The 59,611-nt window shown below is 54.5% G+C and overlaps 2 protein-coding genes across 2 annotated transcripts; both read right to left on the bottom strand.

The window, feature by feature from the left end:
* Window positions 1–741: 741 nt before the first annotated feature.
* Window positions 742–2,621, bottom strand: TIGD7 (tigger transposable element derived 7). Its single transcript, XM_038760520.1, has one exon. The coding sequence runs from the start codon at window positions 2,619–2,621 to the stop codon at window positions 1,032–1,034; it is 1,590 nt and encodes a 529-aa protein (XP_038616448.1). The 3' UTR covers window positions 742–1,031.
* Window positions 2,622–8,569: 5,948 nt separating this feature from the next.
* Window positions 8,570–39,335, bottom strand: PTP4A3 (protein tyrosine phosphatase 4A3). The gene is made up of 6 exons (XM_038760632.1): window positions 39,262–39,335; window positions 18,484–19,537; window positions 16,084–16,176; window positions 12,829–12,959; window positions 10,141–10,215; window positions 8,570–9,157 (listed from the first exon to the last, which is right to left on the bottom strand). Exons 2-6 carry the CDS (start codon window positions 18,586–18,588, stop codon window positions 9,040–9,042), a joined length of 522 nt encoding a protein of 173 aa, XP_038616560.1. The 5' UTR covers window positions 18,589–19,537; window positions 39,262–39,335; the 3' UTR covers window positions 8,570–9,039.
* Between the last annotated feature and the right edge of the window lie 20,276 nt (window positions 39,336–59,611).

The raw sequence follows: 59,611 nt of genomic DNA on the forward strand, positions 1-59,611 counted from the left end.
GCCGCCCCTCACCTTACTCCAAGCCCATGACTAGCACCCCACCAGCCAGGCCTTCGGCAGGCCACGGGTGCCCAGCCCTGTGTCTGTGGACACAGGCTTCGGACACCATTAAGATGCAGATCTCCAAAGGACAAGAGCATTCAAGGCAGGGGGGAAGGGAGAGAGTGGGCAGGAAGAGGGAGACTTAAACCATGGTGCATCTGACTGCACAGCATAAAGTAAGAATTAGTGAAGTCCCAACTGCAGAACGGTTTTAAAGAAATGCAGTTTTATTACTTTCCAGGGAAGGACAAACTATAAACTAAGATATAAATTGGTACCAGTAAATAAAATGGGGTAAGTTAATGAGCAAAGTGACACTCCACAAATGGCTTCTATATATATATAGGTGACTTCTACTTCTCTACCATCACCAGGGGCTTGTGTGTATGTGTATATATATATATATACACAATGGTGGCAGGATCCAGGGGTATGGCCCTGGGCCCATGGGACATCTTAGCCTCCACTATGCTTAAGCAGCAAAATCTCTCATATTCAGGGAAGTGGCAGCCCAGGTGGAGGGAGGGAGGAAGGGAGGGCAAAAGGAGCGTAGATGGGAAAGAGACTGAGAGAATCGGGGAGAGGGCAGGGCAGAGAGGAGAGGGGCCGCATGAAGGGAGAAAGATGAGGGGAAGAGAACTGGGGAAAGAAAAGACAGAGATGCAAGAATGTGGAGGAAGAGAGAGGAGGGGGAGGGAGAGAAGAGAAAGAGAAGAGAGGATAAAGGAGAGGGGAGGAGAGAGGAGAGAGAGAACCAAAAGAGGAGAGGCAGAGGCATAAAAGACTGGGAGAAGAAAAAGCTGAGAGGGAGAGAGGGCAAGAAGAGAGCCCCTGGGCAGAGAAGAGACATTTCTCCCAGTTGTACGATGAAATCATCGACTTAGAAGTCCTCTGATGACTGAGAAACAATTGCTGGGCCCAGAAGTTGAAGGCACATTGACAGAACCCTTAATTTCCTGAACCCTTGGCCTGAGTAGCTTCCACCCCTCCTACGCTGGACTTCCCCTCTGGAACTGCTTCTTGATCACTTCCTGCTGCATCTCTTTCAGAGTGAAATAAAACCGCTGGAACTCGAGAGTGGTGTCGACAAAGTCAAGCAGGCAGTCCAGGTTCTCCCGCACTTTGGATAATTTAAATTTGGCAGCCCGCTGCCCTCCCTCGTCTCCTTCGGCCCCTTCGCCGTCCTGGACGCCCCCATCCCCGGCTGGGTCGCGCTGGGGGTCGTCGGGGTAGCCTGCGTCCTCCTCGTCGCCCTTGAGCCACTCCCGGACGTCGTGCAAGCTGGCCTCCACCTCGCCACAGCGCTCTAGGACCTCCTGATAATCCCCATCCTCCAAGCCCTGCAGATCCAACTCCGGCTCTGACCGGTAAAGGAGGTTTTTCCAGGCATTAGCAATCGTGGCGGGCTCCACCTCATCCCAGCTCTTGGCCCAGTTGAAGATGGCACTTTTCATGTTGTAGGCTTGGGCCTTGGCCGTGGCCTTCTCTCCCCTGCTGTCCCGCTCTTCATCGCCCTGCTCCCAGACGACCAGACGCTCCTCCAGCTGCTTGTGCCGGTAGAGCTGCTTACAGCTCAGGATCACGCCCTGGGCCATGGGCTGGATCAGCGGGGAGGCGTGGGCGGGGAGGCACAGGCACTTGATCCTGCCGTCTGGGCTGGCGAGTTCCTTGGCCGTGGGGTGCGCGGGCGTCTTGTCCAGCAGCAGCACCGCCTTGACGTCGTCCTCCTCCAGCTTCAAGATGTTCAGCTGGAAGGCTCGGACCTCCGGGATGAAGTTCTGAAAGAACCACTCGGAGAACGACTCCCGGGTGAACCAGGGGGCACCGCGCTTGTAGATGACGGGCAGCGCGGCTGCCGCTGCCGGAACCTCAGCCAGGGCGACGGGCTTCTTGGACGGCCCGATGACCACCGACTTGAGCTTGTGCGTCCCGCTGGCGTTGGCGCACAGGAATGCTGAGAGCTGGTTCCGCGTCCCGGTGGGCGGGCGGGCGTCCCCGCGTCCGGCCCGCGTGTCGCCCGGCAGGGGCTTCCAGAAGAGGCCGGTCTCGTCGCCGTTGTACACCTGCGCCAGGAGCAGCTGCTCGTGCTTGATGATGAGCGCCAGCTTCTTCAGGAACCGCTCCACGGCCTCGGGGTCCACGCGGGCCCCCTCCGCGGCGGCCCTCCGGCCCCCGATGGCGTGCCGGTTGCGGAAGCGGAAGAGCCAGCCGGTGCTGGCCTTGAAGTCGGTCCGGCCGAAGCGCCGGGCGCAGCGCTCGGCGGCCGCCTGCAGCTCCACGCCCCGCACGGGCACGCCGGCCGCCCGCTGGCGCCGGTACCAGGCCAGCACGGCCTCCTCCACGTCCCCGAACTTGGCCCCGGTGGTCCGCTTCCGCTGCCCCGCCACCACCAGGGGCCTGTCCTGCTTGGCCACGAAGTCCAGGATGGACTGCCTGTTCTTCTTGATGTCGTAGAAGGTCGACTTGGCGATCCCAAACTCGTCCATGACGCTCTTGACGGACTGGCCGTCCTCGATCCGGCTCAAGACCTTCATTTTGGCCTCCAGGTTCAGCGTGGCGTACTTGCCTCTCTTACTCATGCTGAACTTCCCCGAATGTCAGCGCCCAACAATGGAGGGGCCGGTGGGGGGCGGGCCGGGGGACGGGCGGACGCCGGGTGCCGCGCCGGGCCGGGCCGGTGGGGGGCGCCCGAGGACGGCCGGAGGGCCCGGGCCCCGCAGCATCCTGGGACTTGTAGTGCGGCGGCAGGCGCCGGCTTCGGAGCTCGGCGGTGGCCCAGACTACTCATCCCAGAATGCCGCGCGCGGGAGACCTTCTCCCCCTCCCCTTTGGAGCATGCTCAGGCGGACGGCCCTGCCGCCTTCTGGGGCTGGTGGGACGGACGGCCGGCCGGGTGGCTCGGACTAGAGGTTCCCAGGTGCCGCGGGGTGGGGGGGGGGGGGGGGGCGGTTGCGCCCGACCCTGCGCCTGCTTCCCCCCGCGGCGGAGCGGGTCGCGCCCGTTTGGGGACCCTGCAGGGGTGCGAGCAGGCGGCGTTGGCCCTTCATTCATTCATCATCATCATCAATCGTATTTATTGAGCGCTTACTGTGTGCAGAGCACTGTACTACGCGCTGGGGAAGTCCAAGTTGGCAACATATAGAGACAGTCCCTACCCAACAGTGGGCTTACAGTCTAAAAGGGGGAGACGGAGAACAAAACCAAACATACTAATAAAATAAATAGAATAGATATGTACAAGTAAGATGAACAGATGAATAAATATGTACAAACATATATACATATATACAGGTGCTGTGGGGAAGGGAAGGAGGTAAGATGGGGGGGATGGAGAGGGGGTCGAGGGGGAGAGGAAGGAAGGGGCTTAGTCTGGGAAGGCCTCCTGGAGGAGGTGAGCTCTCAGTAGGGCCTTGAAGGGAGGAAGAGAGTGAGCTTGGCGGATGTTGGGTGGGAGGGCATTCCAGGCCAGGGGGATGACGTGGACCGGGGGTCGACGGCAGGACAGGCGAGAACGAGGCCTAACGGTGAGGAGATTAGCGGCAGAGGAGCGGAGGGTGCGGGCTGGGCTGGAGAAGGAGAGAAGGGAGGTGAGGTGATGGACAGCCTTCATTCATTCATTCATTCATTGAGTTCATGGGCAGGTCTGAAACGTGCTTGGTCCTGGAAGGTGGCAGCTCCAGGTCTGGGCTCTCGTCCCTTTCCGCCTCAACTGCGGGGAGGTGGCAGCACGGGGCACCGCCTCAGCGTCCTCGCAGGCTCCCGGGCCCCCAATCTCTCCGTCAGCCCATCAGTCAGTCAGCCGCTCAGTCGGGCGGTTGTGTTACCCCCGTGTTGCCGAAATAATAATAATAATAATAATGGCATTTGTTAAGCGCTTACTATGTGCAAAGCACTGTTCTAAGCGCCGGGGGGATACAATGGGATCAAGTTGTCCCACGTGGGCCTCACAGTCTTAATCCTCATTTTACAGATGAGGTAACTGAGGCTCAGAGAAGTTAAGTGACTTGCCCAAGGTCATCATCATCATCAATCATATTTATTGAGCGCTCACTGTGTGCAGAGCACTGTACTAAGCGCTTGGGAAGTACAAATTGGCAACATATAGAGACAGTCCCTACCCAACAGTGGGCTCACAAAAGGGGGAGACAGAGAACAAAACCAAACATACACATAAAAGGTCACACAGCAGACATGTGGCAGAGCCAGGATTCGAACCCATGACCTCTGACTCCAAAGCCCGGGCTCTTTCCACTGAGCCACGCTGCTTCCCTATAAGTAAAGGACAGTCAGTCAGTCAATCAATCAATCAATTGTATTTAATGAGCGCTTACTGTGTGCAGAGCACTGTACTAAGCGCTTGGGAAGTTGGCAACATATAGAGACAGTCCCTACCCACAGTCAGTCAGTCGACAGGATCCCCGTCCTTGCGGAGCCCTCGGTGTAGCCGAGGCAGTCGTTCACCTCATCCAGAGGAAGGGGAGGCCCCGGGGCGCAGTCATCGGAAGGCTGGGGGTGGAGGAGGGCAGCACGGAGGCGGCGGCCCTGAACTGCTAGAGCGGCAGGAGGGGCAGAGAGAGAATGGCAGGACCGTGAGAGGGTAGGCAGGGAAGGCTTCCCGGAGGAGATGGGTTTTAGTTGAGTTTTGTCGGTGGGGAGAATAGTGGTCGGCCTGATATGTTGCTTGTCTGCTGGGTGACCTTGAGCAAGTCACTTCTCTGTGCCGCAATTCCCTCATCTGTAAAATGAGGGTGGAGGCCGTGAGCCCCATGTGGGACAGGCACTGTATCCACCCCGATTTGCTTATATCCACCCCACTGCTTAGTACGAGACCTGGCCCATAGTAAGCGCTTAACATGTACTATAATGATGATGGGGGGGGGGGGGGGAGGGCGGTGGACGACGAGAGGGGAAAGCGAGGCACGGTTGAGTAGGTTGTTACTATAATTATGGTATTGGTTAAGCGCTTACAATGCACCAAGCACTTTATTAGAGGAGCGAGGTGTGTGGGCTGGGCTACGGTGGGAGAGGGAGTGTCTTAAAGCCAACGGTGAAGAATTTCTGCTTGAGGCGGTGGTGGATGGGCAGCCCTTGAGAGTTTTTGAGGAGTGGGGAGATGTGCACCCAACAATTTTTAGAAAAAACGGTATGGGCGGCAGAATGGAGTGTGGATTGGAGACGGGAGAAGCTGGAGGCAGCGAGTCAGGAAGGCGGCTGATGCGGTAGTTGAGGCAGGATCTGACAAGTGCTTGAACCGGTGTGATAGCAGTCCGGGTGGGGAGGGAGGGGCCGATTCTGGAAGTATGGTGGGAAGAACTGAAAGGATTTGGTGACTGACCCCATATCCTGACTGAAAGTGACAGGGGAGTCAAGGGCAAGGCCCAAGGAGGCAAACTCGAGAAATGGGAGGAATATGAGGGAATATGGGCCTCAACCTTCACCAGGCCAAGCGGCTTTCTGCCCCGTCCCTTCACAGACTGACCGGCACATCCCTGGCAGGTGTTTTAGCTATGAGAACTTCAGTGCGGCCCAGACCTCAGCAGGATTTTCAACTGTATTGGAAGAATTTTTACGAATGGTTATGAAAGAAAGTGACTTTCAAATCCTTTTACATAATGTAGTGGTTAGAGCATGGGCCTGGGAGGCAGAAGGTCATGGGTTCTAATTCTGTCTCTGTCACTTGTCTGCTGAGGGACCTTGGGCAGGTCACTTCACTTCTCATTGCCTCAGTTACCTCATCTGTAAAAGGGGGATTGAGACTGTGAGCCCCACACGGGTCAGGGATTGTGTCCAACCTGATTTGCTTGTATCCACCCCAGTGCTTAGTATAATGCCTGGCACACAGTAAGCCCTTAACAAATACCATAATGATGATGATCAAAATGTAAAAACTGAACATTTAATGGTTTTCTACATCCAACAGTAATCTCACTCTGCATGACTCATCTGCCGAGCAATGTCAGTTCCTCAGTGTTCTCCCACCCACCCTCAGTTAGCACCTCAGTGTTCTCCCACCCACCCTCATCATCTCTGGGAGTTATGGAGGGGGAGCCTCAGCTATGCTGAAACCTGGTTTCCAGGAAGCGCCCGTAGTTGACCCAGAAACAAGATCCTATTCAGCTTGTCGCTCATTTTCACCGACCAATGGTACTTACTGAGAGCCCACTGCAGACGGGGCCCCATGCTAGTGTTAGCAGAAACCCCCCAGGGCCCCTTCCCTCACTTTCACCTTTTGGAACTGGCTATGTTGGGCCACTCCTAGTTGGTCTCTGCTAAAATGTGTGCTTCAGCTGTGGGACTCGTAATTCATTTCCTTTCCCCAAAGGGAACCTGAGGCCTGGGAAGAGATGTGTGCAAACTCCGTCAGTGAGCCTGTGGAGGGGTTCAGACCACCCTGACTCTCGGTGGTCCCGGCCCCTCCTGGCAGGCCCAGGCCTCCACCCAAAGGAGGAGGCATTTGCCTGGCAGCATTGCTTAACGCCCTCACAGACCACACCACCACCTCCATCATCTGCTGCTCCTCCCTCTTGGTGGGACTGGGACCTCTTGGCCCCCACAGCAGGGGTGACAGGAAGTAGCCCAGCTACACCTCCAGACCAGGGCCCCTGCCAGCCTCAAGCATGCGGCAGTGTAAACCACGGCCGAGTGCCCACCTGGTGCTCCACAAAAGTAGATTCGACTTGGCCTCCTACTGCCACTACAGCAGAACCCCAGCTAGATTGTGGATCTTACCAACTGCTGTGTAAACGAGTACTGGGTCTGTGCTCCACAGGCTCCAAGTGTTTACCAAGCTTTATGCACAGTGTAATATTCGTACAGGCTTTCAGATGTGACCGACTTCAGCTCACTTTCACACACTGCCCATGGTCTGGCCCCAACCACATCCCTAAACAGCCATGTTTGGCACCCTGGAGATGGGGGGAAGGGAAGAATGAGATACAAGGCCACACCCCACCCAGCCTCCAGTGCTGTCTCCTCTATATACATAGGTAAACACACACACACACACACACACACACACACTCTCTCTCTCTCTCTCTCTCTCTCTCTCTCTCTCCCTCCCATTTTCCTGCCAGAGTGCCCCTAGTCCCTCACCTCATCGCTTCAAGTCAACTCACACTGTCCACTGAGACGTGGGGAGAAAATTCAGAGAAATCTGGATAAACTCAGAACGATAGTGAAATCTATCCAGCAACCTGGTCACTTCTGGATATCTTGAGACAGAAGGATCACGCCACATACAGAATCCTCCCCCAATGGAGGGTACCATCACCCTACCAAGGGACCCTCTGTGATCAAGTTATTTCCCTGTGGATAAAAATTATTGTGGTATAAAGTGCTTCTTATGTGGCAAATACTGTACTAAACGCTGGGGTAGATAGGAAATGACGAGGTCAGATTACAGTCCCTGTCCCACATGGGACTCACAGTCTAATTAGGAGGGAGGACAGATATTTAACCCCTCCCCATTTTACAGGTGAGGAAACTGAAGCACAGCTTAGTTATGTAACTTGCCCAAGGTCAGGCAAGTGGCAGGATCAGAATTAGAACTCAAGTCCTCTGACTCCCAGGCCTGTGATCTTTCCCCTATGCAACAGCACTTCCAAGATGGCCCTTTAACAATAATAATGGTATTTTTTAAGCGCTAATGTGTCAAGCACTGTTCCAAGTGCTGGAGTAGATACAAGGTAATCAGGTTGGACACAGTCTCTGTCCCACATGGGGCTCCATCTTAAACCCCACTTTACAGATGAGGTAACTGAGGCACAGAGAAGTGACTTGCCCAGAAGTCACTTAACTTCTCTGTGCCTCAGTTCCCTCATCTGTAAAATGGGAATTAAGACTGTGAGCCCCCTGTGGGACAACCTGATCACCTTGTTACCTCTCCAGCGCTTAGAACAGTGCTTTGCACTTAGTAAGCGCTTAACAAATGCCATCATTATTATGATTATTACAAGTGGTGGAGCTGGGATTAGAACTCAGGTCCTTTGGACTTCCAGGCCCATGTTCTATTCCCTAGGCCTCGCTGCTTCCCTTTAGGATCCAGAAAACCTTCTCTCCTCCCACCAATGGCCTTCAAGTAAAAGCTGGTTGAGGGGGAAACACAATGAAGCTACCTGATGAGAACTGCATCAGAAACTACCAGCTTGCTATTATCCACCCTGGGCTATCCAGAAAACTGTGTAGTGACGGAACCATAATTACTTTCTAACGTTCTCATCATTGCAGGTCTGGCTACCAGCTTCTCCTACCACCCTGTGGGCCCCCACAGACCACAGCAGTGGCTCTCATCCCTCTGCCAACACTGGAGATGACAAGTCCTGCAGGACCCCCTTGGACCTCACCCCTTTCCTCCTGCCTGGATCACGGGGATGATCAAGGCTTGATAACACTTACATCAAAGGGCAGGAAAGTCAGATGCAGAAGGGCTGGTCGATCCCTCCACTATGGAAGCAACTGGGCCACTACCAAAGGACCCACCTCCCATAGTCCCCCTGTGACCCTCAATCACCCACCCCACCCTCTTTCACTCAGAGAGCCAGGAGAAGCTTTTATTGTATTTTAGACTCGGAATATCCTTGCCCGTCTTAGGTTGGATCATTTACAAGGACAAAATCCTGCCTACAAGGGGCTGGAGGTGTTGGGGGAAAGGAAATTATTTTAAAAAAGGAAACAGCCCAGCAGGTCCTCTAATTCAACATAGGGCGGTTAAGAGGCAGAATGGTCTTTTCCTCTCCAGGTTTGATTGCAGCAACTGTTCAAGAGGAAAACTCTTTTCAGGAAAGTCGGACAGGTGGGCGGTGAGGGGAGAAGTCAGTGCTACTTAAGTCCACACCCTCCAGCTCCCTGCTTATCAACTCTGTGAGAGTGTGAGTGTGTGTGTGTTTGTGAAAGAAAGAGTTCGTGGGGGGGGGGGGGGGGGTTGTGTGAGTGAGAGATGGAGTATGTGGGTGTGTCTATGAAGCCGCAGTTGTGAGTGTTGGCAAGAGGCAGCTGAGGTTACATGATGCAGCACTTGTTCTTATGGTTGTGAGGGTCCTTGAATCTCAATCTCTGTTTTGGCCGGTATTTTTCCAAATATGTTAACTGTTTGCTGTTGATTGCACCTCTACGCTTCCTGGAAGAGAAGGAAAGGGGAGAATCAATGATAGGGTCTGTGAAGAGTCAGGAACTGGGTCTGGGGAGAGCTGGGACCAGGCCCCAGGGAGAATCGGGAACAGGGTCCAGGGGCAGAGTTTGGCTGAGGTGTTCACGTAAGAGCAGACTCGACTCCGAACCTGAAGTTCTGGTCTACCCTGCCCCAGGTCAGAGATGGTGACTTCTGACCACTCACCTTGGGGAAACTCTCAGGATGAACACACAAACCCAGACCCAAACCCACACACAAAACCGCCTCTGTGAAAACGAGCCTCAGAAGGCCCCAGGGGTTGGTTGAGTGTGCCCAGCGCAGCCCAGCTCAGAAACACACAACCAAGCCCAGCTTTAAACGTCTGCAGCACTGGCAAGCTGGTTACCCTGGGGTCGGGTAAGCCAAGAGCCAGCCATGTTCTCATGCTCTCTGCTCTCCCGGGGGAGATTCACTGCTGGTAAACAACCAGCCCGCGGGGCAGGGTTCGCGGGGCGCTGGTCCCGTCGCTGTGGAAACCCTCCTCACAGCACAGAGCAGCGGAGCATGGTGGGGCGGGGGGGAGGGGGGGGGCGGGGGGCAGGGCTTCCCAAGGGAAAGGTTCGGCCAAAGAGAGAGCCCAGAGAGAGAAGTGTGGTATATGCGGGATGGGTCTGACGAGTTGTTTTTAAATGCGTCGGCTTGGCCTGTTGCTGGAAGGAAGTGGGAGTTCTGTGCGTCGCTCCCTTGGCCCCTGGATTTCCTGCCCTGCAGCTGGGGCAGAATGGGAGGAAGGATGAACCCCAACTTGCCCACCCTAGATCCCTGGTCAGCCAAGAGTTTGGACACCCCCTGGTCCTCCTCCTGAGAAGGGGTCGGCAGCCTCGTATCTGGCAGGGGAGGTAGGAAAGGAGGAAGGGAAGAAAGGAGGGAGGGAGGAAGGGAGGCAACCCGTGGCCCAGTCAGAAGAAGGGAAAGCTGTTTCGGGGACTTACTGTCTGATGAACTGGATGGCGTCTTCATACTTCATGCCGCTCTCGATCAGAGCCAGAGCCACAAGCACTGGGGCCCTGGGAATGGACAAAACCCACATCACCCTCAAGTTGTCACCCCAGTTGCCAGCTGGCCCCCTTGGGGTGGGGGCCCCCGGCTGCCTGGTTCTCAAGCCAAGGGGATAGGAAATGGGACTACTGCCCTGGAGCCAGGGGGTGAGGGGCCAAGGGCCCCCCAAGAGATGGGCCCGTCACCCTCTTCCTGCCCAGGGCAACCTACTGGGGACAGCTGGGGTGGGTTCTTTCCCAGAAGCAGGGGAGAGACTCGATGACCGCCGGAGGTCCCTCTTCCACCATTTCATTCACTGTCCTTTGGACAGTTGATGTTCACCCCACTCCCAACCCCACAGCACTTACGTACATATCTTTGAATTATATATTATTTAATCATATTAATGCGTCTCCCCCTTAGACTGTAAGCTCGTTATGGGCAAGGCACATGTCTGCTAATTGTTGAACTCTACCAAGTGCTTAGTATAGTGCTCTGCACATAGTAAGTGCTCAATAAATACGATTGATTAATTGAGGGCCTGGGGTCCACACTAGGATGGCCTCAGAACCCTAGTCCTGATTATGACAACTGTGATATTCGTCAACCCACCCACTTTGCTTCTCTAAAGCCAACTTACTCACTGTACCTCTACCTCAAATATCTTGCCCAGATCCTCCTTCAGGCCTGGAACTCCCTCCCCCTTCATAAATGACAGACCCTCACTCTCCTCACCTTCAGAGCTTTACTAACATCACATCTCCTCCAAGAGGCTTAACGTGACTAAGCCCTCATTTCCCTTACTGCCGCTCCCCTTTACCTAGCCTGTGAATTTCAATCTATACCCTTTAGAAGCAGCGTGGCTTAGTGGATAGTACATGGGCCTGGGAGTCAGAAGGACCTGGGTTCTAATCCCAGACCTGCCACGTGTCTGCTGTGTGACTTTAGGCAAGTCGCTTAATTTCTCTGGGCCTCACTGACCTCATCTGTAAAATGGGGATTAAGAGCCCAACCTGATTAACTTGTATCAACCCCAGTACTAATAATAATAATGGCATTTGTTAAGCGCTTACTATGTGTGAAGCACTGTTCTAAGCACTGGGGAGGTTACAAGGTGATCAGGCTGTTCCACGGGGGGCTCACAGTCTTAATCCCCATTTTACGGATGAGGTAACTGAGGCCCAGAGAAGTGAAGTGACTTGCCCAAAGTCACACAGCTGACAACTGGTGGAGTCGGAATTTGAACCCATGACCTCTGACTCCAAAGCCCATGCTCTTTCCACTGAGCCACGCTGCTTCCAGTGTTTAGAACAGTGCTTGGCACATAGTAATTATTACTATGTACCATAATTATTATTATTATTATATATACCCAACCCTCAGCCCAACAGCACTTACATATATATTCATGATTTATTTTAACGTCTGTCTTCCCCTTCTAGACTGGGAACTCGTGGGCAGGGAACGTGTCTACCAGTTGTTGTACTGTACTCTCCTATGCACTTAGTACAGTGCTCTGCATATAATAATAATAATAATGATGGTATTTGTTAAGCGCTTACTATATGCAAAGCACTGTTCTAAGCGCTGGGGAGGATACAAGGTAATCAGGTTGTCCCAACAGGGGCTCTCAGTCTTAATCCCCATTTTACAGATAAGGTAACTGAGGCGCAGAGAAGTTAAGTGACATGCCCAAAGTCACACAGCTGACAAGTGGCGGAGCCGGGATTTGAACCCATGACCTCTGATTCCAAAGCCCGGGCTCTTTCCAATGAGCCACACTGCTTCTCTAAGCAAGCACTTAGCTTGCTTAGCACATAGCACTCAGTAAATACCACTGATTAAGCATTTACTATGTGTCAAAGAAAGTGTTAAGTGCTAGGGTTGAAAGAAGCTAAACAGGTGGGACACAGTCTACTCAACTCCACCACCTCCAGGAAGCCTTACCCTTGATTCACCCCACCCTGCAACACTCTCATCCAGTTCTGTTTCAGCCCTCATTGAAATTCTTGGTAAGGCCATTGTTGTTCTTATGAATGTTTAATACTGTTATTTGGGCTGTTCATTTAGTTTGCATGACTATCCAGTCCCTCCTCCCACTTGACACCCTCTCAAGGGGAGGGGCCATGTCGCCTCCGCTGCCGCTTCCTCCTCCTCTCTGTCCCTCCTCTATCATCCAGAACAGTGTGAGTGAATAAGGGAGGGTGAGGGTGAGTGGGTGTCCTGTCACCCTGTTCAGACTGGCAGCCTTGTACAGTCAAGTATAGAATCCCCATTTTATGGATGAGGAAACTGAGGCACAGGGAATAATAACAATAGTAATTGTATTTGTTAAGCCCTTACTATGAACCAGGCACCGTATGAAGCGCTGGGGTGGACGAATTGGGCTGGACGGAGTCCCCGTCCCACGTGACGGTCACAGCCTCAACTCCCATTTTCAGATGAGGTAACTGAGGCACAGAGACATAAAGTGACTTGCCCAAGGTCGCACAGCAGATAAGTGGCAGAGTCGGGATTAGAACCCATGACCTTCCGATGCCCAGGCCTGTGCTCTATCCACTAGGCCAGACTTCGTTCCTTCTCTCCCCTCCCCTCCCCTCCCCATGCTCCTCTCCAGGTCCCAGCATTCCCGAGACACTCACCGCCCCAAACCAGCCACACAGTGCACAGCCACGCAGCAGCCCGGGTCTTCACAGAACTTGGCTTTGAGCAGGCTCAGCCAGTCATCCACCACCTTGCTGGGGGGAGGGGCTCCGTCATCAAACGGCCAGTCCTGGGGCAGATGGGACACACCCCCCAGTGAGGCTCGGATCCCAGGGTTGGGGAGCTCCCCCAAGATCAATGCGTCCGTCCCCCTTGCTGACTTCCGGGCCCCCAAACTAGCCCAGACTGAGGCTGAGAAGGGAGTCCCAGGTATTCTTCAAGTCTGCAAAGGGAGAGCCCCCTCCCCACCCTACACCCCTCGACTCAGAGCTGGCCAACAGAGAGCACTCGCTCCTGCCCCACCACGACCAAAGCTCTTCCAGGACGCTTGACTCCCGGGCTCAGGATGGGGTCAGGACGCTTCCCAGCGCCCCCATCATTGCCATCCCCGAGCAGAGCAGCCCGGGAGCCACATGACACACCAGGCCCGGCCTCAGCCCTCATGAGTCCCGGGCCTGTGAGCAGAGACAGGACAGAGATACGTGGGTGCAGGGGAACCAGGGTCACACTGGGACAGGTCTCTGGGAGTGCAGCTGACTGGGGCCTTGGCAGGAGCTGCCTAAAGCATCTGGGGCCCACCCTCTCCACCCCCTACCCTGGTCTCAATTATGGGAAACAAGTCACCGCCCCACCCCCTCAGGCACCCACCCCCGACCCTGGAGGGCTGGTCAGACCCGGGAGAGAACCCCAGCAGCCAACAACAAGCTGCTGGCTCCCCCCACGGGACCCGCTGAGTGCCAAGCGTCGAACCAGCCACCCTGACAAGTCTGGGCTCGGCCGATCGGCCAGCGCGGAGTCTCGGAGAAGTCCTCTCCCCCACCCTCGCCCTGGGCCGACTGGGCTCCCCAGCCTAGGTCCGCCGTTCAGTCCCATGGTACTCCCCCCCACTGACCACCATTCAGGGAGCCTGGCCAGTATCTGCCCCACACAACGCCTCATGTGCCCCTTCCAGGAGAAGGGCTCCGGGGGAGGCAGAGACGGGGCAGCCCCAGCCATTCGGGATATCGGCTCTGACTTCTCCGGCCAGTCAGTCAGGCCAGGGGGAAGAGAGAGGGGTCCCTTCAGACTCCCCAACCCACTCAGGCCAGGTCCCTCACCACAACCGCCAGGGAGGTAAGCAGCTGGACCTCACCAATGGCCAGTTGGTGGCTAGTCCCTGGTCTGGGGAAAGATCTGGATTCCTTCCCAGTCCTGCCCACTAAAGTTGGAAACCAGCAGTCGGACTCTGCCCCATCTTCAAACCCAGAGGACGGGCAGCTTGGTGCAGTGGAGTGAAAATATGTCTGCGAGGTGGAGAACGCGGGCCCCCTCAATGCAGCTCTGCCACTTGCCTGCTGTGAGACTTTGGGGTCAGTCATGTGACCGCTTCATGCCTCTGTTACCCCGTCTACAAAGCGGGTGGTGATAATACCCTGCCTTTCCTTACCTCACAGGGATTTTCTGAGGACAAAATGACTTCAATAATATGAGCGCGCTTTGGAAATAAAGGCGCAGCATTAAAATCTTGGAAAAAGGAAGGAATTGTTTTGCAAGGCAACAGAGCGCCTGCCCTAAGCACCCAGAAAGCCAACTGGAGAAACCAATGCCAACTGCTCCCACGGAAGTTCCTATCAGCAGCCCAAGAAGCACCTGAAGGAGCGAGGGAGAGGGAAGGAGGCAAGGGAAGAAAGTCAGCCATATGTCCCAGGACGGAGATGGAAGCAGACTGCCCTCTCCCAATCCCTCCAAGGCCCTGCCCTCCACATTCAGATTGGCAGAAGCTCCCTCTTCCCTCTAGAATCTGGCTTGGCCCCAGGTTTCTAGACCCATGCTAGGGCTGCAGCCCCCACGGTACCCAGGACTCACAGGCCTGGTGGGGCGGGGAGGGGAGGCGGGGGTCGGGGGGGGGGAAGAGAGAGAGAGAGAGACAGAGAGAGAGAGAGAGAGAGACAGAGACAGAGACAGAGACAGAGTGAGAGAGTGAGTTCCAACCCTCTGCTACAACTGAGTCCACCCCCTTCGGCTCATCCCCCTTGACAGACACCGGGAATCGGCTCTTCCCCATCACCCTTCCCAGCCCCTGGCCACACTGCAGACTTAGGGGAACAAACCCCAAATCCCAGGGATTTGAGGAGACTTGGGGTGGGGGTGCCAGGAGGGCCTGCTGGGAGAGGCCCGTACATGCTCTCCCCTTGCTTCAGGGAGGAGCCTGCCATTCCTGTGGAGAGAGTAGAAGTGGGGTGGGGCTAAGGGAAATGGCGGTTCGGGTGAGTCTGTAGCTCCTGCGGCCCTACGGCACGGACAGAGGGGAGTGGGAGGCCAAGGCAGGCCAGGAGTCGGGGGTGCCAGGCGAGGTGTGTAAAAGCAGTGGGAGCTGGAGAAGCCATGCAGAGACAGGGAAACGGTTGGGGGAGGTGGGAAGTTTGGGGCAACGGGGGCCAACAGAGGCAGGAAGACGGGACCCCATGGTGGGGTGGGCTGGGACAGGCTGAGGAGAATATCAGCAGGTTTCCTTTCCTGTGAACTGGAAGCATTGGAGTCCACGTCTGCAACACGGGCTCTGACAGGAAGAGGGGTTGGTTACCACCCGCCTCACTGGACTCCAGAAAAGGAACTAGCAGACGGGTCAGGCCCAACCCCTGTGCCCCCCAGCCCCCTCCCGCCCCGCAGCAGTCCCCTTATGCCACCCCCCCATGCCCTCCCGAGCTCTTCTCACCACCCATGTTCCTGCCAACTCCCTACGCTCCTCCTGCACCCCCACCACCCTTGCTCGCCCCACCCGTGCTCCCCCTTCCCTTCCCCCTAGTGTTCCTCCCTGAATCTCCTCAAGCTCCCGAGTCCCTAACGCCTATACTCACCCTGCCCTATACTCTCCGTCCCTTCCCTGCAAAGTGTTCCCCCTGCGTTCTCTTCACTCAGCTCCTCCTATACCTCCCCCACACCACTCATGTTCTCCCTACCCCCTACTCTCCCCAGCCTGGGGAGAGAGAAGAACAGGAAACAAGCAGCAGTAACTTCCGGAGAATCAGCTAGGGCAGGTTTCTCCCCACTGGCTTCTCCACTTCTGCTTAAAGTAAAACTGGAATAGAAATTCAACTTGCAGCAAAAACTCTGGGGGCACTGAAGGGAGGGAGGGGAGTGGGGAGAAGAGGAGGACCTGGGGAGCAGGGTGTCAGGGCCAGGGGAAGGGGCACAGAAGTGTGTGCAGGACTCACCATGACGGAAATACCATCTTTCTCCAGAGGAGTCTTGTCATAGGTGACCTCGCAGACCCTCACAACAGTGGTGGCTCCATACTTCTTCAGATCCTGCAGGAAGAGTGGGCATCAGTGCCCACAGGGGCTTCCCGGACCTTCTCCCCAGGTCGGCTTCCCTGTGAGGCTGGCCCAGCCAGAGACCAACCCAAGGTCCAGCCCAAGGCCGCACGCCCCACCCTGGGGTGCTCCCCAGAGTCAGGGAGAAGCAGGAAAGTCGGCACCCATCCAAGCTGAGGGCCCGCAGGGGCAGAGCCCAGGAAGGATGGGCACGGTGACAAGGTGGAGACACAGGCCCTGCTCTGGATGGGCTGCCAGTCTGATAGGGCAGACACACGAACAACTATTTCACAAGGGTAAGTATCAGGTCACAGAGAGTCCCCCCATTCCCCTAATTTTCAGAAATACACGAGTGCCAAGGGATAGTTACCATCTGCCTCTACCACCCGTTTCGATCACTTGTTGCGGCCACCTATGCCCTTCCTCTCCACCATGGCTCCACCACCAATTTTCCCAAAGACTTTGATGCCTTTCTCACCTTTTTTCACTCCTCCCCTCCCCTATACGGCTCCTCGGGGATTTGGGGATTTCAACATCCACAGAAAAGTTCCTCATGACCCCTCCCTCCCCCCACTCCTTAACTCCACCGACCTCCTGCTCCCCTGCAGCTCATCCACTCATCAACTAGGACATCCTCTGGATTTCCTCGTCACTAGTCACCACACAATCTCTACCCTCAACGACCTCTTCACTTGCCCTCTCCTCCAAAACACCCACTTCCTGAAAAAGAACGCTCCCCGCCCACACCTCTGATCTCTTGATGACTTGACCACCAGCTGCACCCCCTACCCCAAGTCTCTAAGATGATGATCCGAGTCCAAGGCACACCGATCCAGCTTGGCCAGGGGAGGCCACATGGTGAGTCAGTGGCTAAGTGGAGATCTGCCCGCACCTTCCGCTCCTCTGCCGCTAATCTCCTCACCGTGCCTCGTTCTCACCTATCCCGCCGTCGACCCCCGGCCCACGTCATCCCCCTGGCCTGGAATGCCCTCCCTCCCAACATCCGCCAAGCTAGCTCTCTTCCTCCCTTCAAGGCCCTACTGAGAGCTCACCTCCTCCAGGAGGCCTTCCCACACTGAGCCCCCTCCTTCCTCTCCCCCTCGTCCCCCTATCCCCCACGTCTTACCTCCTTCCCTTCCCCACAGCACCTGTATATATGCATATGTTTGTACATATTTATTACTCTATTTATTTATTTATTTTACTTGTACATATCTATTCTATTTATTTCATTTTGTTAATATGTTTGGTTTTGTTCTCTGTCTTCCCCTTCTAGACTGTGAGCCCACCCGTGGGTAGGGACTGTCTCTATATGTTGCCAACTTGTACTTCCCAAGCGCTTAGTACAGTGCTCTGCACACAGTAATCAATCAATCATATTTATTGAGCGCTTACTGTGTGCAGAGCACTGTACTAAGCACTTAGCACTGTACTAAGCACAGTAAGCGCTCAATAAATATGATTGATTGATTGATCTCCAGCCCCAGCCCACCTGATTAATCTTCCCCCTCAAAGTTGCAGTCTGAGATCTCAGACCAGATAGATGCAAGAGAACAGTGACTGGTCCTGAGCTGCTCTCCCCGGCCTCCCCTTCCACCCCCCACCAACCTCCTCCCCCATCCCCATCCCTCCCTGCTCCCTGCCAATTGCAGGCCAGAGGTGGGGCCTCTGCAGCTGGCTGGACCATGCCCTGGAGCCAAGCCAGAGATGGTTATTCGAGGGAGCTGAAAATGCAGGCGGCTGGCGGCTTGGCTGATGGCCCTGGGTTCCTCATCCCTCCGGGGAAACCCCTGCTCCTCCCTCGAATGGCCAGGGACCGGTCCCTGGCAGGGGCAATGAGATATTTTAATAGGATGGACATTTCCTGTCCTGCCAGTGGGTCCCATGACCTCAGTCCAGGCACCACCCACCCCCGCGTTCACTCAGGGGCTGTTCAGGGCCGGCAGCTCCTCTGTCCCAACCAACACCCCAACCCACCTCCATTTTCGGGGAGGACCAGAGCTCTGGCTGCTGTGTGACCCCAAGTGAGCCTCGGAACCCAGATTCTTCACCCGAACCATGAGAGACTGTTTATTGCCCTTCCCAGGAGCCCAGGAGAGGGCTAACCAGGATTGAGGCGTGGTTGGGGGTTCTCACTGCCCAAGGTTCCACAGCGGGACAGGGGTTCCCCTCAGCCATAGCCACCCTGCCCAGGGGCCATCAGTGACCTCAGATGTCCCTGCTTAGCCCTGGGAGCGCACCTCCCTCCCCAACACCCACCTCCCACCTCAAGCAGGCCAGGATGGCCCCTGGGGGACTGACCTGGATGAAGGTGCTCAGAGTGGTGTTGGAAGGGTTGTGGGTAATCAAGAAGCGCATATTTTTGTGGCAGACTTCCACGGGTGCAGGGCGGTTCATTCGGGCCATGGCGAGTCAGTAGGGGCCCAGGGAGAGGAAGAGCTGGAAAGAGGACGGGCGCCCTGGGGGGCCCAAGGGTCCTGGGGCACGGCCGCCAAAACCTTCCAAATCCACACAAATGTAGTGCAAATTCTGTCAGCTCCTGGGGACCCTCTCGGATCCCCGACTCTACAACCAGCCCGAGCCCCAGGGGCCAGAGCCCATAAGAACCCAGAATTTGGTGCTTGGCGGCGCCCGGCGCTGCTGATGACCCAAAAACCAGCGGGTACCAGTGGGGTGGCCTTATCTGCCGCTACCCTCTCACGCTCCAGTGAAGAATAAGGGGCTGGGCTGGCCTGGTCGGGGAGCGGCCGCCGGTGGGGATCCCGAGCGTCAGTCCGGCGGCTGCGCGTGGGCCGTGGGTCACGTTACCCCATCGGGATACGTGGAGTACTTGGGGGCGGGACGGCTAGGCGGGGGGGCCAGCGGCCGGGCGCCCCGGGGCTGTAGTGCCCATGCACAGGAGAAGAGAATGGTGAAGGTGGGACACGGGCTCCTCCAGCTTCCCGGGCCGGATGGCGGGACGGCTCGGCGATGGGATGACTCAGCTGCGGGGAAGACGGTGGGATAGACGGTAGGACAGCTTAGCGGCGGGACGGCTCAGCGGCGGCGGGAGAGATGACGGGACGGCTCAGTAGCGGGATGGCCCGGTGACGGGATGGACAGTGGGACGGACGGAGGGTCTGCTCAGCAGTGGGACAGCTCAGCGGTGAGACAGAGGGAGGGGCAACTCGGTGACAGTTGAGTGGTGGGACAGCTCAGGGGCGGGACAGCTCAGAGGCAGGACGGCTCAGCAACAGCTCAGTGACTCAGCCGTGGGACAGGTCGGCAGCGAGGGCTCTCCTGTGCTGGGCAGGTACTCAGGGACAGTTCCTGGTGGCCACTCCATCGATCTTACACAGATGGGTGCAGGTAACACCTGGGGCGGAAAAAGACATGAGGTGATTTCAAGTCCAGCTCGGGGGACCTCTGGGCCACGTGAGAAAGAAGGGGGTTTTGGAGAATGACCACTGCACACAGAGTGACCATTGCACCTTGAGTGACTGGAGAGTTCGGTCTGGCCAGCCCAAGGGCTGGGACTCCAGCGGGGAGTGGGCATGATGACTCTAGGATACTGTCGGGTGCAGGGACAGAGAAGCAGGACAGAGGTGTAGGGTAGAGAAGTGGGCACAGAGAGGTGAGTCAGAGAGACAGAAACAGAGAAGTGGGCAGAGGGAGGATGGCAGAGGTGCAGGGAAAGAGAAGTGAGGATGAGGGGTGGAGGCAGAGAGATGGAGAGAGAGAGAGAAGAGGAAAGAGAGGCGGGGATAGAGAGGTGAAGCAGAAAGGAACACAGATCTCCCAGGCACCCAAACCTATGGACAGACCCACAAGCGCACAGACCCCCCAAGCACACAGTCCCACTGACACACAGACCTCCAATGCATAGCCTCACAAGCACAGAATCCCCCGAATGCACAGACCCACTAAGGCACAGGCCCCTGAATGCACAGACCCCTGGGCACACAGCCCCCCTGATGCACAGATGTTATTCCCCTCCTCAAAAATCTCCAGTGGCTACCAATCAACCTACGCATCAGGCAGAAACTCCTCACCCTCGGCTTCAAGGCTCTCCATCACCTCGCCCCCTCCTACCTCACCTCCCTTCTCTCCTTCTACAGCCCAGCCCGCACCCTCCGCTCCTCTGCCGCTAATCTCCTCACCGTGCCTCGTTCTCGCCGGTCCCGCTGTCGACCCCTGGCCCACGTCATCCCCCGGGCCTGGAATGCCCTCCCTTCGCACATCCGCCAAGCTAGCTCTCTTCCTCCCTTCAAGGCCCTACTGAGAGCTCACCTCCTCCAGGAGGCCTTCCCAGACTGAGCCCCCTCCTTCCTCTCCCCCTCCTCCCCCTCTCCATACCTCCCACCTTACCTCCTTCCCCATCCCAAAGCACCTGTATATATGTATATATGTTTGTATGTATTTATTACTCTATTTGTAAATATTTATTCTATTTATTTTATTAATATGTTTTGTTTTGTTGTCTGTCTCCCCCTTCTAGACTGTGAGCCCACTGTTGGGTAGGGACCGTCTCTATATGTTGCCAACTTGTACTTCCCAAGCGCTTAGTACAGTGCTCTGCACACAGTAAGCACTCAATAAATACGATTGAATGAATGAAAATGAATGAACTAGCCATTTTTAAATGAGGGGCTAGGTCAGCCCTGCAGGGAACTCTGAGAGAGGGGGCATGAGTGGAGAGGTAGGAAAGGGAAAGAGGAAAATATAGTAGCAATCAGTAATAGCATTTATAAACACCCACTGGGTGCAACTGTATTGTACTTCTCCAAGTGCTTAGTACAGTGCTCTTGACACAGAAGCACTCAATAAATACCACTGATAGACTGCAATGCACCTTGCTAAGCACTGAGGAAGTACAAAATAAGTGACATTACCCGCCCACAAGGAGCTTATAACAGGGGAGACAAACAAAAAAATTGACAGTTGGTTAATCAAAGTAACTGAATGCTCAATTGAATAAATGTGTATACCCAAGTCCTGACAATGGGTTGAGTCAATCAATCAACAAATGGTATTTATTGAGCACTTACTGTGTGTAGAGAATCATAAGAAGGACTTGAAGAGTACGGTACAATAGTCACAGTCCCTGCCTTCACGGACCTTAGTAGTATCTAGGTGGGAAGACAGGCATAAATGCTTTGCAGTGAGGGTGGTGTCAGTATCAAAGTGATTAGCAGGTATGGACCCAAGTACATAAGAGTCATAGAAGGGAAGAAGAAAAGGGCGGGGAGTTGAAAGGTTAGTTAGGACATAGATAAAGCACAACTGTTAAAAGTGGCTGATGGCTTTATCTGTTTTGGGATTCCAGGAATTAATCAGGGAAGTCTGGTTGGAGGGGTCAGGCTTTCAGAGGGCTTTGAATGTGGGAAAACTGTTGTCTGCTGGATTCCCTCTACACTGTGAGCTCGCTCTCGGCAGGGACCGTATCTACCAACTCTGTTGCATTATACTCTCCCAGGTGCTTAATCTAGTGCTCTGCACACAGCAAGCGCTCAATAAAAACCATTAATTAATTGATTGACTTCGGAAGGGAGGGGGTTCCAAGCAAAAGTAAGGGGATGGAGGATGGGACGGTAGAGGAAGAGGGAGACCGGCTTAGGGAGGGAGAAGGTGGAGGACGAGAGGAAGATCGGCGATCAAAGGAAGAAAGGAACAGAGCAGTCGGAGGAACGGGACCTCTCATCTGGCTCTGCACGTGGAGTCGGGGGATGGTCTCATCTCCACCCCCCCTTTCCCCACCCCCAGCTCTCCTGGATTCCCCATCAGTGGGCTTTCCACCCAGCCCAAGTCCCAGAGAGAGCGCCGGTCCCCCCATCCCCCCACACACCCCTGCCTGTGCCCACCTCCACCCACTCCCACCCTCCCCCAGTGGTCCCTCCTATCACTGGCCCCAGGAAACTATTTGCGGCCCGACCTGTGCCCGTGGGCTCCAGCTTACCCAACCTGAGGGGCCCTCGGGCTCCTCCGCCGCCTCTGCCGTCCTGTCCGTCCATCCTCCCGTTTCCCCGCTGTCCCTGCTACTGCCCCCACCTACCCAGGCCCGTCCAGCCCACGGAGGCGGTGAGGCGGGTCGGCAGCCGGCCGAGCCTTAGGCTGACGTCAGGGCAGGGCCGGCCAGACACTGCCCCGCTCCTCGGCGGGGAGCGCCACCTGGGCTGCCGGGGGCGTTTCCGAGAGGAAGGGGCTGCGGGGCTGGAGCCCAACTCTCCGGGGACCCCGGGCAGCACGTTTCCCCGGTTATTTATGGTGGCGGCAGCGCCGGCCGGGTCGGCATCCTGGAGGGATGAGGACTGGCCGCTGGCTCAAGCCCACACCTGCTTCCTATGTTTAAACGGCATCTGTTCACACAGCTCAGCTCCAGTCAAAACAAAAAGCCACTGAGGCCAAGGATCGAACGGCGGGGCCATGTCCAGGGGCCTGGGGAGACTCGGAGCTGGGCTCGCTACAACCCAATCCCTCCCCACAACTTATCCCGATGCCCACACCCCAAGACCATGGGACAGTGTTGGTCACTTGGACTCTTAGGGACAGACCGCACCCTTGGAGGTCGGGGACACACACACACACCCCCATCAAACCCAGGTGCCAGGAACAAAATGAACTCAACATCAGAACCTCCCAGCAGAACTGCGGTGGGGTGGGGGGAGACATGATGGCTATTTTGTGCCTCCTTGCAGCTCTGCTCACAAACCCACCAGCTTTTCCAGTCACAGAGGTCAGCTCTGTGTGTGGTGATCCCTCACCCCTTCTCTCTGCCCCTCCGCTTCCTGGCCACCATGAGAAGACTGCCTGGATCTTGGACCATCCTCTGCAACTTCTAGACTGTAAGCTCCTCACCCCCCACCCCTTTCCCCTCCCCTGGCCCCCTACCCAAGGCCAGATGGGGCCCTTTCTGAGAAGTCTATTTTTAGCTCCGGGGAGCAGAAACTGTCCCTAGCACATGACCCCAGGCCAGTGCCACCAGGAACTTGCTCAGACCCTTAGCTCCTGCAGGACAAACTCCTGCCCACCAGGTGTTCCCTGCACCTGTGCCCACAACATGGTTGGTGGCCACCTGACCGGAAAGCTGCCAGTCCCCTGTCCAGATGGTCCAGCTTCCGAATGCCAATCAGCCAGCCCTGCTGTCCTCTCACCTCCCTGGCCATCCCGAGGCAGTCAGGGAGAAGCCTCCTGAGGCAGGACAGGGCGGGGTGGAAGCCAGGGTCTGGGGAAACCCTGTGCCACGGGCTCAGCCCGGGTGATCAAGATCGGCCTGCTGGAGCCAACTGAAGGCGTGTCAAAATGACCCTGGGCTCTGAGCGCCCAACATGGCCACTGGACACAGGCAAAGTTAATCAGGAAGCACAGCATCCTCCTCACTGACAGATTTGATTCCTCTCAGTCGAATGCTGGCCAAAAGGCTGCAGACTGACCTCAAGGATGGAGAAGACACTATGGCTGCAGGGGCAGAGGGAAACAGACTGGCCACAGGAGTGGAAGGAGCAGGCCAGCCGTTGGAGAAGAGAAAGCAGGCTGGTTGCAGGGGTGGAGGGACACAGGCCAGTCGCAGGGGTGGAGGGGGCAGGGCGGCCATGGGGCAGAGACTGGTCTTGGGCTGCCTACCATGCCCTGGACATAGGTGGGGCTGGCATAGTTGGTGGGAGACTCCAACTCATTGCCAAGCCTTCCTACATGTCCATGCCCTCCCGCTCCTTCATTCCATCCATGCCATCCGTCAATGCACACCCCACATGCACATGGTCTCCAGTCACACTGTGTCATGCTTGCTGTTTGAGTGGGGGGGTGTAGGGGTGTGTATGTGTGTGTGTGTGTGTGTGTATACGTGCGTGACTGCCTGCCTGTGTGGGTTCTCGTGTGTGCCCTCTCTCCCCATCATGACACTGGCAGCCCCTCCAAGGTAGGGACGTCTCCCCTAGCCTTGCCCCAACCTCTCATCCTTCCATCCGGCGGCTCCCAGTGCCCCTTTCTCTTGCCAAAACCTCATACCAACCTCAGGAACTATCAGCTGACAGCACCTTCTGCCCTCAGTGGCCCTAGCCTCGTCTCCCCTTGATTCCCTCCTTTGCTCCAACCTCACCACACTGACTCCTTTCCAAGCACCCCCCATCCCACCGACTAAAGCCCCCTACCCCATCATCTCCTGAGCGGCTCAGCTCTGGGGACAGCGCCTGCTGGGCCGCGCTCCCCAGCTCCGCTCCCACGAGTCTTTCCCAGAACATGGGCCATCCAGCCAGCCATCCGTCCAGTCATCCGTCCATCCGTTTGGCGGCTTGGCTCCCCACCAGGGACACTGGGCCAGCAACTCGCTCTCCAGCCCCCAAGCCACTGCATGCGGCTCGACTTCCCAGCAACCACTTCTGGGGCAAAAGTCAAGTCCGGGTCACGTGGAGCCTCTCCCTCTCACCCTTCCCTTTCCCAAGTTCCCGAGCCATCCCAGCCTCTCCCCTGCTCCCTCCCGTTTCTCTGATGATGGGAGAAACTGGCTCCCTCTCCCAGCTCTTCCCAGTATTCATTCATTCATTCAATCGTATTTATTGAGTGCTTACTGTGTGCAGAGCACTGTACTAAGCGATTGGAAAGTACAATTCAGCAATAGAGGCAATCCCTGCCCAAACTAGGCTTACAGTCTAGAATGGGGGAGACAGATATCAAAACAAGTGAACTGGCATTAATACAAATAAACAGAATTATAGATATACCCACATCAAAACAAGTAAACAGGCCAGTACTCCTCAGCCCAACCTCCAGTACCCACCTCCACCCCTCCCCCAACCACCACCTCGTCCTCTCCTTTCATCTTCTCCTCTTTCACCTCCTCCACAATCTTAAGGTGCCCCTGTCCCTCTCCAGCTCTACTGCCCTCTGGCCAATGAAATGATAGGCTGGACTTCATTAACAAAATTAAATCCATCAGGTCCGACCTCCCCAAAATCACTCCCCCCACTTCTCCAACCCCCCGGCTCTCAACACTCTCTGCTACTCTCCCATCCTTCCCAGCAGTATCCTCAGAGGAGCTCTCCTCCCTCCTCTCAAGTGCTACTCCGGCCACCTGTGCTTCTGACCCCATTCCCTCTCATCTCATGAAATCTCTCGCTCCATCCCTTCTCCCCTCAACTTCCATCTTCAACCGCTCACTCTCCACTGGTTCCTTCCCCTCTGCCTTCAAACATGCCCATGTCTCCCCCATCCTAAAAAAACCCTCTCTTGACACCACCTCACCTTCTAGTTATCACCCCATATCCCACCTACCATTCCTTTCCAAACTCCTTGAACGAGTTGTCTACACGCGCTGCCTGCCTCGAATTCCTCAACACCAACTCTCTCCTCGACCCCCTCCAGTCTGGCTTCCGTCCCCTACATTCCACGGAAACTGCCCTCTCAAAGGTCACCAATGACCTCCTGCTTACCAAATCCAACGGCTCATACTCTATCCTAATCCTCCTCGACCTCTCAGCTGCCTTCGACACTGTGGACCACCCCCTTCTCCTCAACACGCTATCCAACCTTGGCTTCACAGACTCCGTCCTCTCCTGGTTCTCCTCTTGTCTCTCCGGTCGTTCACTCTCAGTCTCTTTTGCAGGCTCCTCCTCCCCATCCCATCCCCTTACTGTGGGGGTTACCCAAGGTTCAGTTCTTGGTCCCCTTCTGTTCTCGATCTACAATCACTCCCTTGGTGATCTCATTCGCTCCCATGGCTTCAACTATCATCTCTACGCTGACGACACCCAAATCTACATCTCTGCCCCTGCTCTCTTCCCCCTCCCTTCAGGCTCGCGTCTCCTCCTGCCTTCAGGACATCTCCATCTGGATGTCTGCCCGCCACCTAAAACTCAACATGTCCAAGACTGAACTCCTTGTCTTTCCTCCCAAACCCTGCCCTCTCCCTGAGTTTCCCATCACTGTTGACTGCACTACCATCCTTCCCGTCTGACAAGTCCGCAACCTTGGTGTCATCCTCAAGTCCGCTCTCTCATTCACCCCTCACATCCAAGCCGTCACCAAAACCTGCCGGTCTCAGCTCCGCAACATTGCCAAGATCCATCCTTTCCTCTCCATCCGAATCGCTACCCTACTCATTCAAGCTCTCATCCTATCCCGTCTGGACTACTGCATCAGCCTTCTCTCTGATCTCCCATCCTCGTGTCTCTCCCCACTTCAATCCATACTTCATGCTGCTGTCCGGATTGTCTTTGTCCAGAAACGCTCTGGGCATGTTACTCCCCTCCTCAAAAATCTCCAGTGGCTACCAATCAATCTGCGCATCAGGCAGAAACTCCTCACCCTCGGCTTCAAGGCTCTCCATCACCTTGCCCCCTCCTACCTCACCTCCCTTCTCTCCTTCTACAGCCCAGCCGCACCCTCCGCTCCTCTGCCACTAATCTCCTCACCGTTAGGCCTCGTTCTCGCCTGTCCCGCCGTCGACCCCCGGCCCATGTCATCCCCCTGGCCTGGAATGCCCTACCTCTGCCCATCTGCCAAGCTAGCTCTCTTCCTCCCTTCAAGGCCCCACTGAGAGCTCACCTCCTCCAGGAGGACTTCCCAGACTGAGCCCCCTCCTTCCTCTCCCCCTCGCTCCCATCTCCATCCCCCGTCTTACCTCCTTCCCTTCCCCACAGCACCTGTATACATGTATATATGTTTGTACATATTTATTACTCTATGTATTTATTTATTTTACTTGTGCATATCTATTCTATTTATTTTATTTTGTTAATGTTTGGTTTTGTTCTCTGTCTCCCCCTTCTAGACTGTGAGCCCACTGTTGGGTAGGGACTGTCTCTATATGTTGCCAACTTGTACTTCCCAAGCGCTTAGTACAGTGCTCTGCACACAGTAAGCGCTCAATAAATACGATTGATTGATTAAGGAGCTCTGCCCTGGTGGGAAGACTCCTCCAGACGACTGAGTCCCTGGGGTCCGGCCAGCCAGCCAAGCCTTAATCTCCCTCCTCTCTGACGGGGATCTTTTGTCCAGAAGACCGGCCATGGCTGAAAGTAAAAAAAAAAAATTTCTAACAGGAGCATGTCTGTAGTGCCACAGACCAGGGCCACTGGCCAACTGGGGGCCAGCCCAGACCCTGACAGCTGTCGGGGGGGGGGGTCCGCCCCCCACCCCTAACCAGCCTAAAGACTGCTGCCACAACAGAACAATGTTCCAACCAAACAGCCACCCTGGTACCTTTTCCTTTCTTTCGCAGAGCTGAATTTAGGCTCCGAGGCCGACCCCCAGCAGCCACTGGGCCGGTCTCCAGGGGAACGGCACAGTCTCCACGGTCAAGGACTGGACGAGTTGGAGAACCAAGGTGAAGGGAAGTCCCTGCTCCTCTCCAGCCCCTCTCCTCCTGCTCCCTCTTCGACTTTCCCATCTTTCTCAGCTGTATCTCAAGAGATCTCCCATCTCCTATCAAAACCAACACCCTCCCCCTGTGCCTCCAACCTCATCCCTTCACACCTTAACACTTGACCCCATCCTTCCTCCCTGCCATCTTAAGCTGTTCACTATCCAGTGGCTCCTTCCCCACTGCTTTCAAACATGCTCATGTCACCCTTATCCTAAATCTACCCTGCCCCCTGTCCTGCAGCTCACAGCCCCCCTCCAAGCCCCAACCACGCTGACCGCCCACCTGGCTCTGTCTCAGGAGGCAATGACAACTTCCATCCTACCCCCAGGCATTCTTGCACTGCCCCAAAACTCCAGGTACTTGGACAGCCATGGCACACCCTGGTCTGCAGCCCCAACCCTCCACCCCCACCATGTGGGACAATCAATCAGTGATATTTATTGAGCACTTACTGTGTGCTGAGCACTGTACTAAGCACTTGGCTTGTCTCCCAAGTTTCTAGACAGGGAAACAGACATTAAAATAAATGGCAGGTAAGTGAATATAAGGTTACACACATAAGTGTTTTGGAGCTAAGGGTTGGCTGAATATCTGGTGCTTAACGGGTATACACCCTAGTGCATAGGCAATTCAGAAAGAAGGATGAATCGAAGAGATGAGGGCTTAGTCAGGGAAAGCATCTTGGAAGAGATGTGACTTTAGTGAGGCTTTGAAAATGAAGAGAGTTGGGGGGGTCTGTTGTATATGAAGGGGGAAGGAGTTCTAGGCCAGAGGGAGGAGGTGGGCAACGGCTCAGCGATGAAACAGGGAAGATGAAGGTACAGAGAGCAGGTTTGCAATGGAGGAGCGAAGGATGCGGGCTGGGCTGCAGTATGTGATCAGCGAGGTGCAGTCCATGGGGAAGGGCTGATTAAGGGAACCGAGTGATGGAGATCCAGGACCTATTAAGACACACCTGAAGAGACTTCCTCGGAGAACACCCTCTCCCGGGCTTCCCTGCACCCCTCCCACTGGGGCCTGAGGGGCAGGCACAGAGGGGAGGGGAAGCGGAAAGGAAGACAGGAGAGGGAGAATGGAGGGGAAGGAGAAGAGGAGAGCGCTAGGTCATACCTTCCCAGTCATCGACGGCGGGGTATGACTGCCGAGGGCCCGGGAAAGTTGCCCAAACTGCATTTTTCGTAACTCGCTCTAAAGCCCACCGGACCTGGCAACCATGTTTTGACCTTTGCAGAGGCCAGAATAGGGAAGACCCCACAAGCAGCAGAGATGGGAACCTCCAACCTCAGCCCCAAAGGGATGGCAAAGCCCAGGGCACTCCGCCTGGGCCAGTAGCTGGGGTCACTTGTCTGACCCTCCCAAGGGACTCATTTCTGGACTTTCTGTCCTCTGACCCCCCTCCTCTGGGCAACGGGAGCAGGAGGGGAGGAGCCAGCACTCCCCCTTCCCGGGCTGGGAGTGCCACACTGGAACCCGCCCGGCCTTTCCCCGGTCCCACGGCCCGAACGCCCGCTCACCAGGCTAGGGGGCCCACCGGGGGACTTGTCTCTCAGGCCCAGTGAGTCTCGGATTCTCACCAGCTGAGCTCGGAGCTCTGGCACACGTCAGCAAGAACTTCCCACTGCTCGCTGAGACACCACTGTCCGCTGCAACCGAAACAGCAGCACATTTTACTCCCACGAGCCGCTTCCTGTAACCCTTCCCGGCCAGGCCCGAAGCGGGGACAGAGAGACGGGGGGAGGGGTGGTGCTGGAAGGACAGAGGGCCAAAAAAGACTGACCAACAGGAAGGCAGCAGAGGCAATTTTCCAATCCCCTGCCCAGCCTCCAACCCTTCACTGCCGTCGGACAAGTACCATCCCGAACCTGCCCCCGGCCATCCGGGGCCCGGCCAGGGGAGGCGGGGTGTTCAGGGGGACAGAGGTCCATCATTCATTCAATCATATGTATTGAGCACTTACTGTGTGCAGAGCACTGTATTAAGCGCTTAAGTTCATGGCCCCAGCGCCTGAGTTGGGCCAGAGTGGGAGACCACCAGGGCCCACAGGAGTGACACACACCCCAAGTGCACAGAAAGCACCACCGCTCTCCCCCAACCCCTGGCACCCCTGTTCCTGGGCCTGGAGCATACACCCACCATCTGCTCTAGGGTGGGTAGCTGAACTCAGCTGGCGAAAATCCAGGCTCCAGACTGACCTGCCACTGCAAATTCCCTCTATCCTGCTTTAACTCAGCTCTGGCTTCTCCTCAACAAGTCATCCATCCAATCCCACTGACTCTGACTCCTACCCCCATAGCTCCCACTGACTTTCCCAAATGCTCCACTTTGTTTTTAAATGGTACTTGTTGAGGACTTACTATCTTCTAGGTACTGTACTAAGTGCTAGGGTAGGTACGAGATAATCAGGTTGGACATAGTCCCTGTCCCATGTGGGGCTCACGGTCTAAATTAGGGGATTTAATCCCCATTTTGCAGATGAGGTAACTGAGGCACAGAGAAGTGAAGTGACTTTCCTGAGGTTACACAGCAGACAAGTACTGGAACAAGGATTAGAAGCTAGGTGCTCTTGACTCCCAGGCTGTTTCCACTCTCTGCTGAAATCCCCCCTGCATCTTTCTAAACCCAGCAGTCTCACCAACTTTGTTGGTAAAACAGAAACCATCAGCCAAGAATTTCCCATGGTTCCTCCTCAGCCATCTCTCGCCACTTAATCAACCCGTCTTACTACTACTACTAATAATAATGATGGCATTTGTTAAGGGCTTACTATGTGCAAAGCACCGTTCTAAGCGCTGGGGGGGGGATACAAGTTGATCATATTGTCCCACATGGAGCTCACAGTCTTAATCCCCATTTTACAGATGAGGTAACTGAGGCTCAGAGAAGTTAAGTGACTTACCCAAGGTCACACAGCAGGCATGTGGGGGAGCCAGAATTAGAACCCATGACCTCTGACTCCCAAGCCCGTGCTCTTTCCACTAAGCCACACTGCTTCTCTAGGCACTTCCTAGGCACTGACTGAGTGCCGGCTGTGTGCTAAACACTATTCTAAGCACTCTGGAGAATAAAAGAGTTAGAGGGCACAATTCCTGCTCTCAAGAAACTTACAGTTTCGTAGGGGAAATAGACACAGAATAATTTACAGACATAAGGAAGAAAACACTACCTCCTCAGTAGCTTTGATTGATGACTCTGACTCCTCTCTGTCTTTCATCTCTCACATCCAATCAACTCCTTATTCCTGCAGTATCTGTCTCCAAAATCTCCCCCAATCTCCCCCTTGCCCATCCCCTCAATATCGCTCATTCCCTTTCCCAGCCCATCCCCTTTCCACATCCCGTGGGGGATCCCTTCTTTCTCAGCTCCCCTGCCTCTTCCCCTTCACCCTGCTAGGCACCCTCCCCAACCCCTTCCCGTTTACATTCAATCATACTTATTTATTGAGCGCTTACTGTGTGCAGAGCACTGATGACCATTCCTGTGTGAAAGGGCCAGCAGCCAAGTCTGACAGAGTTCCCAGGGAATTGCCCACTACCATCCACATGCCAATGGGGGGCCACAGGGAGCAGGACCAGAGTTGGGGCAGGGGAAGGAAGGGCTCAGGGCGTGGGAGAAGTAGCACACAGAAAGGGAGGTTGGGGAAGGGACGCGATGGGGGCAGGGGTTGTAGTGGGGCTGGAGGGTGGGGCCGGAGAGTGGGCCTGGGGGCCATGGGAAGTGGGCGGGTGCAAGGCCACCACGGGGTTTAAGGGAAACCAGGAGAGGCCGCAACCCCCGCAGTGCCTGCCCCCTGCCAGGCTCAGTCCCGGGAGCTCCGGCCGATACCATCGAGGTCCAACCACATCTGGGCCAGCAGGAAATGTGTGAGAGCCTCGGTCCAAAAGATTCGCGAAGGGCCTCGCCCACGGGAGCCCAGTGAACGCTCAGTTCCGAAGCTGGGTCTCTCGGGGAAATCTGCCCAGCGGCAGAGAATGACCCGGCTCCTTGTCAGGTCTGGGGGGAGTCCAACTGAGTTCCCTGCGCTGACACCCCGAGGCCAGGACCAACAAGGACTGCCAAGACTGAAGCCTCCAGGAGGTGGTTCCACGTGCCCCGTTGGCCCAATCTGGACCAGTGCCCCAGAACAAGGCCTGGACCCCCTTCACCCCCTTGCCCATCAGCTCTCCCACCTCCTGTCAGTGGACCGTCAGCTTGGGAGTGGAGTCTCCTCGCGTCCCCTGAGCCTCATCTGCCCCAGGGAATCCACCAACAACTGAATGGAGCAGCAGCCATTAGGGTGAACAGTAATGCACAGACAAGAGCACACCCCGTGCCCCTCTGCTCAGAGGGGGGCCTGCCTCACGCCATTCTGCCCAGACAGGGTCCTGCCCCACTCCCCTCCACACAGGTGCCTGCTGACCAAGCCACTCTGTGACAGACCCCAGCTCCTCCCTGTATGACCGTCCTGACTGTCCTCTATTCATCCTCCCTCCCTCCAAAGGGGCCCTTTTCTCTTTCCCAAGACTAGGCCCCTTCCAGATGGCATTTGACTAGACCCCAGGCAGGAGCCCGCCTCCACCACTTGTCTGTTGTGTGACCTCCGGTAAGTCACTTCACTTCTCTGTGCCTAGGTTCCCTCATCTGTAAAATGGGGATTGACACTGTGAGCCCCACGTGGGTCAGGGACTGTGTCCAACCCGATTTGCTTGTATCCACTCCAGCGCTTAGTACGGTACCTGACACACAGTAAGCACTTAACAAATACTACAAGTATTATTATTAACTCTGGGCACCACGAGCACTTACTGTGTGCACAGCACTAGCGCTTGGGAGAGAATACAACAGAGTTCTCTGCCCACAACAAGCTTACAGTGTAGAAGGGGAGGAAAGCATTTATATAAACCATTTACAGGCATGTACATAAGTGCGGATGGTGGGATATAGATCCAAGTGCAAGACGCAGAAGGGAGGAGAAGGGAGACGCAGACGGGGAAAAGAGGGCTTAAATGGGGAAGGCCTCTTGGTGGTGATGCAACCTTAATAAGGCTTTGAAGGTGAAGAGAGCGGTGGCCTGGCCTTTATAGAGAAGCAGCTTGGCTCAGTGAGAAGAGCCCAGGCTTGGGAGTCAGAGGTAGTGGCTTCTAATCCCGGCTCCGCCACTCGTCAACTGTGTGACTTTGGGCAAGTCACTTAACTTATCTAGGCCTTAGTTACCTCATCTGTAAAACGGGGATTAAAAATGTGAGCCCCACGTGGGACAACCTGACTACCTTGTACCCCCCCCACAGCGCTTAGAACAGTGCTTGGCACATAGTAAGCGCTTAACAAATGTCATTATTATTATTATTATTATTATTATTATTATTATTATGAAGGGGGAGGGAGTCCCAAACCAGAGGGAGGATGTGGGAGAGGGGTTGGCAGCAAGATAAGAAAGAGGGGATGGCAGCAAGATAACAAAATCGAGGCACAGTGAGTATGCTGGCTCTAGAGGAGCAAAGTGTGCAGGCTGGTTGCAGTAGGAAAGCCCAACTTATCCCGATGCCTTGCTCCATGTGGTTTCAACCCAACGGTGTACCCAATCCCTGGGCCTCTGGAGCCGGTCTGTTCCAGTCCCCCAGCAGGGGCCATGGTGGCAGGAACAGCAACGCTGGCTCACCAATATGACCACCCGGTCGGAGCCTTCTGCTCCCCGGCCCGGCCACCAAAGCCACCAGAGAGGCCTGGGAGTCCGAGCAGACTACCGGGCTGCGGGCTTTGGCCGAGCCGGGAAGGCCCACAGATACACTCCAGCCATAGGATCTGCCATGGTGGCCGCAGCACACGCCACCTGATTGACTACCAGATGGAGACAGCCTGTGGCTGAGCTCAAAAAGATAACCTCAGCATGGCACTCCTCTGACCTTACCAACCCGGAAGAGTCGCTGCCCAGACATCCCAACAGAGGTTTTGGAGGAGCGGAGAAATGTGGGTGAGTGGTGACCTGAGATGATCTTTGCAGCAGCGTAGGCGAGAGGGAGGTGAGGCTGGAGGCAGAGAGACCAGAGAAGAGGCTGATGTGACATGACCACAGCCTGGACTGGGATGGTACTGGTTTGGCCTAAGGCAGAGGGTGTCTGGGGGGAGGGATGGGGGCGGGGGAGGAGATCCAGGGGAGCTGTTTGAGGAAGAACTACAAGATTTTCCAGAAGACTTGATGTGAGAGTTGATATAATAATAATGATGATGGTACTTGTTAAGTGCTTACTATGTATGAAGCACTGTTCTAACCGAAGAGTCCGGAACGACACCTAGGTTGCTGACTTCTGGGAGGGGAATCATGATGGAGTCACTGACTGACGTGGGAAAGTCAGGAGGAGGAGTCAGCTTCAGGGGGGAAGGTGAGGAGTTCTGGGTAAAGTCTGGCACTGTGTGCTCATGTGTGTTCATGTATGCATGCACACTCATTTGCTTCCCTTCTTCACCAGAGCAACATTTGAGAACCAAGCTTCTCCAAGTCCTCTCCACTCCCCCAACCCCTTGAACCAATCCAGTTTATGACATCACTAGCAAGGCAAACAAGCGGTTCCTCTGCCCCAACTCAGGGCTTGGGATTGGGTCAGGGATAGACAGGGACTGAAGCGGAAGTGGAGGGTGCACCTAGACTCTCCTTAGAAGCAAACATCAAACAGGAGCACCACTAGGAGCACCACTGGCGGCAGCGGGGAGACCAGGCCCCCCTTTCCTGGTGGCACAATGAGACCCCAGGGATCCCAGGAGTCATGGAAGCTTGACTCCCAATTCCCAGAGAAGAGATCAGTGACTCTTTTGGAATGCTGCTCGCCACCCCTCTCCATCCCCCCGTCTTACCTCCTTCCCTTCCCCACAGCACCTGTATATATGTTTGTACATATTTATTACTCTATTTATTTATTTTACTTGTACATATCTATTCTATTTATTTTATTTTGTTAATATGTTTGGTTTTGTTCTCTGTCTCCCCCTTCTAGACTGTGAGCCCACTGTGGGGTAGGGACTGTCTCTATATGTTGCCAACTTGTACTTCCCAAGTGCTTAGTACAGTGCTCCGCACACAGTAAGTGCTCAATAAATACAATTGAATGAATGAATGAATGAATGTGGGCACTGGTGGTGGATGCTAGAACCCATGTGGACCAGCGGGAGAGCAGAAGAACAAAGTCAGGGAGGAGTGAATCAGTCCGGCCACTGTGGAGCTGGGGGGAAGGCAAGCGGGAAAAGAACTGGGGTCGGGGCTGGGGGGGAGGCAGCCAGTGGTTGGCCGGCTAGGAAACTGTGAGGCCCTAACCTTCTGGGCCCACTGGCCAGAGACTGCTGCAATCCTTACTGCCCTCTGCTGCATGGATCATTTTTCTAAAATGATTTTTCTAAATTACCATTCACTCCACATCTTCTCACTCCTCAAGGACATCCAGTGGTTGCCCATCCACCTCTGCACCTAGCAGAAACTCCTTACCATCGACTTTAAAGCCCTCCATCAGCTTTCCCTCTCCTACCTTACCTCACGATTTCCTGCTACAGCCCAGCCCCATGCTTCACTCTAATGCCAACCTACTCACTGTACCTCAGTCTTGTCTAGCTCCCCGCTGACCCCTTTCCCACAACCTCCTTATGGCCTGGAACTCCCTCCCCCTTCTTATATGGTAGACCCCCACCCTCCCCACCTTCAAAGCCTTATTAAAATCACATTACCTCCAGGCCTTCCCCAACTAAACCTTTATCTTTCCTACTCCCTCTATGTTGTCCACACACTTGGATCTGCACCCCTTAAGCACTTGCAATTCACCCCACAACACTCATTTACCTATCCATAACATATTTTAATGTCTGTCTCCCCTCCTAAATGTAAGTTCCTTGTGGACAGGGAACAGGAGTCAAAAGGAACTGGGTTCTAATCCCAACTCTGCCACTTGTCTGCTGTGTGACCTTAACTTCTCTGTGTCTCAGTTACCTCACCTGTAAAATGGGGACTAAGACTGTGAGTTCCATATGGGACAGGGACGATGTCCAACCTGATTACCTTGCATCTGCCCCAATGCTTAGTGTAGTGCCTGGCACATAGTAAGTGCTTAAAAAAAATACCAAAAAACAAACAAAAAACATGTCTACCAACTCTCTCAAGCACTTAGTGCAGTGTTCTGCACATGGTAACAAAGCAATATAAAGCACCGACAGATTGACTGAATGATTGCTGAGCCAGGCCCGGCTGGGCACGCACATCTGGCCATACGCGTCCGACTCCAACCGTGTCCATCCCACTCAGGGTGGGCAGGCATGGGGGGCCAGCGGGGACGAGAGGAGGCCCAGGAAAGAACTGCTCTCCAGCTCCTGCCTCCCTCTGGACCTGGCTGCTACTAAGGCCCGCATTTGCTCTTGGCAACAGTTGGCGCGGAAACTACCAACAGTGGCAACTTTCTCCTCCTCTCCATCTGACAGCCCACAAACAAATGTCCTCGGTTTCCCCAAATTCATTCTCAGTGCAGGGCCCAGGCACCTGAGGAAAACCTCAGGAGAACTGAGACCACTTTACCTCCTCGTTCCATTTTTTCATTTTATTTAAATGGTATTTGTTAAGCCCTTACTCTGCGCCAGGCACTGTATTAAGCGTTGGGGTAGATAAAAGCTAGTTGGACATGGCCCATGTCCCACATGGGGCTCCCAGCCTTACTCACCATTTTACAGATGAGGGCTGTAAAATGAGGTCACCAGGATCACTGGCCAAGAGTGTCAGCATCCCCAGTGCCAACTGGGCATCAAGTTCATGCAGAGCCAGGTGCCGGCCACACACATGGAGCTGTGCTGGGCATTGATTGTGGGCAGAGTGCTGTGCTGAGTGCTGGCTGTGTGCACAGTGCTGTGCCGGGCACTGACCATGTGCACAGTGCTGTGCCGGGCACTGACCATGTGCACAGTGCTGTGCTGGGCACTGACCTTGTGCACAGTGCTATGCCGGGTGCTGGGCTGGGTGTTGGGCATTCACGGCAGGCAGAGCACCGTGCTGGGCACTGATCGTGTGCAGAGCATTGTGCTGGATGCCCACTATATGCCAAGTGTCTTGCTGAATGCCAACTGGGTGCTGGATACTGACCACAGGCAGAGCACCATGCTGGACGCCAACTGTAGACAGAGAGAGCCATGCGGGACGCCAACTGCAGACAGAGTGTCGTGCTGGACACTGATCACCAGCTGAGCACCAGGCTGGGGAGCTGACCACTTATGGGGAGCTGAGTGCCATCTGCAAGCTGGGCAACAGTGGTGCATAGACAGCTGCCCAAAGCACTGGAGGAAAGCCTCAAGCAAAAGACAGATTTCCCCCCCACCCCATCCCAGCCCTGGGAGCATCCAGGTAATGGAGGGTCGGGGGGCGGTGGTGGTAAAGGGTATGAGAGACAGGCCAGGGAAGAGACTGTGGAAATGTTAGGGGGTTAGGAAATGGAAATGAACTAGAGCGTTTGTGGGATGGGGATGAAAGGCAGAGTGGCCTTGGGGAAAATCCACAGGCTTGGGAAGCCAAAGTGTGTGTGTGGGTGGTGGAGGGGTGGGGGTGCGGGGGCAGTGCTCACTGCACAGATCCCTTCAGGGGTTGTTGCCTGTTCCCCTCCACACCAAACAGAAACTGACCATCACCTTGCCAGAACTCCATCCACTTCTCATCCTCCTACTTAACCACTCTCTTCTCCCACTACACCGCAGCTCACATTCTTGGTGTTCCTCTCACACAAACTGCCTCATTGTGCATCTTTCTTATTTCTTCCGCCTCCGACCCTCTGCTCATATCCTTGCTCCTGCCTGAACTCCCTCCTGCTTTAAAGCACCTCTTTCCTTCAAATCCCACCTCCTCCAGGAGGCCTTCCCCAAGAGGTGCTTTCTTCCTGACCGACACCTCAGCAGTTTTAAACCACCACTATACTTGGGCCCTTAGAACCACCTCTATACTTGGGCACTTAGAACCACCTATCACACTTCTGCACATGATATTTACATAATCCACTATTTAAGTACTGTGTCCGCTCCGATTTGCTTGTATCCACCCCTGCACTTAGTACAGTGCCTGGCACATAGTAAACGCTTAACAAATACCATTATTATTATTATTATATTAAATAACCCCTTTTCCATTCTCTTGTAATAGCAAACTATTTCAGTGGCTGCCTCCCTCACAAGATCGTAAGCTCCTTAAGGGCAGGAATCGTGTCTTTCCCAAGAACTGAGTACAGTGCTCCACACTCACTGGGTGATCAGCAAATACTCCTGATTGATTGACTGACCATTCAACTGACCCCTCCAAAAGACCATGGCTCCCAGGGGCTCGGGGTGAGAAGTCAGTTCTCAGCTTGCTCCTCGGGTCAAACTTTAACCCAATGAGTCAAGACCTCCCATGACCACTTTCCACCCCTCCTCCTCTGTCCCCTCCTCAGAAGGGTTGCACTCTTGGGGTAATAACATTAATAATAACGGCATTTGTTAAGCGCTTACTATGTGTCAAGCACTGTTCTAAACGCTGGGGTTGATACAAGGTAATCAGGTTGTCCCACATGGGGCTCTCCGCCTTAGTCCCCATTTCACAGATGAGGTAACTGAGGCACGGAGAAGTGAAGTGACTTGCCCACGGTCACACACAGCAAACAAGTCGCGGAGCCGGGATTAGAACCTCGACCTTCCGACTCCCGGGCCCGCGCTCTAACCACTACGCCACGCTGCTTCTCGGGAAGCGCTCAGTAAATTCCACAGACCGACTGAGCGACGGCAGGGCCCGGTCATGGGCACGCACAGGCCGCGGGCGCTGCCGGGCTCAGGTTTCTGGGTGCAGCGGGTGGGAAGAATGCACTTAATAAATCCTATAACAAGAATAAGAATAAGAATAAGGAGGTCGGGTCGGGTGGCTGTTGTTCGGACTGCTGGCCCGGGGACCGGCTCCAGCTCAATCAATCGTATTTATTGAGCACTTACTGTGTGCAGAGCACTGTACTAAGCGCTTGGGAAGTCCAAGTTGGCAACATATAGAGACAGTCCCTACCCAACAGTGGGCTCGCAGTCTAGAAGGGGGAGACGGAGAACAAAACCAAACATATTAACAAAATAAAATAAATAGAATAGATATGTACAAGTAAGATAAATAGAGTAATAAATCTGTACAAACATATATACAGGTGCTGTGGGGAGGGGAAGGAGGTAAGATGGGGGGGATGGAGAGGGGGACGAGGGGGAGAGGAAGGAAGGGGCTGAGTGTGGGAAGGCCTCCTGGAGGAGGTGAGCTCTCAGTAGGGCCTTGAAGGGAGGAAGCTCAATGGGGATGGAGACGGACGCCCCGCCCCCCTCGCTCTAGGCCGGCAGGCCCGGGGGAGGGACGGCCCGGGGGAGGGACGGCCCGGGGAACGGCCGGCCCGGGGGAGGGACAGCCCGGGGGGTAGGGAGCCCGGGGGACGGGCGGCTCGGGGGACGGGCGGCCCGTCCGGCTGGGCCGGGCTGGGCTGGGCGCTGTCTGCGGCACAAAGCGGCGCGGCCCCCCCTCCCGGTGGCCCCGGTGCCCCGCCCCCAGTGCCCGCGCGCAGGCGGCCCCGCACCGCTCCCCGCCCGCATGGCCCGCATGGCCCGCATGGCCCGCGGGCCGGGCTGCCGCCCCCGGGGCTCCGCGCGCCCCTCCCCTCCCCTCCGATCCCCTCCCGTGCCGGGCCGTGCCGGGCCGGGCCGGGCCGGGCCGGGCCCGCGCGGCTCCGAGCCGGGGGGCGGGGGGGGGGGGCACTCACCTCACCGGCCCGGCCGGGTCTCGACGCGTCCCGCTCCGACCCGCGCAGCGCCGGACACTCCGCGCCCGCGGCTCGCCGCCCCGCCCCGCCCCGGCCCCCGAGCCTCCGCCGCGGGGCGGGGCGGGGCGGGGCGGGGCGGGCCGAGCGAGCGGGAGAAGGGGCGGGAAGAGAAGGGGCGGAGCTGGGTGACGTCGGGTTGCCGTCGCTCGCGGGGCGGGGCCCGCAGGGGCCGAGGAGGGGGCTGACTTAGGCCGGCGACCAGGACCAGCCCGCCCCGCCCCACGGAGACCCTTGCCCGGGGCGGCGCGGGAGGCTGTCCGACCCCGGGCCCCGGCCCCGGCCCCGGCCCCGGCCCCTTTCCCGGGCCTGTCCGTCTCTCTGTCTCTGTTCGGCCCCCGCCGTCCTCCGGCCCGTCCCGCTCCGCTCCGCTCCGCGGCCGGCCCCGCCCAGAGAGGCCGGGCCCAGGACCCTAACCCCCAATCCCCCGAGGAAGGCGTTTCCTCCGCTCGGCTTATGGGTCCCAAAAGCCATCTGGGCGAACCCGTCGCACCGCGGCCGGTAGAGAGAGGCGGCGGGCCGGCCGCCTTCAGCCGGGGGGCGGGGCCCCACAGGGTCTGGCTTGGCCGCCGGGTTAGGGGTCCGGGTCAGCAGAGGACCCCGCCCGGGCCCAGGTGGAGGGCCGGCCCCTAGGCTCGGCGCTCATCTAAGGGGGCGAGCGACCTGATGAGGAAACGAGATCTTCGCCGCGGCCCTCCTCCTCCTCCTCCTCCTCCCATCCATCCTAATGCTAGTGATTGTGTTTCTCGAGCACTTGTTATGCGCCGAACGCAGGACGAAGCGCCGGGACACAATCCCCGGGCCTCACGGGGCTCGCGGTCTCGGGGGCGGGGGGGAGGGAGGACGGGCTCTGAATCGTCGTTGGACAGGGGAGGTGGGAATTGAAGCGCGGAGAAGTTAAATGACTTACCCAAGGGCACACAGCAGGCAGAGGGGGGAGCCGGGATCAGGACCTCGATCCTCGGACTAGCAGGCCTGGGTACCTCCCAGCGGCTTCTCGACGTCCTGCCTCCCAACATCCATCCTGCCTGGCGGAGAGGCCGCTTAGTGAATGGAGAGATGCTTCCAGAGGGCCGCACGGCCTGCGATTTAGGAAAGTACAATGATAGTGATGGTATTTGTTAAGCGCTCACTATGTGCCAAGCACTGTTCTAAGCGCTGGGGAAGACACAAGGTAATCAGGTTCGCCCACGTGGGGCTCACAGTCTTAATCCCCATTTTACAGATGAGGGAACTGAGGCACAGAGAAGCCAAGTGGCTCGCCCAAAGTCACACGGTTGACAAGTGGCGGAGCTGGGATTAGAACCCACGACCTCTGACTCCCAAACCCGTGCTCCTTCCACTAAGCCACGCTGCACAGAGTTAGTGGACACGCTCCTTGCCCAGAAGTAACTTAGAGTCTAGAGGAGGGAAACAGACATTATTAGAAATAAATAAAGTAGAGCTCTGTACACAAATACCGTGGGGCTGAGGGTGGGGGTGAAACCAAATCCTTAAATGGTGCAGATCTAAATGCATGGGCAATGCAGAAAGGAGAGGTAGTAGGGGAAAAGAGGGATTAGTCATGATTTTAATAAGGCTTTAGAGGTGGAGAGAGTGGTGGTCTAATTTTTATGGAGCAGGGGGGGAGTTCCAGGCCAGAGGGAGCATGTTGGACAAGATGATAGACTAAAGGCTTACCGAGAAAGCTGGCGCTTAGAGGAGCAAGGTGTGCAGGCTGGGCAGTGTTAGGAAATGAGTGAGGAAAGGTAGGGGAAAGCAAGCTGATCCAGTGCTTTAAATAACAGGGTTTGGTTGGGAAGATGGGGAGTTCTGTTTTGGACATGTGAAATTTGAGGTGTTGGTGGGAAATCCAGGTAGAGATGTCCTAAAGGCAGGAGGAAATGCAAGATTGCAGAGAAGGACTGCAAAGGTCAGGGCTGGAGAGGTAAATTCAGGCATCACCCCAAATTTGAAAAGGGAAAAGAGGGTAGTTGAAGCCATGGGAGCGAATGAGTTCTCGAAAGGAGTGGGTGGCGATGGAGAATGGATGGGGACCCAGAACTGAGCACTGAAGAACTCCATACCTCCTGAAGGAACGAACTTCACTTTCTGCCCTGCTGGCCCAGCACCATCCCAGAACAGTGCTTTGCACATAGTAAGCGCTTAACAAATGCCATCATCATTATTATTATTATCCCAAACACTTTTCAGAGAGACCTCAGAGTTCACGGCCATTCGGTTCGTGTGGCATCTTCCCTCTGCCAGCTAGAGTGGCTGTGCGTGAGTGTGAGCAGGTGTCAGAGTGTGAGGCTGTGTGTTTGCCTTTGTGAGTGCATGTGTGAGCATGAGCACATGAGCATGTTTGTAAGTTAAGCATATGTGAGTGTGTATGTGTACATATGAGGATGTATGTGTGAGTATGGGCACATATGTGTTTGTATGTGACTGTGGGTATGTGCCTGTGTGTGCTGTGCAGTTTTGAGCATGTGCATGTGAGTGTTTGTGCACATTCATACATGCATATTTGAGCATAAAAGTGGACTTGTGCCTGTCTGTGTGCCCATGTGGGAGATGAGAGAGAGAGAGAGAGAGGGAGAGTGTGTGTGTGTGTGTGTGTGTGTGTGTGTGTGTGTGTGTGTGTGTGTGTTATTTATGTGCAAAGGTGGCACTATGGAGGGCAGATTGATCTGGGCAAGCAGTGGAGGGATGACCAGTGTCGGCCTTGGGTCCAGGGCAAAGGACTGCAGGAAGGCCCGCGCCCGGTCACTCTCCTTCTCTTCCTCTCCGGCTTCTGCTCCGGCTCTGGTTCCATCTCCAGTTGCTGGAATGTGTCCTTCCCCCCTGCTTCTGTGAACCACGTCCACAGCAGCGGGTGGGGGAGGACCCAGGGAGGACAGAAGGAAGCAGGTAGGGAGAGGAGGGAGGCTGGCATTAAGGTGGGAGGCAGGGAAAGGAGGAAGGCCTGGAGAGAGGGGAAGGAGAAAAGAAGCAGGGAGAGAGAGGAGATGGGGAAGAAGGGGGGCAGGGAAGGAGAAAGAGGAGGGAGGGAGGGAAGGAGGAAGGGAGAAGGAGGAGGGCGGGAAGCAGAGAGGGACTGCCAGTGCCCAGCAACAGAAAGACATGGTTTGGCGTTCCTGCAGAAATAGAAATAGCTGTCCCCTTAAACGCTTGTTAAAAAGAAATGCAGAGGGAGACAGAGACACCACTAGTGAATGTGTTGGGGGGTTGGAGGGGGAGCAAGAAAGGTTGCCGTGGTAACCTGGAGTGATTTATTCAAGGAGTCTGAGACCTTAAAATAGACAGTGTCAAGGTGGGGGAACAATGGTGGAAGAAGAGAATGCTCCAGGGGTGGGGGCGACGAGGGAAGTTGGGCCCCTTTACTCCAGGTTGCCTGGAAAACTCATGCCCCTCCCCCACTTCTCTCTCTCTCTCCCCCCACCAGTCTTTCTCCCTCTCCTTTCCCTTTTTCTCCTTTCCCTCTTCCCTTCTCCTCCTTTCCCTTTTTACACTCCCTCCTCATCTTCCCCTCCCAACCTCCCTCCCCTTTCCTCTCTTCTCTCCTCACCCCAGATACACCCCTCACCCAGCCCCACTCTCTTCACATACGTGGGACTAAGTGTTTATGTGGGGGCAGTGGAATGGACAGGCTAATGTCAATCAGTCGATCTTTACTGAGCACTTACTGTGTGCACGGTGCTGTACTCAGCCCTTGGAAGAATAAAATACAGTAGAGTCGGTAGACATGATCCCTGCCCTTAAGAAACTTACAATCTAATGGAAGTCTAGGGGACAGTCTAGGGGAAGCTCCAGAATATAAGAATATATACCTAAGTATGTGGCTGGGGGGAAGAGTGTCAAAGTGCTGGAGGGGTACAGACCCAAGTGCATGGATGATGTAGAAGGGAGGACAAATAGGATGGGGAAATGAGAGTGAACTGGGACCCCAGGAAACCAAGGCTCCGGGCTCCCCAGGACCAGCTACGTCTCTGCCTCCCCCAGGCTCCTCTGGACAGGCTCCCTTGAGTTTACTACCTGGGCCTAGGTGGGCAGTCTGCATATTCATTCATTCATTCATTCATTCAATCATATTTTTTGAGCACTTACTGTGTGCAGAGGACTGTACTAAGCACTTGGGAAGTACAAATCGGCAACGTATAGAGATGGTCCCTACCCAACAACAGGCTCACAGTCTAGAAGAGGGAGACAGACAACAAAGCAAAGCAAGTAGACAGGTGTCAGTATCATCAGAATAGAGTTATAGCTATATACACATCATTAATAAAATAAATATAGTAAATACATACAAATAAAATGAATAGAGTAATAAATATGTACAGATATATACAAATGCTGTGGGGAGGGGAAGGGGGTAGGTAGGGCAGAGGGAGGGAGGGGGGTGATGGGGAGGGGAGGAGGAGGAGGAGGAGGAGGAGGAGAGGAAAAGGGGGGTTCAGTCTGGGAAGGCCTCCTGGAGGAGGTGAGTTCTCAGGAGGACTTTGAAGGGAGGAAGAGAGCTAGTTTGGCGGATGTGTGGAGGGAGGGCATTCCAGGCCAGAGGAAGGGCGTGGGCCAGGGGTCGACAGCGGGACAGGCGAGAATGGCAGAGGAGGTTAGCGGCAGAGGAGCGGAGTGTGCTGGCTGGGCTGTAGAAGAAGAGAAGGGGGGTGAGGTAGTTGCCCTCCTGAGAGCATCCCCCTCACCGCCACCAGCACAGGACTGCATCCCACTGGCCCCAGAAACCCTTCATCCCTGCCAGGAGAGCTGAGCCTGGAGAAAGGGGCTTCAGCAGAGAGGAAGGCTCACAAATCCACCAATCAGCTATTCCTTCAATCCCCTGTTTCCTCTTGCCTTTAAGACTTCTCCAACTGGTTTTCCTGCCTGTTCCTCAAACTCAATGTCTTCGCTCCTAGATCCTCTTCCTTCCCAAATTCCCCATCTCCATCCATAACACCACCACCCTCAACCTGGGCCACATCCTAGACTCGTCACTGCCTTTCAATTCTTCCAGCCAGAGGGGAACTGGCTCAGGGGATCTGGTGTCAAGGAATGGGTGGGCTGGCATTTGGGGGGACAGAGGGGACTCCTGTGGTCAGAGAGTGGGCCACATCAGCATTCTGGGGAGGGGTGAGACACAGAAGAGGGCCCCATTGTTAGGGAGTGAGCAGGCCAGATCAGGTTTGGGGAGTGGTGACAGAGGGATTACTGTGTCAGAGAGTGGGTGGGGCCAGGGTTCAGGTGCCAGATAGAAGGGATCCCCGTGGTGGGAGAATGGGTGGAGTTAATGTCCCGTGGGGAGGCAGCAGGGCTTGAAGATGCAGCTCTCCGGGTGTGGAGGGGCTGGGGGCTGCTGTTTCCAACAAGACCTCACCATGCCCCAGCTATGTCCTGTGCCCCTGCCCTGCCCTTTGAAGTCCTGCTCGGGAATGTGGCCGGGTGTCATATCGGATGGGAGCTTGGCCCTCTCTCAGACCATAGTGCTCCAGAACCCAGCCAGGCACTGTACTAAATGCTGGGGTAGATACAAACAAATTGGATTGGACACAGTCCCTCTTCCGTGTGGGGCTCACAGCCTCAATCCCCATTTTCCCGACAAGGTAACTAAGGACCAGAGAAAGTGGTGGAGCTGGGAATAGAACGTATGACTTTCTGAGTCCCAGATCTGTGCTCTCCCCACTCCTACATGCTCGAGCAACCAGGAGAAGCCCCAAAGCAGGGGCCATCACATGCCTTGCCCTATGGGCATCATGCCTGGCCCCGGGAGGAGAGTCGGGTCAGGGAATGCCCCCTGCCCCCAGCAAACCACCCAGATCAGCTAGCATGCAGGGCATTTGCCACCAGGCTGCTGCCCCTGGTCTCCCCCCACCATCTGCAGGCAGCTCAGCTGGCCTGCTGATTTCCGAGCACCCAAACGGAGCAAAAGAAATAGCTGTCCACAGCTCCAGCCTCCCGCTGCTATTCTCCTCTGCTGTCCTCTGCTATTCCTTCAATCCCCTATTTCCTTTTGTCTCTGAGCCTTCTCCAACTGGTTGTCCTGCCTGCTCCTCAAACTCGACATCTTCGCTCCTAGACCCTCTCCCTTCCCAAATTCTCCACCGAGCCCCTGGACCAGCCTAGCTCATGCCCCTGGGCTTCTCCTGCCAGGCCAGCTCCCTGCCCAGAGTCTGAACCGGCCCTTCTTCTCCCTCGCCCAGACACCAATATGATCAGCTGTTGGTCCCCTCCCCATCGAATGAACGAATCACTCATCCTATCCTGCCTAGATTACTGCATCCACCTCCTTTCTGACCTCCCAACCTCCTGCCTCTTCCCACTGCAGTCCATACTTCACTCCACTGCATGGATCATCTTTCTACAGAAACATTCAGGACCTGTCATCCCCCTCCCTCAAAAAAAAAATAACTCCAGTGGTTGCCTATCCATCTCTGAATCAAACAAAAACTCCTGACCATTGGCTTTAAAGCACTCCATCACTTCAGCCCCTCCTACCTTCATTCATTCATTCATTCAATCGTATTTATTGAGCGCTTAGTGTGTGCAGAGCACTGTACTAAGCGCTTGGGAAGTCCAAGTTGGCAACATATAGAGACAGTCCCTACCCAACAGCGGTCTCACAGTCTAGAAGGGGGAGACAGACAACAAAACAAAACATATTACCAAAATAAAATAAATAGAATATGTAAATATGTACAAGTAAAATAGAGTAATAAATCTATACCAACATCTATACAGGTGTTGTGGGGAGGGGAAGGAGGTACGGCGGGGGGGATGGGGAGAGGAAGGAGGGGGCTGCTTAGGGTTAGGGTTACCTCACTTCACTTCTCTCCTTCTACAACTCAGCCGGCACACTTCGCTCCTGTGGTGCCAGCCTTCTCACTGTGCCTCGATCTTACCTGTCTCGCTGCCGACCCCCTGGCTCACATCCTACCGCTGGCCCGGAAAGCCCTCCCTCCTCAAATCCACCAGACAATTACTCTCCCAACCTTCAAAGACTTACTGAAGGCACATCTCCTCCAAGAGGCCTTCTCAGACTAAACCCCACTTTTCCTCATCTCCCGCTCCTTTCCGTGTCGCCCCGACTTGCTCCCTTTGCTCTTTCCCCCCTCTCTGCCCCCACAGCACTTACGTATGTATCTGCAATTTTATTTATATTGATGTCCGTTTACTTGTATTGATGCCTGTCTCCCCACCGGCCCAGACTGCGAGCTCTTTGTGGGCAGGGATTGTCGCTCTTTATTGCTGTATTGTACTCTCCCAAGCGCTCAGTACAGTGTTCTGCAGACAGTAAGCGCTCAGTAAATACGATTGAATGAATGAATAAATGAGAGACTGCGGTTTACTGCAAGTGGTGTCCACCAGGTGGCGGCAGAGCACCGTGATGGGAAGGCAGTGGCGGGAGTCGCGGGCGGGGGCAGGTTTGGTACCCTGCATGCTGGGATGATGATGGCATTTATCAAGCGCTTACTATGTGCAAGGCACTGTTCTAAGCGCTGGGGAGGTTACAAGGTGATCAGGTTGTCCCACGGGGGGCTCACAGTCTTAATCCCCATTTTACAGATGAGGTAACTGAGGCTCAGAGAAGTGAAGTGACTTGCCCAAAGTCACACAGCTGACAAGTGGCAGAGCCGGGATTTGAACCCATGACCTCTGACTCCAAAGCCCGGGCTCTTTCCAATGAGCCACGCTGCTTCTCCACTCCAGCTTCTCACGCTGCTGTGGTTCCGCCCTACCGCCCCTGGTCTGCCCTGACCTCCTCGCCCACCCATCTTCCACTCTCTACTCTCCCCCCAAGTCCAATCTACCCGGAATCGGGCAGGAGCAATGCTCTTCACTGACTAAGTGATTAAAAGTGCTCCAGACCCACGGTGAAATTAGACTGTCCGCAGGGAAACTTTAGGAAATGAACGGTGTGAAAGCCCGCAAAGGCAGAGTGGTAGAGACGGGGAATCGCTGTCAGGGAGAGACCCCGAAAGAGTAAGGGAGAGAACACCAAGAGAGAAAGGTATACTTAGGGACAGACCCATAGAGAGGCAAAGATTCAGAAAGAGACTGGGAGTGGCACCAAGAGAGATACCACAGTAGGCCTCAGTTTCCTCATCTCCTTCCCATTTCCCTTCCCCATTTCATATTCTTTGTGGGGATGTTAGGAGCAGAGAGTGAGGAGACGAGGACCTGCTTGCTCAGGAGAGAAGGCACTTTTCCAGTAGGAGCCGCCACAGCCACAGCCACTATCACAGCCACCACCCGCCACCACTGCCACCACCCCAGATGGCTTCCTCACACTGGCTCCAGCAGGCAGGGGGCGGGGTGAGGGCTGCTCTCCCCAGTGAACAGATGCCCAGAGAGGTTAAGTGACTTGCCCAAGATCACACAGCAGAGCTGTAACAGAGCCAGGCCTGGAATCCAGGTCTGCTGCTGCAGTCTCGCCCTATGGCCTGCCCTCTACAGCCTCCTCCCAGGGAGCCCCCCGAAGGATTGAGTTGGGAGGGGCTATCTGTGATGAGGGTTCAAGCTGCCCTTCTTCCCAGGCCCCTAGGGCTGCCATTCCCAACAGAGACCCTTCTAGGGCTTCTCCCTTTCCCTGACACTGGCTGTGTCCCCCGCTGCCGGCAGAGCAGAGCCCGGGGAGCAGACAGGTCTTAGCTCCATCTCCGGTCCCTGGGAGAGTGGGTCAGGCTGACCAGCTGCTGGCTCTGAGCCAACCTGTCAGAGGAGGCCCCCCTTGGGGAACAGAAGGCAGCATAGTGGGAATGGGGTTCTTTGGCAGTGAGGATGGGGGACAGGAGGGAACACACGCTCCCCCAGCCCTGGGAGACCCCCTCCTCCCCACAAACCCACTCACTTTCTTCACCAGGAAAGAGAAGATGACTGGCTATTTTGAAATCTCCTGGCTCCCCTTTCCTAGGGCCTGGCAGAATGGCCTGAAGCTGATTCGGCCATTGGTATGGGTCAGGAGAGTCAGTCTCTAGCCTGGCACAGACCCCCAGTAATAATAATGATGGTATTTGTTGAGTGCTTACAATGTGCCAGGCACTGTACTAAAGGCTGAGATCCTTACCATCTCCAGATGGGTGCAGGAGGAAAAAAGTTTACTTGAAATACAAGTGGACAGGTCCCAGATAATGACATCAAAGATCAGAGGGTGAGAAACAGCATGGCCTAATGGCTGGAGCATGAGCCTGGGATTCAGAGGGACCTGGGTTCTATTCCTGACTCAGCCACTTGTCTGCTGTGAGACTTTGGGCAAGTAAGTCTCAAGTAAGAGAAGCAGCGTGGCTCAGTGGAAAAGAGCATGGGCTTTGGAGTCAGAGGTCATGGGTTCAAATCCCAGCTCCACCAATTATCTGCTGTGTGACTTTGGGCAAGTCACTTCACTTCTCTGGACTTCAGTTACCTCATCTGTAAAATGGGGATTAAGACTGTGAGTGCCCCCGTGGGACAACCTGATCACCTTGTAACCTCCCCAGCACTTAGAACAATGCTTTGCACATTAAGGGCTTAGTAAATGCCATTATTATTATTATTATTATTTCTCTGTGCCTCAGTTACCTCATCTGTAAAATGGGTACATGTGGTTCAGGAACTGTGCCCAACCTGATTAGTTTGAATCTACCCCAGTGCTTAGTAAAGTATCTGGAGCATAGTAAGCACTTGCCAAATACCATGAAAAAAAAGAGGGCTGTAAGCAGGGAGAGGACCCCAAGAGGTCATTTCACTCTCTTTGGGGTGGGGACAAATGGGCCTCCAGGTGCCACAGTCTGTTCTCTTTGAGTCAAGATGAACCAATTCAACTAGCGGCTGCAAACCGCAAGAAGGCCGGGGCCCTGGTTTGTGTCGCGGGGGCCGGGCTGACAGCCCCCTCTCAGCCTGGCTTCCTGCTTACCCGGGCTGTCAGACGGACACAGAGCAGAGGGACGGTACTGTTTAGAGTGGAGGTGACGGAGAGGAGAGCACTGTGGGGGGGAAATGCTGGGGGCTCACCGTTAACACCAAACCTGTTGGAAGGGTGGGGGTGGGAAGGAGAAGGAGGAAGAGGAGGAAGGGGAGATGAGGAATGGAGAGACACATACCCTTGCACACATGAGTGTACACAGGTGCTTGTACACACACAGTCATCCTCTGCTTGTGGTTGTGCCGGAGATGTAGGAAGGAATAAGAAATAGCAGTCCCGTAGAGCTGCCCATCACCTTGGCTTCCAAGTTTCCACTTCATACCTGACAGAACAGCACTCTCCCCACCTTCAAAACCCTCCTAAATATCACAACTCCTCCAAGAGGACTTCCTTGACTTAGCTTCTGTTTCCCTTGCCCATCTTCCTGTCTGCATTGACCATGTACTTGGCTATGTAACCCTTAAGAACTTCGGTATTCACCACAACCCCAAAGCACTTATATATAGATCTTTCTAGGCTTCTGTTTCCCCAAACTGTAATTTATTTTGATGTCTGTCACCCCCTCCAGACTGTAACACTCCTTGTGGGCAGGGATCACAGCTACCACCTCTGGATCACAGCTACCACCTTTATTGTATTGTACTTTCCCAAACACTTTGTACAGTGCTCTGCTCCCAGTAAGCACTCAATAACCACCACTGATTGGTTGATTGATTCCTGGGTCTTTGCCAGGGCTAAAGTCTGGGCCCACGCCCACTGTACTGGCTTTCCAGTGGCTGGGGGAGCCAGAAGCTCAATGGCTACCAATCTGCTCTCCTGTTTGCTTGTATCCATCCCAGTGCTTAGTACGGTGCTTGGCACATAGTAAGTGCTTAACAAATGTCACAGTTTTTACTACAGTTAGAATAACTGCCCCAGACATTTGATCCTCAGTAGGACACTGAACAGTGGTAGTAAGAGTCTGTCAGATTCATCCTCACATGCTTTAATGGCCCCTCACCCACCAGGCAACAATACTACTCCATCCTTATTGACTCCCATGCTCATTACCTACAACAGCTGTTTCAAACCTTTAACTCCCTCCTCAAACCCGCTGTTCTCCTGCCCCCATTTTAATCTTTCGTCCCTAATGACTGGGTCAAATACTTTTTCAATACAATTGAAATCATTAGGAATGGACTCCCTAAAATCTCCCCTGGTCCTCTACACTCCTTTCCTTCTCCAACTTTCTCTTTGACTCTCTCATCTTTCCCAAAAATATCTCGAAGAGTTCTCCTGCCTCCTCCTCAACTTGTGTTTCTGACCTCATCCCTTCTCTCCTTATCAAAGCAATTGACCCCTCCCTTCTTCCCCTTTTCAATGGCCTCTTCTCTCCTTCTTTTGAACATCGAGGTATCCCCTATCATAAAGAAAAAAAACCCCTCCTTTGACCCCATTAGCACCCTCCTGTTATCTCTCCATCTCCCTCCTACCATTTCTCTCCAAACTCCTCCAGTGAGTTGTCTACACCTGCTGCCCTCCACTTCCTCTTCTTGACCCTCTCCAATCTGGTTTCTGCCCCTTCCATTCCGTGAAAATAGCCCTCTCTAAAGATACCAGTGATCTCCTTCTTGCCAAGTTCAATGGCCATCACTCCATCTTAGTCCTCAACTTTTCTGCTGCCTTCAATAATGTGGACCACCTCCTTCTCTGGGAAACATAATCTAACCTTGGTTTCTGGGACACTGTTCTCTCCTGATTCTCCTCCTATCTCTCTGGCCACTTATTCTCAGTTGCTTGCTGGCTTCTCCTCTGCCTCTCAATCTCTTTCTATGGGGTGGGGGGAAGGGAGGGTACCTCAAGGCTCAGTTCTGGTTCTCTTTCCATTCTTCTAGCTCATCTTTCTTGCCACCGACCCCTTGCCCATGTCCTCCCTAGAGCCTGGAATTCCATCCCCCTTCATATCACTCATCCCACTTTTAAAACGCTCCTAAAATCACATTTCCTCCAAGAGACCCTTCCAGGCTAAGTCGCTATTTCCCCTATCCTCCCTCCCCTCTGCACTGACTATGAACTTGGCTATGTAGCCCTTAAACTTGGACACTCACTCACCTCCATGATACTATGTAAGCTCCTCATATGTAGGGAGCATGTCTTGGAGAAGCAGCATGGATCGGTGGAAAGATGACAGTCTTGGGAGTCAGAGGTCATGGGTTCTAATCCTGGCTCCACCACATATTTGCTGTGTGACTTTGGGCAAGTCACTTAACTTCTCTGAGCCTCAGTTACCTCATCTGTAAAATGGGGATTAAGACTGTGAGCCCCATGTAGGACAACCTGATCACCTTGTATTCCTCCCCCCAGAGCTTAAAATAGTGCTTTGCACATAGTAAGTACTTAACAAATGCCATCATTATTAATTTTTAAGCACTTAGTACAGTGCTATGCACACAGTAAGCGCTCAATAAATACCATTGAATTGAATGAATAAATGTCTACTGGCTCTGTTGAATTGTACTTTCCTAAACGCTTAGTACAGTGCTCTGAGCACAGTAAGTAATCAATCACTTGTATTCATTGCATGCTTACTGTGTGCAGAACACTGGAGTAAGTGCTTGGGAAAGTACAATATAACAGAGTTGGTAGATATGATCCCTGTCCACAGTGAGCTCACAGTCTAGAAGATAAATATCATTGATTTTTATTGCTAAGGGCTTACTGGAATGCAAAGCACTGTGCTAGCTCTGGGAAAGAATGCACAGGTGGGGATTCGACAGACTCCCCGGCTCCCAAGGGGCCCACAGTCTAAGATAAAGGGGAGAGAGGGGTTCACAATGGAAGCCCAGAAAAGGAGGAAACATAAACCACATAAAAGACAGGGGGGCTAAGGATAAATACAGTAAGAGCAAGTGGCTAGAAGAGTTTATCAGGGAGAAGAGTAAAAATGGATTCCTGTAGGGATTGGGGAGGGAGGGAGGGAGGGAGAGGATGTTGAGGAATTTAAAAGAGTCACTGGGGCTGTTTTCTTTCACCTCACTGAATACTGAGTGTGAAGATATGGGCATTCACTACAGTAAGACAGAGCTGAGCTAGCTCCAAGGGGGAACGTCCCCACAGGTCCTGGAATGATTGGAGGCCAAAGGAGGGAGTGGAGCCTCAGTGATCTGTGCATGTGGCCCTGCCCACCCAGTGCATGCCCCTGGCAGGGGACTGACTGACTGCCCAGGGCCAGAGGTCTTCTGTTCTTACCTAAATCTCTATGGAGCCATACAGCGTGCCTGCCCAGGGGCCCCGCTCCAGGGTCAGGAAGCCTCTCTCTGGACAGAGAGCAGGCCCATGAGCCTGTCTGCAGCCTGGCCAATGTTTACCGCGCTGTTCCGGAGCTCTGTTCCGGGCCCGGCCAGAGTATGGCTGCTCCTCCTGCCTTGCTTGGCTGTTTCCCCTCTCCTGCTCCCAGGCTGCATTTCCCATCGCATCAGGTGGACGGTTTCCACCTGCTCCCTGAGCCAGGGATGTCAGGAGCGAAGGCCGAGGGGCGGGTGAGGCCGGCTCAGGCCCGAAGGGACTCCCCACTGTGGATGAGGAAATCCAATGGGGCCCCGGCTGCCCCCATCTCCACCCCACTGGAGCCCCTGCTGCCCCCGGCTTCTGCCGGATCTCTTGCAGGCCCCCCTCCACCCCGCCAGAGTCCCTGCTACCCCCCGCATCCCCCTCACCAGGGCCCCTGCCTCACCGGGCTTTATGCACGCTGGGCCACCGGGATGAAAGCTCTGCTGCTGTGGGTTCTCCATGTCCCCCCACACTGGACAGCCATGCTACCACCCGGGAAACCTGCGCTGGGAACCCACACTGGGAGCCTGCACTGGGAACCTACACCGGGAGGGAAATAGTGCAGTGTAGCAGAAAGAACCTGGGCCTGGGACTCAGAGGACTTGGGTTCTAATCCCAGCTCTGCCATTTGGCTGCTGTGTGACCTTGGCCAAGTCACTTCACTTCTCTGTTCCTCAGTTCCCTCATCTGCAAAAAGGGGTTCAATTCCTTTCTCCCTCATACTAAGACCCATGTGGGACCTAATTATCTTGTATCTACCCCAGAGTTTAGTACAGTGCTTGGCATATAGTGATGTGCTTAACAAGCAGCATGGTCTAGTGGACTCCCACAGGCCTGGGAGTCAGAAGGACCTGGGTTCTAATTCTGGCTCTGTCATTTGTCTGCTGTGTGACCTTGGACAAGTCACTTAACTTCTCTGGGCCTCAGTTACCTTAACTGTAAAATGGGAATTAAGACTGCAAGAACTATGTGGACAGGGACGTTGTCCAACCTCATTAACTTGTATTTACCCCCGTGCTTTGTAAAGAGCCTGGCATGTAGTAAGCACTTAATAAATACCATAAAAAAATTAAAACCACAATCATTATTTTTATTATTATTACTACTACACGGCTTCAGCTATCATCTCTATGCTGATGACACCCAAATCTACATCTCTGCCCCTGCTCTCTCTCCCTCCCTCCAGGCTCATATCTCCTCTTGCCTTCAGGACATCTCCATCGGGATGTCTGCCCGCCATCTAAAACTCAATATATCCAAGACTGAACTCCTTATCTTCCCTCCCAAACCCTGACCTCTCCCTGACTTTCACGTCACTGTAGATGACACGACCATCCTTCCCATCTCGCAAGCCTGCAAGCTTGGTGTCACCCTCGACTCCGCTCTCTCGTTCACCCCACACATCCAATCCGTCATCAAAACCTGCCGGTCTCTCCTCCACAACATCGCCAAGATCTGCCCTTTCCTCTCCATCCAAACCGCTACCTTGTTGGTTCAATCTCTCATCCTATTCCGACTGGATTACTGCATTAGCCTCCTCTCTGATCTCCCATCCTCCTGTCTCTCCCCACTTCAGTCTATACTTCACTCTGCTGCCCGGTTCATCTTTGTGCAGAAACGCTCTGGGCATGTTACTCCCCTCCTCAGAAATCTCCAATGGCTGCCTGTCAACCTACAAATCAAGCAAAAACTCCTCACTCTTGGCTTCAAGGCTGTCCATCACCTTGCCCCCTCCTACCTCACCTCCCTTCTCTCCTCCTCCAGCCCAGCCCGCATCCTCCGCTCCTCTACCGCTAACCTCCTCACTGTACCTCGTTCTTGCCTGTCCCACCATCGACCCCTGGTCCATGTCCTTCCCCTGGCCTGGAATGCCCTCCCTCCACACATCCACCAAGCTAGCTCTCTTCCTCCCTTCAAAGCCTTACTGAAAGCTCACCTCCTCCAGGAGGCTTTCCCAGACTAAGCCCCCTTTTTCCTCTCCTCCTCCCCATCTCCCTGCCCTACATCCTTCCCCTCCCCACAGCACTTGTAGATATATTTGTACAGATTTATTACTCTATTTATTTTACTTATACATATTTACTATTCTATTTATTTTGTTCATGATGTGCATATAGCTTTAATTCTACTTATTCTGACAATTTTGACACCTGTCTACGTGCTTTGTTTTGTTGTCTGTCTCCCCCTTCTAGACTGTGAGTCCGTTGTTGGGTAGGGACCGTCTCTATATGTTGCCGACTTGCACTTCCCAAGCGCTTAGTACAGTGCTCTGCACACAGTAGGTGCTCAATAGATATGATTGAATGAATGAATACTACTTCTAGTATTACTAGGAGGGGTGCCATATGGAATGGCAGGGAAGGAGGCTGAAATAGCTAGCAGGGCAGCAGAAGAGGCCTGAGGCTGTGCTGGGAGAGAGAAAACATGTGTGCGTATGATTGTGTGCATGCAAGTACAGATGTGTTGTGTCCCCTATTACACTAGCAGCCCTTCGAGGGCAGGGACCATGTCTTCTCCTTCTGGCCAAATCCGCACAGCTACAGGCCACAACCCCAGCGGAGCTCAACACAGACTGCAGATAGTCCCAAGTCTGTTGCAAAAGCTGCAGTTGGGTATCTGTCGTCCTGGCTGTCCAAAGGGATGGGCCCGATGCCCACTAAGCAGCCTGCCAGGGTGGGGCCTCTACTCCCCCATCAGCCGGCCCCACTTCCGGCCACATCCCTGACTTCCACTCTGCAGCAAGTCTGACATCCTTCTATTCCACTGCTGGGTGTGGATAGTGTGGATAGCCTGTCCCTCTGTCAGTCTTCCTTCCCCTGTGTGGCTCCAGGATGGGAAACTGCTGGGGCAGGGGGTGGGTGCCCATAGAGCTCTCAGAAGAACCCTCAGCCCTGCACAGGGGAGGCTGGTGGGAGAAAAATGGGAGCAAAGGTTGGGATAGAACTAGGGCTCCTCCAGCCCACCCCCAACCTCCTGGACTCTTAGGTCTGGAATGGGGGTAGGGACAGAAAAGTGGTCTTTGGCCTGGGGGACTCATGGTGTGAATGGGAAACAAGACAGGCACAAATGTCCATGCCTTGTGGACAGGCAGGTCAAGCAGGACCTAAGGGTGCCAGCTGAGGGGGATGGATGCATCAAGTTTAGGCAGAGAGATCTCAGCCGAGGGTCTGTCTGCTGCTTGGACCAGGTCCATCTCGGTTGGGATCAATCAATCAATGGTATTTTTGAGCACTTAATGTGTGCAGAGCACTGTACTAAGTGCTTGGGAAAGTGCAATATGATAGAGTTGGTAGACTAGATCCCTGCCCACCAAGAGCTTACAGTCTAGAGAGGGAGGCAGACTTTAAAATAAATAGTGTACATGTACATAAGTGCAGTGGGGCTGAGATTGGGGTGACTACCAAATTCTTAGAAGTATACAAATTCAAGTGCAAGAGTGACACATAAGGGAAAGGAAGTAGGGGAAATGAGGCTTTAGTGGGGGAAGGCCTCTTGGAGATGTGGTTTTAAGAAGGCTTTGAAGGTGGGAAGAGAGGTGGTGTGTCAGATAAGAAGGAGGAGGGAGATCCAGGCCACAGGGAAGATGTGAGCAAGGGGTCAGCAATGAGACAGGTGAGACTGTGGTAGAGTGAGTAGGTTGGCATCAGAGAAGTGAAGTGTGAGTGTTGGGTAGTGAAGTATGTGGCTGGGGTCCAGCTCTGCCTCCCTTCAGCTCAGAAATACTAGGATTTCTGGGTGCAAAAGCTCTAGACCATAAACTCCTGGTGGGCAGGGAACGTGTTTACTAACTCTGTTATATTGTACTCTCCCAACGACTTAGTACAGAGCTCTGCACACAGTAGGTGCTCAATAAATATGATCGATTGTTTGATTGATTGGCTGAGTGCAAAGCTCCATACTAGCACTGAAGAGGAATACACAGATAGGAATTAGGTTTAGCCCTGGGCCCAGAGAGGCTCGTAATCTAAATCATTTATTCTTAGATTAGGGAGAGAGGACTAGGGACAGGCAGATGAAGACACATAAAGAGCAATGAAACAATCAACACATTAAAACAACCTAAGACAAGTAAAACACAACCAAAGTGAAACTGAATACAACATCACATTAGCCCTAGGGTATGAAAATCAGAAGGGCATCTCGGGCCTGCTGCCTGTGGCTCTGTCCTTCTGTCTGGCCTGCCATCTGTCCAACTGCCCCCCCCCCACCACTTTCTCCCTGTTTCCCCCTGCACCTTTCTTTGCCCCCTCCACCCATCCCCTGCCCCTTTTCCTTGCTCCAGCCTTTTCCTAAGTCATGGCCTTCTTCTAGGTCATGGGTTCTAATCCTGGCTCCTCCAAGTGTCTGCTCTGTGATCTTGGGCAAATCACTTACCTTCTCTCTGCCTCAGTTACCTCATCTGTAAAATGAGGATTAAAACTGTGAGCCCCACATGGGCAACCTGATTAACATGGGACAACCTGATTACCTTGTATCTACCCCAGCACTTAGAACAGTACTTGGCACATAGTAAGCTCTTAACAAATACCATAATAATAATAATAATAATTCTCCATGAGTCATGGATACACCAGTCCATTGGCTGCAACTGTCTTCGAGGTCATTCAGTCCATTCTGCAGCCCCCTACCTGGACTTCCTCTCCAAGCTGTCTCCCCTCTGACCTGATCCACCCCAGCCCCATCTCGGCTGGCCCTAGGGTAGCGGCAGGCCCAGGCACCTAAGAGATTTATAAGCTGAAAGGAGCCCAATGGCGCGGCCTCCCCAGGGAAGACAGCTGAGTCCTGGGAGAGATGGAGGGTGCAGGCCGGCCGGCCCACCCGCCTGCTGACCTGCCGGCCCACCCACTGGATGCCCCACCGAGGCCAGGCCTCAGATCCGGCTTCATTAGTTACCACTGCGAGACATAAACAAGTTTCAGACAACATTCTCCTCAGCCCAACCCAGCCCAGGCCAGCCCAGCCCTCCATGCCTGCTTCATTTCTAGCTTTCCTTCCCTGCCTTTCACCTCGGTGTCACAACACAAACTGAAGCCCAGGGGGTCAGTTGCTAGGGTGGGGGGAAGGGGAAATAATAATAATAATAATGATAGCATTTGTTAAGCACTTACTATGTGCAAAGCACTGTTCTAAGCACTGGGGGGATACAAGGTGATCAGGTTGTCCCACGTGGGGTTCACAGTCTTAATCCCCAATCAATCAATCGATTAATCATATTTATTGAGCGCTTACTGTGTGCAGAGCACTGTACTAAGCACTTGGGAAGTACAAGTTGGCAACATATAGAGATGGTCCCTACCCAACAGTGGGCTCACAGTCTAGAAGGGGGAGACAGAGAACAAAACAAAACAAAATAACAAAATTAACAAAATTAACAAAAATTAACAAAATAAAATAAATAGAATAGATATGTACAAGTAAAATAAATAAATATATAGAGTAATAAATACATACAAACATATATACATATATACACGTGCTGTGGGGAAGGGAAGGAGGTAAGGTCGGGGGATGGAGAGGGGGAGGAGGGGGAGAGCTGTTTACAGCCCAGTTTACAGATGAGGTAACTGAGGCTCAGAGAAGTTAAGTGACTTGCCCAAACTCACACAGCTGGCAAGTGGTGGAGCTGGGATTAGAATCCATGACCTCTGTCTCCCAAGCTCGTGCTCTTTCCATGGAACCATGCAGGAAGGGGACTGAGGCTGCGGGAGGAGGACAGGGGCTGGGGGAGGGGGACAGAGGCTGGGATAGGAGGTGGGAAGCAAAGGAACAGACGGTTTCCCATGGATATAATGATGGCATTTATTAAGCGCTTACTATATGCAAAGCACTGTTTTAAGCGCTGGGGAGGTTACAAGGTGATCAGGTTGTCCCACGGGGGGCTTACAGTCTTAATCCCTATTTTACAGATGAGGGAACTAAGGCACAGAGAAGTTAAATGACTTGCCCAAAGTCACACAGCTGACAAGTGGCAGAGCCAGAATTTGAACCCATGACCTCTAACTCCAAAGCCCGGGCTGTTTCCACTGAGCCACGCTGCCATGGATATAGAAAATAGACCTTTCCGAATTAAAGATCGTATTTGAGGGAGAGGCGGGACCAGTGGGGTAACTCCGAGCTAAGAAACCAGCTCAGAATTACCCCACCCAGGTAGGGTTTCTGGCCCTCGAGTGGGCTCCAGCCCTAGATGGTCCTAGAGGAAGGTGGGAAAGGTGGGAAAGGTTCCCTGAGCTGGAGGAGCTCCCAGGCCATGGGGGGAGGGGGGGCGGGGAGTAGGGGGTGTGCGGGGGTGTGTGGGGGTGTGTGTGGGGGTGGAGGGATGTGTAGCTGTGGGGGGATGTGCACACGCTGGGGTCTGGAAGAAATATTGTAAACTCACTGGAGTGTAAATTCCTTGAGGGTAGGGAATGCCTCTACGTGTCTACCAACTCTATTGTACTGTACTCTCCCAAGTTCTTAGTACAGTGCTCTGCACACAGTAAGCGCTCAATAAATACCATTGATTACTTGATGAAAACCAGGGGAAGGATCCGGAGCAGGGAAATGTTGAGTTGGTGATGAGGTGTGAAGTCCTGCTGGGACCGCCCCCGGGAAAATTCCAGCCCAGATGGGTTCACCCCCAAGTTGCAGAAGAGAAAAGAAAGCAAAGCCTCTTTGAATGTCACTGCCGCCCTCCCTCCGCCTCTCCCCATCTTTCCCCGCTTCACCCCCAACCTCCCCTCCACATATTGGAGCCGGGGAGGAGGAGCGGCGGGGAACGCTGCTTTAAATTTGCTCTCCAGCCCTCAGCGCTCAGTGGGGCCTCGTGACCCGTTTGGCTTTGAACTGACCCCCCCTCCCCCCACCAGATGATGAAGCCTGGAACCCCCGTCCCAGTCCCCCGCCCCCTCCCCTCCACGGGTCCCAAAGGCCCCACACAACTGGAGAAGGAAGGACTGACGGATCCAGAATGGAGCTCTGAAAAAGATAGCAGATCGTCCTTTCCTTTCGAACAATTCCCCAGCTGTCCACAGCAAGCCAAAGCATGGCAGCAGGTTACTCTCAAGTTCCCTCAGTCAAACAACACTTTAGTGGCTTAGAGGGGGACATGGGAGACATGGTATAATAATGGTATTT

This window comes from Tachyglossus aculeatus, chromosome 18 (genome assembly GCF_015852505.1).
Source record: "Tachyglossus aculeatus isolate mTacAcu1 chromosome 18, mTacAcu1.pri, whole genome shotgun sequence".
NCBI classification, from domain to species: domain Eukaryota; kingdom Metazoa; phylum Chordata; class Mammalia; order Monotremata; family Tachyglossidae; genus Tachyglossus; species Tachyglossus aculeatus.

Coding starts and splice junctions, on each gene's coding strand:
- TIGD7 (XM_038760520.1), bottom strand. CDS start 2,621: ATGAGTAAGAGAGGCAAGTACGCCACGCTGAACCTGGAGGCCAAAATG.
- PTP4A3 (XM_038760632.1), bottom strand. CDS start 18,588: ATGGCCCGAATGAACCGCCCTGCACCCGTGGAAGTCTGCCACAAAAAT. Junction 16,177..18,483: donor CTCTGAGCACCTTCATCCAG/GTCAGTCCCCCA, acceptor CTCTTCCTGCAG/GATCTGAAGAAGTATGGAGC. Junction 9,158..10,140: donor GCCATCCAGTTCATCAGACA/GTAAGTCCCCGA, acceptor CTTCTCTTCCAG/GAAGCGTAGAGGTGCAATCA.